This window comes from Cyrtonyx montezumae, unplaced genomic scaffold (assembly GCF_038088225.1).
Source record: "Cyrtonyx montezumae isolate F1298 unplaced genomic scaffold, pur_monq_1.0 scaffold_7, whole genome shotgun sequence".
NCBI lineage: Eukaryota > Metazoa > Chordata > Aves > Galliformes > Odontophoridae > Cyrtonyx > Cyrtonyx montezumae.
Window position 1 is genome coordinate 7,385,962 of NW_027072078.1, and position 70,465 is coordinate 7,456,426.

At 42.5% G+C, this 70,465-nt stretch overlaps 2 protein-coding genes across 6 annotated transcripts in view; one reads left to right on the top strand and one right to left on the bottom strand.

Moving 5' to 3' along the window:
* Positions 1-12,227: 12,227 nt before the first annotated feature.
* On the top strand, positions 12,228-59,885 carry GLS (glutaminase). 3 transcript variants are annotated; one of them, XM_065751126.1, is made up of 18 exons: positions 12,228-12,556; positions 17,647-17,743; positions 18,204-18,325; positions 23,218-23,347; positions 24,076-24,155; positions 26,095-26,258; positions 30,300-30,358; positions 38,026-38,058; positions 38,328-38,386; positions 39,032-39,098; positions 39,601-39,651; positions 41,958-42,134; positions 43,199-43,330; positions 45,059-45,151; positions 57,151-57,212; positions 57,719-57,795; positions 57,888-57,951; positions 58,233-59,885. In XM_065751126.1, the coding sequence occupies exons 1-18, from the start codon at positions 12,228-12,230 to the stop codon at positions 58,387-58,389; spliced, it is 1,953 nt and encodes a 650-aa protein (XP_065607198.1). In that variant the 3' UTR covers positions 58,390-59,885. The 3 variants fall into 3 exon arrangements, with proteins under 3 accessions (XP_065607198.1, XP_065607199.1, XP_065607200.1); XM_065751128.1 differs by lacking the exon at positions 12,228-12,556 and adding an exon at positions 14,841-14,856; XM_065751127.1 differs by lacking the exons at positions 57,151-57,212; positions 57,719-57,795; positions 57,888-57,951; positions 58,233-59,885 and adding an exon at positions 45,968-47,621.
* Positions 59,886-62,683: 2,798 nt separating this feature from the next.
* Positions 62,684-70,465, bottom strand: part of STAT1 (signal transducer and activator of transcription 1) — a 17,951-nt gene continuing 10,169 nt past the window's right edge. For 2 of the 3 annotated variants that reach the window (XM_065751123.1, XM_065751125.1), the window contains 10 exons: positions 70,343-70,384; positions 69,803-69,886; positions 69,473-69,571; positions 69,184-69,319; positions 67,855-67,913; positions 67,377-67,471; positions 65,927-66,066; positions 64,933-65,118; positions 64,377-64,452; positions 63,194-63,737 (listed from right to left, as the gene is read on the bottom strand). In XM_065751123.1, coding sequence (XP_065607195.1) covers positions 63,593-63,737; positions 64,377-64,452; positions 64,933-65,118; positions 65,927-66,066; positions 67,377-67,471; positions 67,855-67,913; positions 69,184-69,319; positions 69,473-69,571; positions 69,803-69,886; positions 70,343-70,384 — 1,062 coding nt within the window. In that variant the 3' untranslated portion in view covers positions 63,194-63,592. Of the gene's footprint in view, positions 63,039-63,193; positions 63,738-64,376; positions 64,453-64,932; positions 65,119-65,926; positions 66,067-67,376; positions 67,472-67,854; positions 67,914-69,183; positions 69,320-69,472; positions 69,572-69,802; positions 69,887-70,342; positions 70,385-70,465 lie in introns of those variants that run through there. The other variant, XM_065751124.1, reaches the window with a different exon arrangement.

Genomic DNA, 70,465 nt, shown 5'->3' on the forward strand with positions numbered 1-70,465 from the left:
CAGCCCATCCAACTTAGCCTTGAACACTTTGAGGGATGGGATGTGATGCTGCTCCACCAGTCACATAACCAGATGCGGGGGGAAGCAGATACAAGGTGCTAGGTTTCAACTTATCCTTTCAGCTAACGTTACTTTTATATTCTTGCCTTGACATTATTCCAACTGAATGCTTTTGGAGTTTGAGAAGCTACCACGTCACTTGTGGTCAAATGGTATTTCAGCTTTGGAAGTGAGTCATCCCCTGTGAGCCAAGGAGCACACAGTGACTCTCTTGAATTGCATAGCAGTGAGTTGTGCATGTAGCTCCAACCCCCAGCCTTCAAGCAGAGCAGGCACTGACCTACAGAAAAATCGATGGGGATATTGCTGATCATTCACAAATAAACAGTAAATGCTGCTGTTTTAATATCCCAAAGAAACTGCTGCTTCCCAGCTGCTTCAGCAGGGAAGGCTGAAGGCTATGGAAACTCTTGGCTGCTGGCTTGCTGTCCTTAGCTGCTCTGCCTGCTGGAGGCTGTGGTCTTCTGTCACGCTGCTTTGAGAGTTCACTGAGTCCAAGAAAATATTGCACAAATCCAGCATGGAGAAAAGCATGTTTAAGGCAAATGTTTAATTAGCTTTACACAGCATTCAGTGAGGTGTTAATTGTTAAAACTTGGACAGTTCAGTACTTGACATAGAGTATCTTCACATATCATGAACATGACATTCATCTTCATGCTGGTTTACAACCCCTGCATTTGAGGCAATAGTTGTTTTTGGCTGAAGGCTTGAGAGGGAGCTAGCTGAGCTGCAGTGAGCTATTTCTGATGCTCCAGTACCCTGGGGAAGGGTGAGTAAGGACTCAGCCCCAGCCTCCTGCAGACTCAAGTGGGATAGTGTTTGACAGGGCTTTCTGTATTTTCTCTAACAGCTATGGGGCCATCATGCCAAGACATCAGGGAACAGAGGCAGAGCTCTGAGTCAAGTGTTGCATGAAAATGAAATGAAGAAACCAATGCTGGAGATCTAGCTTGCTCAGCTGGAAGCTGAAAACACTTGTGGGGCCACCAAGCATTTCTGGTGGGGGAGAGAGAGCTACTTGCTCCTGGTTCAGGAGACCTTCCAGGTTGTAGTTCCTGGTCAGCGCCTTATCTCCATGCTGGAGCTGACAGCTCCTGCTCCTGGGCCAGGGCAATCTGTGAAAGCCTCATGAAGGCACATGTGCCCAAGGAGACCACAGGTTTTGGGAGCCAAGGTCAGCCTGGTTCTGGTGAGAGCTTGCTGCCTGCTGGCTTGTCAGTGGAGGTATGTGAAGCGATTATGAAATGCACCCAGAACCTCCCTGTAAATAGACATTGACAAAACCAGTTTTGTTGGAAGTATAATCAATCTAAATAGATCCGTTACTGTCTGCCATGTCACCACATGACTGTGCTGGTTTTCAGCAGCTCGACTGGGACGGAGTTTAATGAAAGGACCTCAGCCTAGAAGGATAAGGTTGCCTTTGTGAGCAAGGCCTGAGCCCAGAGCAAAGCACTGTGGCAATGCCCTTGCTCCCTCTGGGCAGATGCGGTGCTTGCAAACAAGCAGATGTAGGGAAGTTCCCTCACTCATTTTAGAAAAGGGCCAGAAGTGAAGAACAACCTGAGGCTTGCCACAAGTGGGCTGCCATCTGTGCTGCTGGGACTCCCAAAGTCTGTGGGACAGTGCAGAGATGCTTGAGTACTCTGGGAATTCAGATAAAAAGTTGGTGTTAAGTGAAACCCACAGCTCCCCTCACTAAAGGGTCAACAGCGTGGGAGAGTATTGCTACATGCTGCGGTGTGGGGGGGAAGCTCACGCAGAAACATCTGATATCTCAGAGCTCAGTTACAGCTGACGGATGAGCACGAAGTCACACTGTGGGAGAATGCTTCAGAAATTCAGGGGCATGCCTCCGGTTAATTATGTAAGTGGCTCTGTAAAGGCCTGCAATGTTGCTCGCTGAAAACGAGTGCAGCAACAGGGATGCCTTGCATCCTGTCTTTGCTGGAATCCTAGCAAGGCTGAAGTTGTAGAAAATAGCAATGATAAATCCTTTTTTCACAATATAGTTTCTATTAGCACCATAAAAATGTGAATTTAACCTAAACCAGTCAGTGTTTTCTTGCCCTCTGTACTCAGTGTGGTGCCCTTTGTCCCAGCCCCTTTAACAGGTTGTAAGCTGCAGGCGGTGGGAACCAGCCACACCAGGGCTGTCAGATCCAGTGATGCATCTGGTCCTCAGGAAGGCTAACCCTGCACACCTCTATCCCAGGCCAGAGTTAATAATTGACCTTCCTCAGATGCAAACCACATGCTTCTGAGAAAATAAAACTAAATAAAATACATTCCTGCCCTGAGCGAATGCTCCTGTGCTTGAAGGGGAACTGCTAATGAATAACTTCAACATGTAATTCAGGGAGAAAAGGTGTGAGCACTAGTTAGAACTCTCAGCTCTGCTCCTCTAAAGTATTGCCATCTTGGAAAATATTTGTGAGCAATTTGTTCTAACCTGGAATTGGGATCCCATCCGTGGGTTTAGGCAGAGCAACCCCAGGTGATGTGTAGTACTGTCCTTCCTACCATTCTTTGACTTGGCTGAGGAACAATACCCAGAAGGTCAGACCCCTAATACTTCCCTGCTGTCCTCAGATGGCCCCGGGCAAAGGGTTCTGCCATCCCCCAACTGTCTGGACCCACGATAAGGTCACAGTGGCTCCTTCAGCTCGAGTGCAAGCTATTTTGGGTAGGGCTTTGAAAGTCAAGGGTCTAAATTACATAACTAATACATTCAGAAGGTTCTCATGGTTCCATGTGATGATGATTTTTCCACATTTTAATGGCAATATGAGAAAAAAAGTGCTTAAAAATGAGGAACCATCCCTGTTCTGGATTTGGCCACCTGCACACATGGTGCTCAGCCTGTTGGTGGTTGCTGTAACCTGCTATGCTGTTAGTGGCTGACAGTAAGATTTAATATGTAACAGCGGACCTCAAGTGGCATACTAAAATCTGATGTGTCATGTAGAGTTATTTTCATGCAGAATAGGAGGATGTGAAACACCTTATTAGCGCAATAGCTTAACTCTGGGTCTCTGTAGATATTCCAGAAGTAGAGTCTTGCTGTGTCCCTTCTTATCTGTAGCACAAAGTCACACAGACTACTTGAGAGCAACTGGAATTCCTCGCCAAACACAATGTTTCTATAGTTTCATGTCTTGGCATCTCTCTCAGCTTAGCATTGCCTTCATGGGCAAGCACAGGCTCTGTGAGGTCTGTAGGACTGGGAAACAGGCTCAGTGTTTTGCAGTGCTTTATCCAGGGTTAGAGGATGATGGCTTTCAGCTAAAAGTTGAAATATGATGCATATTTATGTAGTGCAGAAGAAAAACCCTAGCTATTCCTGTTCTAGTGCTCACCATAATCTAGGACAAAACCAGCACCTTACCCCAGCAGGGAACACTTGGACAACTTCTTACTTTGCTTCTCATGAAAAAAAAAATGGTTTTGAGCACATATCAGTATGGTCAATATACTGCTTAACCATAGTGTCAGTTCCTTTCAGCATCTGGAAAGAAATGCCATGCCTTATCTGTGTTGCTTTATCCTTATTACAGCTACCTGTCCTATAGCATAACCCTTTCACTGTATACTTTTTTGTTTGTTTGTTTGTTTCATGTGTAAGTTTAGCCAAACTCAGGCTATTGGGGCATGAATTTAGTCCAAGGTCTATAGTTTTCACATACACTTGCCCTGAGTGGTGGGGCAGGAGAAGGGAACTCCAGATTCCAGACATCACAATTAGGTTGCAGTGGCTGTCAGATGACAGCGTCTCTTTTACCCTGGGTGCTCTGGCCCCAGTACTAGCAGGGCATCGGGGATGTCCTCTCTGGCAAGCCAGGAGCAGGCCTGCTGTGCAATGTGAGGATTTGCACTGTGCTGCAGAGGATTAGGATAGCCTCCCGGCTTCCCCCACGCTAATCTTTCAGTATGCTCACAGGGCTTCAGCAGCCTGCCCTGGTGTGTGTCCCTCCAGTGTGAGTGATGGGGCGACTGAAGCCTAGCACTGCATGGAGGAGCCACCACCACAGAGCTTGACACGAGAGCCAGGGAGCCCCGGCTTGCAGCTGCTTCCAATAATTCCCGTTTTCTGCATGGTGGCTTTCCATTTCCTTCCAGATCTCTCTTGCCTGGGAGCACAGCAACATCTGCTCCCCTGAGTTTTGTGAAAGATGACTTTTCTCATGGGAGAGGAGACCATTTTTGTTGTATTTGTCCTATGAACATACAGTCCTATGCTTTAAGTGAAGAATTTCAGTGGAAGCTTAACATCTTCCATAGCTTTCCATAGGAGTTGTTATATAGCCTTCCATATCTTCTTGGCGCCCTTGGGGAGTGAAGGCATTTTTGAAGGTTTATGCAATGACATGGCCCATCAATAAGCTGGCACAACGTTTTGCACATGAACAACCCCAGGACATCCCCTTCTGTTCACAGGGAGGTGGAGCACCCTGTCCTCCCTGCTTTGGGATAGCGTGCTGCAGGCTGCCAGGGTGTGGGAATGACATGCTTCCTTCACGTGCAGCCCCCACCTGAACACTTCCGGCAGCTGAAGGTTAAGCTGTTTGAGATCCAGCTGGAGCGAGCAGGCTACCTTCATAAATTATCTCAAAAATACACTTGCAAAGTTTGTACCCATAGCCTTGGTGGCACAGCTGCCTGTTACCCACACCCCTGAAGCGAGCAGAGCAGTAGGTGGCAGGCTCAGGGAGACCAGCTTCATCCTGCTGTGGTTGGGCTGAGGCTGCCCTGCCCTGCCACGACTTGCACCCAGCACAGGGTGCCTGCTGCTGTCCTTGATCCGTGAGCACTGTGACTGCTGCCTGGGGCTGCATTGCTCCTGCCCTGATCTCACGCACAAAGCTCTTCTGGTTTTTAAGATGCAAGTCTCAAGGCACCAATAAATGTTCACGGGAAGTTAAAAGTGTAGAAGAGATGGAGAGAAGGCAGTGAGAGAGCATGGCTGTAACGCCATCAGGGATGCTCATTTTTTGTTGTATAAAGGGCAGCATTTGACCCAACTGCATACCACCAATTCAAAGGTGTAAAAAATGTCAGCAGTCTGTTTTTCTAGAACTCATGGATAAGAGATCTATTCCTCTTGGTTTTCTCTTTCAAAATAATCATGTAAGCTGATTCTGAATGGTTCAGTGACATTCAGGCGGGGTGTGCAGGGACCCAGAGCCGAGCCAAATATTTGGGAGATGACCAGCAGCATTCCAGTGCATGCATCCCTCTGCTCATCCTGAAATACACAGTGATTGGGCTGAGGGCATAATCTTCCCATTCAGAATGTTTGTAGAAGAGTATTAGTCACCAGCATGTGAATTCAGATTATTTCCAGTTCTAGTAATCATTAACAACTATTAGTACATTAAGAACAACTTTTTATTTCAAAGGGTAGAATTTATATGGCTTTGCATCAAGCCATGCCATCTAGTTGTCACACTTATCTCTTCAGTCATACGGCAACACACCATTCCGCTTGTGCTATTTCCACCCTGAATTTCACCTTTAATGTTAATAAAAGCTGTTGACATACCAACTAATGTAACTGATAAGTAAAGCGGAACAGAATGAGTCATTGTTTTGAACTATTTTCTCAGCTCATGCCTTCTCTATCAAACAAAAGCCAAGCCAAAGAGATACAAATTAGAGGAGAGATAACCAGAGGAAAAGGTTGTAGATCTGTACAAGGTGAGGTGAACTGAAGCTGAACTGCATCAGGATGCATGTAGTGGAAGCTGAAGGAATAAACCAAATACAACCTCTTGATCAAACATAACTGGGATACAGAAATAATTGTAAGTAATGTATGGCCATCTCCATGCTGTGAGTTCTCCCAAACTGGCTTTTTGTTCATCTCCAGTGCTAATATTCAGGATTCTCTCCAATGTTGAGGTTCATAACAAGGTATAATGATAAATAGGAATAATAAATAAACCAAGTAGTAAACGAAATATTTTTATTGTTGTGGCTGCTGCCAGGAATATCACTTTCACATTAGTGATCTAAATAGCTTCTCTTTCTGCTGGAAAGTGGAGATGCTTTGCGATGCTTTGTGTAAACTGGAGAGGCAGTTTTCATTCAGTGTTCACCAGTTGCTGCTGCAGCAACCCACAGCAGATCTCAGAAAGCTCCTGAGCACGTGTTTCTTGCACAGTGCCTATTGAATGCTGCTGCTCTGAGATCGAGAGCTTTGACCTGGTGACTCTAGAAAACCTCTGCAGGGTGCAAGGCATTTTACACCTGGTTTAAGTTTTCCTTGTTTGTCTGGAGCAGCTCCTCTTAACATAGCATTTATTTCTATCCCCCCCCCTAGGATGTCCCACGTCTGTGTAATACTGGTTGATGTTTGCCCTGTGCCAAGTGTTTGCAATCCTGCAGCAGATAAGATGTGACCAGTCAGGGCTGGGGAGAAAGCAGAAAGGTGACTGGGTGATGTTCTCAGTGTAGGTACGTATTAGCTCTGCAGGCCTTTTAGCCCCAGACACACAACACTGTTCATTTTTGCATATGTTCTCCCACAGTCCCCTTTTAGCTGCAATATCCTAAAGTGGCCTGGCTCTAATTTCTCAGATGTCCCACTGCTCTTCTGACTCGATTTTTTCATCCTCAGGTGTCTAATGAGAGGGTAGACTAAGGCAGCACACGTAACAAAGAGACTGGAGAGAAAAATTTGTTTCAGATGGGCTTGTGGGAGGCTGTGCTAGGTGTGCTCTCAAATCAGGCCCACGATGTCTTGAATGACTGGCAGCTGCAGGGGATTTTAAGGTTATTTCATGTGTGACAGAATAAGGGCTGTGCTAGCAGTTCCAGCGCTGCTTGTGTTTCCTCCTGAGGTCAACACAATCACGTTATCCAGACAGATGGGAGGCTCGGCTCTGTGCTTTCTTGTAAGGATACCTAACTGTCTGCAGCTCGCTTTGTTGATTGAGCCACATGAGGAATCTTTATCTAAATAGTCAAAACATCCCAGCACTTGGTCATCATTTATAAATGGCCTGGGACAGGAAGGCTGCGAAGTCCAACAACATCCCCTTCCTGTAGTGCAAGGCCAAGTGTAGAAAGGGAAACAAAATCATCAAAATCTCCGAGCTGCTGCTCTTCCGCTGAGCCACCCAGTGCCATGTCCTACCCAGAGCACTTCAGAAGATGTTTCACTGATTTGTGACATGAAACTCATCTTTCCAGTAGAGGAGAATTGCTTATTTTCAGTGTTGAGTCTGAGCTGCATCCCTTGACCTGATGAAATCTCTGCCCAATCACCGCTCCAAGGGGCTGTGGCATGAGTGTGGAGAAGAGCAGCTTTGCCTCCCAAGGTAACCAGTGCCTGAAACACTCGCAGTTTCCACAGCTCAGCCCAGACAGGCGAGGAAGAAGCCCACGTAATTGGGTCTAATACTGCTATGGAAACTATGCCGAGGGCTAAAAATATGCTTTAAAAAGCAGAGGCTTTTCTTGCGCATATTTCCAAGCTGTGTATGAGAGGATGGAGTGTTATGGAGCAGTTAAGATGATGGGAAGATGCTCTGTAACAGCAGTTACCTCTAAAGCACAAACCTTCTGCTTTCACAAATGTTTCAAAAGCACCAGAACTTACTTAGGAGAATTTCAAATGTTTATCATCTCAGGAGTTAGGATGAATGCACATACATTTAACCACTAAGAAAGCTATTAGCAACACCAGCTGCTTAATCCAGGCTAGTTTACAACCTTTGTAATTCTTTATTATTTTTTTTAACACACCTTTGAATCCAGTTTCTCAAACCAGCAGTCCCCACTGACCTAGCACTGTGGAGCTGTTCAAAAGTCCCTTCCAAATACTAACCATGACTGGAGTCCAGTGGCACGCTGTGTGCCGCGTGGTACTGTCCCTGTATTTGCTAGCACAGCATTAGCAATTGAAGATCGGGGCCAGGAGGAGAAGGTCAAGGTTTGCTCCCATGCCCTGCCTGCTCCGATGTCAAGAGCTGCACTGCAGCTTGGCAGGGGTCACTGAGGTTAAGCATGTAATGTAGCTGTGGATTGAGTGGACGGGTTTTGTAATGTTATGATTCGGATATATAATAGGGCAAATAATGTGTTGGAGGCACCAAGGGATGCTCCTCTTGGAGGTAAGCTATTGGCCTCCAAAGGTGAATCCTCTGATGTGGAAAGCATTCTGCATTTGAAAAGGGCTATAACCAACAATGTGCATGACCAATGGCAATGTTGTCACACAGGTGCTATGGTGAAAGGAAACAGATTAACAAATAGAGTAGCAGGAAAAGATGGTGGCTGACAGATAATCTCCCCCAATATGCATGTTAGAAAATGGGTCAAAAGAGAAACGTTTTAACATGATGTAGTTTTGTTCTGATTTATTTTTGTATTTTAAGCACCTTCTTCCCATTTCACTCAAAATCATGTCAGTTCTATAGAGTTTAGATATTTCTTTGATTTCATCCCACACCTTTACATCAGTTGCAGATCACCCTCAAGAAATCCCCCTCCTCTGCTTGCTCTGTCATTTACACTAGAAGAACTTTGTATGCTCTCTGTTAACCATGCCAGGAACGTCTCTGGCCCCTTTAGTCTCTATATATCAGTCTCAGCAAATCCTCCAAATATTTTTGTTGCTTTCCTTTGAATTCATTCCTTGCTGCCTTACTTAACTTGGAAGGAGCAGAATGAGAGATAAGCCACGGTGTTGTTCACGTGCTTCACACTGGGGAGATAATTGCAAATTTTTGCTATTGCTTGTCACTTGAGGTCACTCCCTCAGCTATTACCTTCCAGGTAAATTACTCCTCTGAGCATTTTCCTCCTTACCGGATTTCTGAGCTATTATGTCTTAACATTTTAACCACCATTTTACTTAATTAAATAGTAACTTTATTTACTGCTTGTCCTCTGCTCAGAGGAGGTTGTGTTGTATCCTCTGTACAACCAACAGGAAACGTTTCCTGTGGCTAAGCACCTTTTCTTTGAACCATATCAAAATTTTATCCAAATGTATGCTGTGTTAGCTTCACAAATGGGGAAAATTACTCTCAGGGTCTGCTGCTAGAATGACTATGAACACTCAAAGTCAAGATCGGGGTGTCTGGTCCTCGGTTTTCCCCTGGAAAGCATTACCCAGCAACAGATGAAATGGAGTCAACATAACCATTTAAAATAGCAAAGTAAACAGTTCATGGTGTAGCCAAGATAATCCTTAATTTCTGCTGCTTATCTGAGATCTGCCCTGCAGATCTGATGGGAGGATTTAACCTTCCTGAAAGCTGTTATCAGTGGATGTGCTTGAACTGGGAAGACCTCTTTCCACCTGCTTTCCAGAGCCCTTTCTCCTAGAAGATTAATGCTGCTACGCTCTTTTTAGAAAGAAAAACCCCTGAAACGTGGATTATTTTGAAAGGGACAGACTACGTGTACTTTGCTACAGTACAGCTTGAGGAAAATACTTCAAAATAATGTCAGTTCAGAAGATCTATACATATATATATATATATTTTACTGAAGAAACTTGTCAAATTGGTTCTCGTAGCTTTTCTTTGACAAAAATACATGTATAGTTGTGAGAATGTCGAGAACCGTTGGTTAATGGTTACTGCGAGCTGCATAACCAACTCAAAGCTAGAGGGAACTTGGAAATGAACACTTCTTTGCTGTGTGTTGGAAAGCATTTTTGTTATTTTCCCTTTCTCTGTGGATATTGTGGTGGAGCAGCCTGCCTCCTGTTTTCAGAAAGACAGTATCGTGCTGTTCAAGAGGGAAGTCAAAAGGAGATTTCACTGAGATATGGGAAAGCCCAGTGCAACATCTGGATCAGAACAAAAACTGGAGGCAGCTTGATAGGTTTTACATGTAACACTTCTTGCAGTAAACTGGTGTATATCTGATGTGTTCTCTTCTATGTTTCTTAGGGCCTAATTTAAAAGTAAGAAAAACCCATCTTTAAATTGAGATTCTCTGACACACTGGTGCCTTTGGCAAGAGGGGAGAGAATCTCTGTGTGAGACTTTGTGGGCTTAGTAATAGCAAGAGCCTGTGGTGATGGCCTGAAATATGCAGCAAAAGATTTCAGAATAGGGAATGAGTCACTACTGCCCTTGACCTCTGTGAATCTGAAACTATATTTATCATTTGCATTGTTCTCAAGTTGTATTTCTAGTTCCATGCGCAGGGCAGCTTGTCTTCTCTGCCCTGAGGAGCTGAAACACATACAAGGAAATTTCCAGGCAGGTAAAACGAGAATTCATTTCCTGAATTGAGTTTTAAGAGAACCTTTGTTGAGGAACTCTTGCAGTGGGAGATTACTGATGTGAAGCTGATACTAAAAGGTTAAGTAGAGGAATAAGGCAGTAGCGTACCAAGAAGAGAAAGGAAATGAGTAAAAGAGTTCATGCAGGGTCAAGAATGCGTAACGCAGGGTACTGTTATGAGAGGCAACTATTTTTGCCAATGTAGTACTTTTTCTTTCCCTCCCACAACCTTACACGAAACATTCTGAATAGAAACCAGAGCACTGAAAGGAAAGATCCAGATCGTGACATTTTGCGTTCTTCCTCTTCTTCCCCCTGCAGTACAGGAGTCCAATTAGACGAGATTTTCAATCAGGTCAGTTGCTAAACAGCTGGCGTGTGAAAGAGTGCAGCTGTCACACCACAAGTATCACCTTGGCAAGGCAAATCAGCGGGGAGCTCCACGAGGGGCCTGTAGGGCTGCGTGCTTCCTTAGTGGCCACATGCACATCAGGGACACGTACTTGCTGTCTGTGCTTGGAGCTGGAGCCCCTGTGAAAAGAGAGGGAAAAAGTGCTTGAGATACTTCTGACTTTGCAATGAGGAATTTTAAAAATGAGAAATGTTAGTACTGGGCTCTGGGGTGAAAGTTATCGGCTTGCCAGCAAGCCTTAGCAAATGGAAATGAAGAATCGGTTCCAGAAAACGCAATAGGTAACTTAATAAATATGTGAGAACTGGAGGCACTTTGCATTTCTGTATGTGGAGTAATTGTAGCGCAGGATTGCACATCCCACGCTGGTATTTCAAGTTTCCTTGTTCGGGGGAAGGAAAATCATCGGTGTGCCAAGGCTCATTTTATAGGCATAAACTATCAGCTATCTTTATATCTGCCTCCAAAGATTCTCATGGCTGCTGTGATTTATTAGCAGAGAAATTTTCAGCATGGGGGTAGAGGGAATTAAAATATTGGTAGTTTTACAGTGAAAGTTTGCAGCAAGACCCTTTTAACCTGGAAATCCAACTGCCCTGACCCCAAACACAGGGAAGGTACCAAAAGAAATCGTGGGATCATAGAGTTACTTGGGTCGGAAGGGAGCTCAGCGATCATCTCGCTGCAAGGCCCTGCGCCGTGGGCAGGATCCGGCACTGGATCGCACTGCCTAGACAACACCTCCAGGGATGTGGGCATCGGTAAATCGTCCATGAGGAAATTTAGCAAGAACAGACTCAGAAATCTGAAAGACTTTGCATTTTCACATGCAAACTTTTCGGCGTGAGGCCTCGGGATGCGCCCGAGCCCAGGCTGCACGCGCGAGGGCAGGCAGCTGGGGATCCAGGCGCTCCGATTCCGCCCCGCTTCGGTGTAATTGCTGCCGCGTCTGAATGACACGCGCGGGGAACGCAGCGCAGGCCGCGCTCCGGGGAAGCGTTCTCCCGCGGGACCGACGCGGATTCTCCCCTGGCGGCGTCGCTCCCGTCCCTTTGTCTCCGGGCAGGCGGCGGCGCCCTCGCCCGCCGACGTGAGAAGCGATGGGTAGAAATGGCCGTCTCCATGACAACCCGGCGGGCCGCGGCCCGGGCCGCGTGGACCCCCGGGCGCTCCCGGCGCCGCCCCGCAGGTGTCGGCCCGGGCTCATCGCCCCTTCCCCGCCGCGGGGGCGGCGGTTACTCAGACTTTCCCCCTCAGAAAATGGAGGCGGCGAGCTTCGGGAATGGAAGGCGGAGGAAGGGAGGCCGTCCTCGGGGCGGTCCCGGCCCCGCCACGCTCCGCGGGCGGCTCGCCCCGCGCCGGGAGCGGCGTCCCGCCCGGCCAATCGCCGCGCCGCCTGCCTGACAGTTAGAGCTCGGCGGCTAATCGGCGCGCGGGGAGGGCGGGCTTAGCGTGCCGCGAGCGGCGCGGCGGGCCGGCGGCCGGGCAGTCGGCGGAGGCGCAGCATGATGCGGCTGTGGCGCGCGGCGCTGCTGCGGGAGCTGCTGCTGCTCGGCCCGCCGGGGGCGGCCGGCGGCGGCGGCGGGCCCGGCTCCGGCTCCCGCTCCAGGCGCCTCCCGCCGCCGCCGCTCGCTGCCCTGGGCGCCCGCCGCGGTCCGGGCCCCGCGCGGGGTCTGTGCACCCGCTCGGAAGGCGCCCTGGAGGAGCCGGGGAAAGGGGCCCAGCAGCCGGCGGTCCCCGGCGAGCCCCCCGCCGACGGCGGCCGCAACAACAACCACGGCGGCGGCGGCAAGGAGCTGGCCGGAGGCGGCGGCGGCGGCGGCGGGGGGGAAAAGTGAGTGCGGGCGGGGCGGCGGCGGCGCCATGTGAGCGCTCGCGGCCTCCTCACACGCGGGCGGAGCGGGACGGGCGGGCGGGGTCCGGCAGGTGCGGGGCTCGGCCCGCGGTGGGAGCGCCGTGCCGTGTGGGCGCTGGGCACCGGGTGCTGCCGCAGGGATTTTATTTATGCATTGATTTATTTCTCGAAAGCCTTAGGAGCTGTGTCATCTCCCTTTAGCGATGCTCACCGGCACTGCCTCGGAAGTTCCGCAGCAGCGCGTTCCCCGCGGGTGCCCCCGGGGTTGGGGCCCTCAGCCCGAGGCGGCCCCGCTCTGCCCGGCTGTTTCTCCCCCTCCCATCCGCTAAGGTTTTTTGAACGTGGTTTTATGAGCCTTTCCCAGGTTGGGCAGATAACTGCAGGCCTCGTGGAGATGTGTTTCCTTCGGGTGTGCCCCTTTCCCTGTCTCCTAGGTGGCTCATCTCAGTGCTACCTCTTGGGTGGCCTAGTTAAAACCTAACACCGGGCTCCTTTCCTCGGCTTTGCCGTGCCCCTTATCCAGATGAAAGGAAGCCAAAGAGGAAGCAAGATGAGGAAAGAGTGGCTGGCTTTAACGCGCAGCCATGCCTTCATTAGCCTCGTGCTAAGAGGAAGTCAGAAGAGATTCCACGAGGTCAGGCAGGAACTGCAGCTCTCGGCTTGTGTGTAGCCCTCCTCCGAGAGGGGTTTTGGTGTGAAATTGCGTGGGCAGGGGCGAGAGGCTCCCTTGGTCTTTTCCTCCTCGTCCCACCAAACATCCAAGCTGCTGGGCTTGGGCTGAGCCTTTTGTTGCACTGGGATATGGGCTGCTGTGAAGGCATTGCTTGTAATTTCAGCTCCTTAATCGTGCCTGCACATTGGATTATAGAAACATATAGGACATAATGTGCATAGGTATGTTATTATAGTTATGCCATCTTTCATCACTTAAGACTCCTGTGTGAATTAGCTCTACGTGTAATGTTTTGGAACAAAAACCGTTGCTGGCTGTGCCTCGAGTAGGCGTGGCCTCAACACTTACTTCCACTTTCAATGAGAGAAACAGACGTTGTCATCAAAAGCGTACAGAAAAAAAAGAGCCCCAGTATGGCTGCTGTGGTGGTGTTTTGAGGATGTTGCAAAGGTGGTTTCTCAAAGAGGTGGCATTTCCTTAAACGGAGCTTTTAGAACAGCGTCAGTTAGTGGAGCCATGGAATTTCTCACACAGGTGGGGAGACTGCGTGGTCACAAACCAGTTAAACGTTTGTCATATTTTTGGCCTTTGACGAAAGTATGTGAAAGTCAGATGGCCGTGCTTTGAGCGTTCCTGCACAGTGAGTGAAGAATGATTGCATGAAGCCTACAGAATGTAGTTATGGCCAAGAAAAAAGCTGGAAACTGTTTCTTTGCAGTTCAGGTTGGGCAGGAATTGCTGGCGGCACATCGGCCGCACTCATTCTAGTTCTTCTTACTATGGAATTGCAAGCATTTTACTTAAGCCTTTGTATGTGGTACCTTACGTGTGGAAATCTTTGCTATGTTAAGACTAAGAGCAAGGTCTTTCAGCAGGCAGGTTCTGGGCTAGCAGCTGGCCTGGGTGAGTGCAGGCTGCGCTCTACTGGCTGCAGCACGGTGCCATCCGGCAGTGTGGGTGTTTAAAACACAACGTCCAAGTGCAGTCCTAAATTATCAAGATATAATCTTGTGTAACATTAGATAGCGTCTACTTCTGCTTTCGGTCTAGCTGCGTTTTCCCTCTTGCATTTTATAGCAGACAGTAATAGGATCACGTATAGTTCACCTTAGTATAAGCTACTTCTGAATTATGAGGGCTTGTAGTAAGATGAGGGGGAGGAGCAAGACAGTGAATTTTGAAGCGTAGCTGACTTACAGTAGTGTTGGTACAACAATGTGGAATCCAGCAAAGCAAGACTGAGGAATTGTTATCATTTTAATGTGGTTTTTTTTCCCCTTAGAATCACAAGAATGCTGGTACTCCTTTTCAAGGCCGGGGTGAATTCTGGAGCTATCCGTCTGAATTTGTTTTGTTTTCATACTTGGGGCAGATTCCAGAGGAATTGCTGTATGCTAATCAGGCGGCAGTTCATCTCTCTGTGCTCAGCTGTGTATGTGCATCAAACTGTTGGGAGTTTTCACTAAACCCAGAGCTTGTCAGAGTAAGATATCGAGGCAGCAGTTCTTGGTTTTACCAGGAGCACTTTGACACCTACTCGCATGTGGCCATCTTTGGCCTGGAGGTTACAAACGGATGGCTTTCTCTGGATCTTCTGAGCTCTCAGGTAAATGGTGCCCTGTTGCTGCTGGTGGGTTCAGTGTCCAACTGGACAGCAGCTACTGCTTGGTGTCACAGCTTCTGCAGGCGGTCTGTGTCATACCAAGCTACAGATGGCAGCCCTGGCAGCTTTCAGTTGTGTCTTCTGGTTAGTAACATGTGATCCAATGAGAAATCAACCAACATGTTTAACCTCTTGATTAGAATTATAGTTCAACTTTGATTAGAATAAGATCCTCCACGGAGTCTGGGAGAGGAGCAGGGGCTGTGAAGGCCTTGTTCTTGGATCTCCTGCATTCCATTTGGTACATAACGAAATGTGTGGAGCATCCTGTGGCGTTCTGCCTAGCTTGGAGGTTGCAGTACTGCTAAAGAAAGCTAATTGTACTTCTGGTTTGGGGTTATTTCCTTTTTTTTTTTGTATTGTTTTGTTTAATTTTTCAGGCCATTATTGACATAATGGAGTAAGCCAGAATTTCCACTGTAGTCTGGCTGTTCCCTTGATGTGAAAAACGTGGCTCTTTCCAACCCGCGCTGAACAGCGCTATCTTACTAAGTGTGCTCACGGTGCCAAAATACTGCTTTTAGGTAAAGCAAACATCAGTAACTGACATCAGAGACCTGACAAACTGCAGAGCAAGCCTTTCCACCTCTGTTTAACTGATAAACTTTGTCAAAAGATGGACTGTTTGACACAGAGCAATTTTCTGTAAATAAATCAAGTGCTGTCCTCTTTGCTTTGGCAGTCGGTGCAGAGCCATTGTTAAATAGAGCTGACTGACTCAATATTGAACAGCAGCAGATGTGAAAGATATGGGAACTATTTCAGCTTGTGCTGTGAAAGCTGCATCTCCCTTTAACAGATGGAAAAAAGCAGATAAAAATCTTGGTTACACGTCTAAAGCTTTTGTCTGTTTTTTCTGCCATCTTCCAGAGAGGAGTTCCGTGTTTGGAGTAATCCTGAGTCCAAGTGGAACAGGGAGGTTTCTTCCCCCAGAGCTCCAGCACGCCGGTAACAAGTCTTGTTGCGTAGATGTTCTGTAAAACATCGAGTAGTTCTCAGCACCTCAGGGAGCTGAGTTAAACGCTCTGTGTGTGTGAGTGAAGCACAGGGCCGTAGAGTGGCTCTGTAACCCTGCATGGCTCTAATACAAGTAGATAGCTGCTGAGCATGATGCTGCTGCAGGAGGAGGGTTCGATCCGCATGCGAGTTGGTTTGGTTCCTCCAGCTGGTCTGGGCGTTCCTCTCTCAAAAGATGAGCAGTGCTGCGTGGAAGACGTGAATTTTCTTTAGGAAAAAGGGTGTTTGCTTGAGGTGGCTGGTTGAGTTGCCAGGCTGTCTGTGTGTTACTCAGCCAGCACTGCTTTTAAAAAAAATCCAGGCTGGAAGACAAGGAGAGTTCTGTGGGCTTACAAAGCTGTCTTCTGTTCAGGGTATGGAAGTACAGCGTATTACGCTGGAAAATGAGAAGTGAGGTTTCTACTGCTGGTTCTAACTGCTAGTTAGGAGGAAAGGAGGAAGGCGAGCGCAACTGAAGGGCTGCCGTGTGTTTAAGAAGGGTATGTGGAGATAATCAGGTTTTTATTAAAAATAATGAATCATGAGTGTGACCTGTTGTTGAACTACAGCGAGTGAGTGCTGGGAGAAGAGGGAGGCGTAGCTCCTGGCTGCAGGGCTGTGCAGTAAACTTATGTTTACTGGGGAACTTCTTGGTTTTTCTTTTTGCCTGTGAAGCATCAACACGCTATGCTGGCTGCGTCGAAACTGACGTCAGCACTTGAGGGTACTGAAAGGAAAGATGTGGAGCCCTTGGCTGCTGTTGCCTGTAGCCCTTTGGGAGGGAGCATACATTCCTAGAGCAGCCTTCCAGCTGCGTGTTATAGAGCTGGGCTTGCAGGAAGCCAAGGGATTGACTCGGCCTTGTGCTGTGACCTGCTGCAGGGGTGCTGTGCCGCATCACAGAAAGGTGAAGCTGTGAGCTGATGGCAGCTCTGTGTTACAGCGTGCTCTTCTGGGAGGAATCTGATAGCTGTCCTTCATGTCTCACTTAAAATACAGAGCTAAACTGGGAACCAGTACAGGTGTACAAGAGGTACATCTGGTAGTTAGCACGTGGGAGAATGGGAGGGCCGCTGTGTGGTATTGATAAACATACTGAAGATTTATCAGTAGTGCACGGAACTTAACGCTGTCTGCATTGCTGCTTCTGGTGCCCGAGATAGTTCCTGGTAGTGGATTATGCTGCAGATGGCTTCACTTACTTTCACTGCAACTGATGTGGCCTACATAAGCTTCCAGAAGGACGGTGCACTCCCGGGAGTTCCTAAAAATAGGATTATTTTGAGGAAAATAATACATGTGCATCACCTCTTGCCTTCTCTCATGTGTGAAACTCTTGCATCAGTCTGCTCTTTGAGGCACGCAGGTCTTGGAGTTGTAGACATTTTTTTATCCTCTGTGCAGGTACCATTTCTGTCCTCTGCAGCATCAAGCAGAAGGAAATGCGATGAATCTACCCCAAAGAATTTCTAAATGCAATCTTAGAAAGAAATTTGTCAGTGTTAAAAATGTTTATACTTCTCTAAAGTGTCATATGTATACATCTAGTGTTGCAGTTTTTCCTGCCTTAAAATGAATTAAACTCTTATCGTTGATACAAAAAATAAATCTTTGAAATGAATAGCAGTAGTTGTGTTGGGAGCCACACCGTGTTTGCTTGTAATTAATGCAGATGTATAAATAGAAATACTCACTGAACTGATCTATGCATGTGTGTGTATTCTTTTTTGCTTTTAGTAAAGTGAAGCAAGGTCTCCTTCCTAGCTTGGAAGATCTGCTCTTCTACACTATTGCAGAAGGACAAGAGAAAATACCCGTGCATAAATTCATAACTGTAAGTTTGCTGTCCCAGGGGGCTGTATGAAAGCTAACTGCTGCAAGGTGTTGTTTGGTTTGTTTTTTTTTTTTGCATTCTGGATGCAAGAATATAAAAGGAAGAATTTCTGATATAAATGGGTTGCTGCAGCAAGGAATGTAACTTTTTCCCCTCCCCAATGCTGTTTGTGTAATTGAATGAGAATTCTTGTGCTGTTATTCATTTATTTGCTGTGCAAGAGAATATGCTTCAAAGCTTCTTGTCTGTGGCAGGGCTCGGTGGTATTTGCACATAGAGAAAATGCAGTTAGACCACTGATCCAAACCGTAGTAACCCTTTAACATAGATCTCGAATATCTTGGTGTTGACGATGCTGTGGCAGATTACTTTTTACATAAATAAATAAGACTGAACAGCAGAGAATTTCTTTGTAATAGCATACATCTTCATTTTAGTAACTACTGTCTTGTTGTGGTAGGCACTCAAATCTACAGGATTGCGTACGTCGGATCCCAGGTTGAAAGAGTGCATGGATATGTTAAGACTGACCCTTCAAACAACTTCCGATGGTGTTATGCTGGACAAAGATCTCTTTAAGAAGTAAGCTTTGTTGTCAGTGTTGCTGTACAATTCTGAATGAATGTTCTGTGTGTTACTGACATGTGTCTTGGGAGAGACTGACAGTACGTAGTTGTGTAATAGGAAGGGGTTCAAGCACACGCTCCTACTGTTGGTATTTTTAGAAGAGCTTGTTCTGTGGCTTCGTGCAGCAGGCAGATGCTGTAATACTCATAAATGCTTATTGTATTGACGTTGCCTGCGTGTGTACCTGGCCCCATCCTGCAACTCTTATCCAGATGCCAAATAAATGAATGCAATGTGGGTTCTTCTCAATGAGTACGTAAATCTTCTCTTTCTGCTTTTAATCTGAATTCCAAGGGAGCCACTTCTGTGTAGTTCAGAGCATTTTGGCACTTGGATCAGAGCATGTATGTAGATAATTCTAAGTGAATATATGAAAAATAGCAAAGCTAAACATGACTCTGCTATACAGAGATGAGAGCTGTAGACGCTGCTTTGATCTGTTCTGGAAAAGATTTATGTGTCTTATTTTAGTGATAGTTTAAGAGAAGTCTGTGGTCATTTAGCTGAACAATATCAGCACTGTTCAGCTTGTCTTTGGTTCCTTCCATGCACACTCCTTCACTCTCCTGTTAATGGTTTTTGTGTGCCAAAAGATTGTAACTTTAGGTGCTCTCAAATCTTGAAGTCTGTAGTCTATTTGAGTCCATTTTTCTTCCATTTGCAGGGTAAATGACAGAGTATCTAAACGCTCCTTCTTTCATCAAGAGCTTACTTCTTTCAAAATGATACATTTCTGTTCTGTACAAGCATTTCTTATAGTTTGTAAGTTAATGGTGTATTGTGTTCCTTCTTCTGATAGTTTGGTGTGTGTGTGTATCAACTGATATTATATATCAATATAAATGTGTGGGTATAGATAGACAAAAGCACATACACTTGCACATCAAGGAGAAATTATGGGGAGTGGTGATAGCATAAACTGGACTAAATCAGTTTAGCCCAGTCCAAGTTAACTATGAAGTATTTTAGGCCGTGCATCTGTGCTATCTATAATTGTAACAAAAGTTATAACACCTTCTTATTCTACTAGATTGCAATTTGACTTTAATTGCCTTATTTTGAAGACTTCTAGCTTTTTGGTGTTCTCCATCTGAGACAAAAATTTGGAGGAAATTGCCATGCTACAGTCTGAGCAATTCCAGTTTTTCATCTTCCTTCCCCAGAGGATCTGGAAATGCAGACTGGATGCACCAGTTCGAGCCAGAAGGGTTGAGAATTTCTTTGAAGCAGGTGTTCATGTTGCATGAATGTAACATAGCAGTCTTTCTCTGTAGCTTGATACATCACTGAGAAAAGTCTGCATGCTGAAAATGGTGCAGCATTCCAGTTAGCTTTACATTTTTTGGTACCCTACCTGTGGTACAACATAATAGAGCATATAGATAAAACTTCAGCCGCTAAACAGATTTGCTTAGCTTATACGTTGGTCAGCATGTATGGCAAAAAGGGGAAAGGCATAATGGAGTTGTTTTGAAAAGGGTCCAAACTTGAATGAGATGGTAGCTATTGAGTAACAGTTATGAGTTTAAACTTTATTCTTTTTCATATTAACTTGGCTTTTTAGACTTACTCTTTGTCACAAGGTACCATCTGTCCTGTTTTGTTGACCTGGAATTGTGGTCTTGCTGGCCAAATCTCTTCTGATCTGCTGGTGGGAAGCAGCAATCTGGGTCTGTTCCGTTCTAAGCATCTGTTACTGGATCTCAAACAGGCTTATCTATTTCCTGTGGAACAGCTGTGCTGCTCTCTAAATCTGGGCAGCAAATCCTGGGGAAAACTTTAATATTAGATATACTTAGCCCAGGTATTAATAAATGCTTTCATCCTATTTGTTTGAGGAAATAAAAAGCTATTGATAGAAACTGTAGAGGACTTTTGCTATATTACTATGAATACCTCTCTTTTTTCTGAAGAGGTTGCATTTATTTGTTTCCAAAATGTCTAAATATATTGAACACTTCACAGACCTAGCCTTCCTAGTTGGAGCTGGAGCTTCAGATCTGAAAGATTTGCTAGGATCTTTTTCTGCTGAATAGCTGGCCTAGTGGTTCCTCAAAATCCATGAGTTCGGAGTTACCTTGTTTTAGCAGGTATCTGCTTTGTTTAGGAAACCAATAATCAGCGTTGGGAGCCAAGACTTTAAAGAGAAGGGATAAAAGCAACAGGTTTCATGATAAAAGAAACAAAATGATCACATTTCATGCTACAGACCAAAGATTGTTTTTTTCCTTAAAAGGTCAGAACCTAAGCCATAGCTTCCAGGTGATACAAAGCTATTACAGATCAGAAGGCTTGAATCTCAGTCTTCTGTTAGAGCGCTGTGAGGAACACAGGGAGAGGAGGGGCACTTGCTTGAGGTGAGATGCATTGCAGACTTGACAGTTTTGTCCTTAGCAGGGATGAGGTAAACAAGTCAGTTACAAACCTGCTTTGGAAAAGTGATGCGATGATTTCTTACTTGTCACTAAAATATTCACAAGAGAGAGTCATCTGTGAATGTCTATTCTCTTTGCTCATCCATCTTTCTGATGGGAGTTCATTGAACTTAATCCCTGGTTTACCCTTGAGTGAAAATTGCTTGTTGAAGTGCAATACCGGTACGCCCCTCTGAATTGTGCATCCCTGATAAAGCACACGCAAATGCATCGGATGCCAGTAATAGACAGAATTACAGGTTATTCAGAGTCCTCCCTAACTGTGCGCATGACTTTTCTACCTTGCTTTATTTTGATCTGATGCTCATGTGAGCAGCAATGTGATAGTACTGCAACCCAGCTGCATTGGTAGGCTGACATTAAAAAGTTTGGAAAAATGAAGATTTGAGATGGGAAGGTGGTGTTCCTACCTTGAACGCTATTCATACATGCAGTATGCTTTGTTCTTGAAGTTTCCATACTGTTCCGTTTCTTCTGAGCCTCAGCCATTCTTCTCTGAAGGGTGGTAACATGGAGCATAAACCATCTACAAGCTCTGCTAGGGGGGAGATGTTGGCTGCAGAATATTAGTCTGGCAAGATGGATGTCCTCCATTGATTGAAAGTCTAACTGGTGCTCACTGAGACCCCTGCTGTTTTGTCCATGTAGTAGTTATTTGCAGTACTTGGCTAGGTTAACTGTACCCTGTATTTAGTGCCTGAATTCATACAGTTTCCCTAGATTAAGGAGACTCTGACCTTGGCAGTTGACTAGGGATGATAACTTCCAGAAATGTGGTGAAATCCTTAACCAGCATGGTGATTTCTGCAGTCAGTCTCTAGCTTAAAGCAACTGAATCACTGAAGTGAGTCTTGATGTAAATTATACAGTGTAAAAAATGCCCTTTCTGTTGCTTCCTCGGTGTAATGTGATATCAGAGGAGTGTTTTTCAGTGCATGCATTCCTATTGCTGTGTTGCTTATGGTCTGTGTTCTTGGGGTTTTTAATAGATTTAGATTACCCTTAACTAGGAAAAAAAGGTTCTAGTACTAGAGTTGTCTAGGTGATACAGATGATGCTGAAGTGCATCCGAAAGTTTAACCTAATGCGTGTGTCTATTCTTCTTCACTGGTAACTGCCTTAATTGCACTTAATTACTTTTGAAAAGGAGTTGCACCACCTGCAGGAAGGCTGCTGGGAACAAAAATGGGCAGGGTGCTGGCAGGCTGTGTGAAAGTGAGTGGATGAGCTAATCACAACAAAACCAGCTGAAATTGCTGTTCGGATGTAGACCAAGTTTATTACAGATGGAGCAATTCCCAAATTATCTACCCGTGTACGAGAAACTTCTCTGCTATTTCTCTTCTGTTAGAGGGAAGGGCAGACCAACGTTTGGAATGGTTGTCAGTTGAGTTTGCAATAATGTCTTCGAAGTACAATGGAGTTCAAGCTGAAAGTGAAGTTTCTAAAAAGGGAGGAGGTGCAAAGGGGAGAGATTTCTATCTGCTCAGTCATCTGCACGCAACTTTATTCTGGCCTGGTGGTGACTTCCAATCATAGGACTGTTGGAAGTAGTGTTCAAAGTGATGTATTCTTTAACTGTTATGAATTACTTCTGACTGGAAGAATAAAGTTCTCCTTCCTAGTACAGGCCTAGATGTTCTTACTTCTCACCTGTCTGAAATAACAGCCTGCTTTTGCTTTCGTCAGTGCTACCAGGAAGCATAGTAGGAATGTTAACAAATGTATTAATTTGGTGTTGAGCCTGCCTTTCCCTTTCTTGCACTGGGATGGGGTTGTTAATCCCCTTTATCAGGCTGTCCCTGATGGGCTGATGTTTGGAGGGTGTGGGTGATGATGTGATTGTATTCTAGGTTAAAATAGATCAAAAACAGCGATAGTCTGAAGCGAGGATCACTGAGTCCTTCTCAGTATTGATTTTTGTTCATTTTCGATGTTAGCAAGGGCTTAATCAGTTTTTCCAACAGCTCATGTATTTTTTTTAACTCAGTTCAGTTTGTTGTGTTGGCAGCTTCCTTGCTCATGAGTACTCCTTCAAACGAGGGCTGGGTTAGGCTGCTTTCACCTGTGTTGGTCTGAAGAAATGGATGGCTTAGTGGGCCCCACTTTTGTGTGTTTAGATGCTGCTTGGAGGGAAACTAATGATACTTTGCTGCACAACCCTGCAGCTGTAACTTGAAATTAGAGCTCTAACATAGAAGGACATAGAAGTGAATGTAGTGAAATGATTGTATGTAACTTTAAAAAATAGAGATGAAAAATTCCTTCTAATAAATAAAGAGCTATTATTTTAGGTGCAGCAATTTTTTAAGGGACTGATAGTCATTCAGAAGCAATTGCACACTGTTTAGATGTCATCTTTTTGTCAGGTTTGTCCAACAGCTAATAATCTTTTTCTTTGACTTGTTGCAGGTGTGTACAAAGTAATATTGTATTGCTTACTCAAGCTTTCCGGAGGAAGTTTGTTATTCCAGATTTTATGTCATTTACTTCACATATTGATGAACTATATGAAAGTGCTAAAAAACAATCTGGAGGAAAGGTAACTTTGTTTATAAGTCCGACTTGAAGCTTCTCTAGAGTTATTGACATTAATCAAATTTGTTTGTACTTTTTCAAGTAGAGAGGTTTTCTTCACATTTTTAACAAAATGTGAAACTGATAATTCAGTGAAAATAGTTGCACAAGTTCAATTTTGTTTTCAGCTTGAAAACAGAGAAATGTAGCTCTGTGACTGTAACAGTCTTGATAAGTTTTTAGGCTACAGACAGAAAATAGCATTGTACTTTCTTAATTTTACCCGAATTATAAAACTGCTGTATTACTTGCTACTAAAACTACTCTGTAAAAGTTACACTACTTCACACAACTGACAGGTTGTAGGTCAGAAAAACAATTAAGTGCTAACTGTACTCTGGTTAGTAATTAAAATTTATGCAAGAGCTTGTTTTCAATAGTGAATTGAAAACCCCCAAATTTGTTAGAATTCTTTAATTTGAAAATCCTAAATATGCCATAAAATTTGGCATGGGTTGTTCTTAGAACATAGTGAAGTTTGTATTTCCTTTGAAAAATACTTTATTTGCTAATGATCTCATCAGTATAACGATTCATAGAGAGGCATTAGGTTTGCTTTGTGATGATCAGTGGGATAATACATTTGTACCTCTCACATCCTTTCCACATGCATTTATTACTGTAGACATACACTAACGTACAGCTAAACATTTTGGATGGTGTAACATCTGTTTTTGTTTTTCCTTGTGATAGGTTGCTGACTATATTCCACAGCTGGCCAAGTTCAGCCCTGACTTGTGGGGTGTGTCACTTTGCACAGTGGATGGGCAGAGGTATATTTTTAACTTGGGTATTTGGCTGTTTGGGGCAGTTAAACTATTTGATAGATGCAGCACTTCCTGGTATCTCATGTTTTAATGCACAAGAAGTGTTGTAGGAGTTGTTTAATAAGCAAAACCTACTTGGACGTTATTCTTTGTTTTAAACTTCTGCTTGAAGCTCTATTATTTTTGTTTGTACAAAATATTGTTTAAGTAGTATTTGTAATCTACGTAAAAGTGGATTTGTATTGCTTTTATGAGCTGACAAGAAATAGATAAAGCTGAGGGTAATTTCAGTGATCACTGGCGGACAAGATAGAGGTGATGCTGATGTAGCATCTTTGAAAGCTGATGATCTTTGTCTAATGGTATCCCTGCCTTGATCTAGACATCACTTTTCGTAGGTCATGATGTAATAGAAATTAGTTCATCTTTTGCATTTTTATGTTGTTGCTTTACTGTTATTTTCATGATCATTATATATTACTGGAAGAATTTCACAAGAATATTCTTTACAAAGGAAATGAATATGTGGAAACTGGACTGAACTTCGTTGTGATTTTTATTGCTTTGGATTTACTAAACTGTCTCCCGCAAGGGTGTGTGTAGCTCTTAATTATAGCTACAGTGACTTTTTGTTTGTTCTTGAACAATGACTCAGTGCAGCAGAAAACTATGAGTCAAATGTGAAGCAGTATCTCACATCATCTAGTTGAGAAGTGAGATAAACTATTGTGTCAGCCTTTGTGATGTGATGATGTGAGATCCGCTTTGCTCGCATCTCTGCTGCACTGCAGTTTGATGCAGGCATACCATGTGCTCTGAGTATCAGAATTCTTAGGTGTTCAGTTTGTCCCAGCCGAATGGAGCATTCTTGAGGGCATTAGGCTGCTTGTGGTGGCTGTGCACTGGGGGTCATTTTAATATCATCTGTTATTATCTTTTTCTTTTAACTGTGTACTGTGTGGTCTGTAATCTCTAACAAAGAGCTATACTTGTTTTTTGGTGTGCCTCTTAAATGCATGAATCTTTTAAGCCAAGTGTTATACCACAGTTTTTACTTCTTACTTAAATGGCTGAACTGTAATAAAACAGTTTCAGAAGTAAAAAATGTTCTTCTTGAATATCTCGAGTTAGCATTTGCATCGTTTTGGATATTGCAACATGTACTAATGGGAGCTTTTGTAATATAGCTTTGTAATGTTTAATACTGTCTAATGTTAGTTTTTATAATGCCAGAGTGTTTCTGTAGATTTATTTGAACGTTTCTTAGATTTTCTGCAAAGAAAAAAGCAGAAACACTTCTGATTTTACCATCAGACATGTGATAGCTTGGAACCTTTTGTTCTCGATGGGACATATGCTGTTTGTGTGAGTCATTCCCTCAAGCACTCTGGATTAGGTGTTGCAAGTAAACTTTCTGAAAGATGTTATTGCATGATTTCAGCAAAATACCTATGTCACTATCAGAGAGAAAAGAAATGCTGCTAGTTCAGCTTCTGCCCTTGAATTCCAAAGCTGAATTGGCTCTCATTTTCACCTGTGAATCCATCAGTACGTAGAGGGACTATATTCAGGTTGACTGTACTCAGTTGCGTAAATGTAGTACTAGAGTTCTGGCACAAACCCTTTTCTTTATTAGCTTTTGTTTGTTTTATTTGTAACAATGACTAGTTTTATCTTGTTTAGTGTATGGAGGTGATTGTTAACAACATAAAGCCTTTTTATTCTGTTCTTTAAAATCATAGAATGGTTTGGGTTGGAAGGAAACTTTAAGACCATCTAGTTCCAATTCCTGTGCTATAGGCAGGGCACTCCCCTGCTACGTGAGTGTAGTTTGAATAACTGTATTTTTCCTGTAACTAGTCTTAGCGTGTTGAAAACTAAATGGAGCGCTTCATACAGCTGGAGAACAGGAGAATTTAAGCATCTTCATCTGTGTTTTTCCCAGGCATTCTGTTGGCGATACCAAAGTTCCCTTTTGTCTTCAGTCCTGTGTAAAGCCTTTGAAATATGCTATTGCTGTTAACGATCTTGGCACAGAGTATGTGCACAGATATGTGGGTAAAGAGCCTAGTGGATTAAGATTCAACAAGTTGTTCCTGAATGAAGACGGTAAGAGTTGCATAATATTTCATAATGCAAAAATTACAGAACAAGCTACCCTTTTTTTCCCGTTATTTTTATTTTACTGTGTCCTCTAAAGTCTTGCTGATAGTGTCATATAAATGTAAAAGCAACTGTGTACCACCTGGCTTCTAAGAGCTGTGAGAAGCAGGTGTTGATGCCAAAGGCTGGAGATGGTTAGTTTACAAAGTGAAGCAGAACATGCCTTCCTGTGGATTATTCCCAATTGAATTTTGGCTAGTGATTCAAAATGGTGTGGGTTTTTTTTTTTGTTTTGTGACAGGAATGCTTTAGCAAGAATGTCCTGTACAGTACCTAGAGTGTTTCTTTTTTGAATGGCATTAATAAACAAGCTTGAAAAGTGCTAATTTGAATGACATTACGGTAAAGATCTGAGAAAGATGACTCATGTAGCCTTAGAGGAAGTGCTGGATGTTATCTCTGAAACACAGATGCTTCCAGCAGAATTTTCGCTCGCAGTAAAAGAGCAACGTTTCTGTTGCCATGGTACTCCAATTAATATTTAATCAATGAAACTGAAATATTTTTGTTAAGGACTGTATTGGATTCAGTCTTTATTAGAAATATTGATATAGATATTCGCAAATTATAATGCACAATTCCATTTAGACATACCTTGAAATTCTTTTTCTGAACTTGCATGTAAGATGAAATTTTGACTGTTATTTATTTTTTTTCTTTTTAGTATGGTACTTGTGCTAGTATTTAATTATCTCTTACTAAAGGAGAATCCCATGTTGTGTCAGCCTTGCTGTCTTGTTCTTGCTTTTCTCGTAGTTTTCAAATACAGTATCAAACTGTAGGGAAGGCTGTCTTTCATGTCCTAAGAAAGCTCTCACATTTAAAATAATAAAAGTTGGCGTTGAAATTGGATCATTTTTAATTGGGTGAATATAGTATTTCTGTTTCTCATTTAGTGAAATGACTTAAAGTCTACTAGATTGTTTTCTGTCTCTGTCTTAAAATGATGAGAGAAGATGGATGATTAGACAGCAGTCTTACATTACTGTTCCTTTTCAGGAGTGTTTAAGGCAGCCTTGTAATGGGAATTGGGGTTATTAAAAGTTGCACCAGAGTGTGTGAAATGGGTAGAGAATACTAATGCACGTGATGCGAACTTTAATAAAATTTAATAAGTTTTATATAGTCTTTAAAGCAGACAGTAGAAGTCAGTTGCAGGGGAAGGAAGGGAAGTTGTATTTCTGCAAGTAAAAGAAGAAGAGGGGGAAAGGGGAGTACAGCTTATATATAAAAATGGAGTAATGTGAAGTTTGGACATGCAGCATGTCTGGCTGCTCTAACCTAATCACTTTGATCAGCCATGTATGATTTAATCTATTGGCTTTCCAATTGTTACAGTTGGATTTTATTTCTGTAACGAGGATTTTATGAGGTAATCTACAGCTATTGGAGAACTGTTTAGACATGCATCTGAAGCTTTGTTTTTTTTTTTACATGCCTACTATATCTATAGTTCTTGTATTTCTCAATTTACTAGTACTGGAAAGAATTTGAAGTAGTTTTAAATCATAGTGAAAAATGCTAACAGGACCAAAAGTGTTGATAAGTATCATTTACGTTTTGGGTAAGGCCTGTGCTATGCAGCGTGAATTTGAAATCTGATGTAGATCTCCAATTTGAAAACAGTTTTTAAAGAAGAAACATTCCACCACGCAGCTCAGATTTCTGAACAATTAAAGCAGTTTTCATGCTAATTAAAAGTTGCTTCAAGTAGCTTGGGAATTTCACATAGTAAAGTGTGTCTGAAATATACATCATCAGGAATATTAACTTTTGATGGCGATTGAGTCAGTTTTCTGTATTCCTTCTGCTGGTGAGTGAATTGTGTCTGACAAGACCTGTACCTGTGCACAGCTGATGCTTTTTGTCCATGTGTGTGACCATTTGATGGTGATTGCTTTAAGTGCTAGTCCAGTGATAACAATTTTTTAGTAGAATGTAGTCCAATTTTTTGGTAGAATATTGTCCAATAATAAATGCATCCAATAATAAAAGCATCCAAAAATAAATGCATCAAATGAGTGGGGGGTCTGGCAGGAAATGGTTTGTGATGCTGAGGGATTGTGTTAGCCTGAGGTTTAATTCTTTAGGTTTTGCATTACACAAGCCTTTTTCACAAGGAACTAGTCACGGTGCACCTGTCCTGTGTGTTAAGATGTTGGTTTTATGCATGTGTGACAGCTTCCGCTTTCTATACTCAAAGGCTGCAAAGCAGAGCTGTGCTGGAAATGCTTAATATGTTTTTCACTGATGAATAGCTATGTGAAGGGGAGAGATTTAAGACGACTAGATAAGCCATATTTTCTTTTGAGCTTAGATATCTGTTAACTTCCCTAACTTCCCACATTAAAAGGTGTCGTTGACAACAATCCCTGTCCCATAGTGCACACAGAGCTCTGTACCAGAGCTCTTGCACTTGAGGCTGCCAGGCAGGTTGCTTGTGCAGAAGAGAAATGACACAGTGCTGTGCTTAGTCAGGGCATCCCAGCTGGAACCGAGTGGTTGTTACGACTGGTGCTTTTCATTAAGGGTAAGAAGATGAATTTACTCTGAGGTATAATGAGATGATAGGATGAGACAAGAGGCTTGCAGGGACGCCACGTAACAGAGGGCTTTTTCAGTCGAAGTAAATAATTGCCTTTATTTGATTAGGATGCGTGTTTAGCAGCGCGTGCCAGTTAGCTTTCCAGAGCTTGATACCTCTTTTGAAGATAAACAGATGAGTCTGTTCACCTCTTTGCAAACTGTTGCTATTGTGCTGCCTTCCTTCCTTCTTGTCATACAATGTGCAACTCCTTGTGGGTGGTGAATGCTGGGAGGTAAGTAAGTGGCTGCTGCTGCTTTAGGAAGAGGCCTGTAACTTTTGTCTGGTGGCAGACAATGAGGCAACAAGGGCCACTGGTCCCACATCGTGCATGGTTTCAGGGAATGTGGGTGATGTGACAGGTAAACTTGGCTCCTGGGGGGAGGAGAATGCTTGGGGAAGGTGTGGGTTTGGTGTGCTGGGAGGATTTCAGGACAGCTAGACAAAGATGTGGGTGACCTGGTCTAACCTCTAAGCAGTAGCCTTGCTCTGAGTGGGAGGGTGCATGAACTGAGGTCCCTTCTAACCACCAGAATGAAATGCTCCTAGTCATTCATCTGGCAGCTTAATAAACAGCACAGAGGTTTTGGTCCCTAGGAGGCAGAGTTTGGAAGCTATTGAAATGGTACAACCTCTCAAGTTCCTTTTACTGTGTGCATTCTATATCAAAAGAGCAAACGCTTGATGCTTTTAAGTGTTTTTCTTTTTCTCTCCACAAATTTGGGGATAAAGTAGCAGCAAATAAAAGGAAGAATTCAAACCTGTCACAATATTCAAGTATTCTGAACTGATAGAATGTCTCAGACACTGGATCCCTCAAAAAGCAACATCCTAGTTGAAAAGCCAACATGTTAGTTTAGAAGAAAAAAAAAGGAAGAACTGGAAGATGGATGATGATGTATGAGAACTTCTTTTTGGGAAAAGTAGACAGCTAATTTTATATATATATATTATATATATAAAATATATATTATATAATTATAAATATTATATATATAATTATATATATATAATGGCAGTTCTCCTTATTGGGATGCAGAAGTATTGGTAATATGGAGGAGCTCAGTTGTAATAAGGAACTTAAGCCATGGCATGTGTAAGTCAATTCTGAAATGTTAAATCTTGGTGAGGATGAAGAAAGCATTATTTGTATTTCAGAAGAAGGCAATAGAAACCTGATTTCTGAAGACTCAAGTTGCTGTATTTATGTACAGCAATAAGGACATGGAAGAACTGGGGAGGTATTTCTTTTAAGAACCTCTTTGAGACTTGGATTTCTAGTTAAAGTTTGTATTCCATCGTAGTTTTAAATCGTTTTATCATTTTTTGCTTAAGCCTTTGACTGGTTTTGTTTGACAGATGTGTCTTTGGATATATGTATAACTGAAAACTTTATTTCACAGACAAGCCTCATAACCCTATGGTGAATGCTGGAGCAATTGTGGTCACGTCTTTAATCAAGGTAAAAAAAACATTTTTAGTTTCTCTCGGAGTATTTTAAGAGAATGTAGAAAAATATCCTTGTATGTTTTCATTGTTTGCCTGCAGTATCTGATGGCAGCTTGCTTGTTAGCAGGTAGATGAGCTGGGGTGTTTTGGAATTACAACACTTCCAAACAAAGGCAGCTTTAGGCTAACAGTCTTTCAACTAATAACAGTGCAGCTGTTGAAGACTTGAATGGTAGAGTTTTTACTCTTTCTCCTTCTTTAACTTTGTGACACTGCAAATGTTACCAGCATGTCCCTGAAAGTGTACTGTGTAGCACTCAGATATGTATCCAAATGTCTAACGTTTATGCAACATGATCTTAGCAGAGTGTTTCCTGCTGTGCAGAAGAAATGGAAGATCCTGGGGTTTCTGGGGGTGGTCCAGTTACATTCCCACCTTAATTTTAATATGGAAATTATCTACTATTAACATACTGTACAATTGAATTACATTTAACTTATGGTGTGTAGTTTCTTTTGGGATGCTTAATGTGCTTTCTTAAATGTGCTTGGAAACAGCTACCTGCATTTTGCAGAGTAAGCTATCGGAATAACGACTGCAGTTCATAACCTCACAACTTCTGAAAAGCAGTATTGTTGTTTTGTTACACTAGAATAGCTGTATCTATTGTAAACAACGTATATAATACTGATGCTTGCTGGATACTTGTTGTTTCTGCCTTTTTTTTTTTTTTTTTTTGGTAGGCACTGTTACAAAAAATAAATAAATGTGTCTTTAGAATTAGGATACCTGCTTAGAGGGCCGAGCATCATGTCAGTACCCTGGAGTTTTGAAGTAGAAAACTTAACGTTGTGGCTTCAGAGATCTAAAATAGCCTTTGTCTTCATTGTGTTTCAAAGTTCATTGGCTACAGTGTGTTTCCTACCTCCTGTTTCCAAATTGTTGATTTTAAAATTACTTGGATCATGATTATTTTTTGTTATTTTATATTTAAAGAAAGTGTAAGAACTCCTGCTTAAAGACATTTATCTTTAATAGCTGTAGGTGAAAGAAAATGGCCTTAAATGTGACAGGTAAATTTATTCATGTTTAATATTTTTAAAGGTTGACTGAACATTGAAATTCACTTGGATAACAGTGAATTTTAAAATATGACTTAACACACTTGTCAAATGTCAAGATGTTAGACCTTCCTAGAACATGCCCTGTTGGTCATAAAAACAGAAGCATGTGCCTCTCGCAGAGGGCACGTAGTTCTTGATAAATGGTTTACTTTTAAATAGACAAAGTGGATTTGTTTATTGCATGTCATCGTGGTATTTGTTGAAAGGTTGGGGGATTGTTTTGCAGGGTGGGTTTTAGTTTTTTTTGTTGTTCTTTTCTGTAATGTTCTTATTAAGAGTATTGCACTGCACTGATGTTTTTGCATGTGGTAACTGCACGTCTAATGGGCACATATCACACTTATCACTTCATTATTTGTTTTCACTGTGATTACAATGTAGATTTTCATGTACTGTTTTCACTAAGATACCATTTATCATTTGACTAACTAACCAAACTAAACGTGATATTCTGAAAACAGTTACACAGGGTGTCAAGAACTTACCTGCAGGCTATGTTTTTTTGTGAAATAACTTCTTTACAACCTCTTCCTTAGCAACATTCCTCCTTAACTATTCAGTGATTGAAGTAATTCCAGTTTGTATTTGATCTTATCTGCCTTGGCATTTTTCTCTGAACAAGGTGGCTTCATTAACCTTTGTTCTGCCCTCAGTTTTCTCTGCATTCGTGTTGTTTGATTTCAGGTGTTACTTAAACATATTGATGGCTATATACGGCTTGTGGAGTCCAAGATAATGGAAAGATTATTAAACAAGAGCAAATTTATTGTGCATGACAGTTTTACGTAGCGATAGCGTGCTGGTAGTTTGGGAGAGATTTCAGTGTTAGGAATGCCTTTACCTCATTTAAGAGAGATTTACTGTGTTATCTCTTCATGATTTATGGAGTTGTGCATCCATTACATGGTGCAGGACTCAGCCAGCAGCTGTTAGCTGACAGAAACAGTGATCAGTTGTGGACAAGGCACGAAACTTAGTGTCATTTATTTCTTTGTCAGAGTATGTAATATCTTAATGTTTTACAGGGGAAGAAACAGACCTTGGGGTCGCAAATCCACACTTTAGAACAGAACACAGACCAAAACTCTCATGCTAGTACTTGATATCTGTAACAGTAAATAATAATAAAAACATACAGACATGCCAAGTTGTATGTTTGGTTGGGCCGTTGTATGACCTACTCTTAGCAGATAACATGATTTTCCTGACACGATCGAAATGTGTTCAGATTTTATTGCCTTAACTTGTGGCTCTGCCCTAACTGTGTTTGCATTGCAAATGTGGACTGTTTTAGCAATTTAAAGCATGTATTTGGAATGAAAGTCTTTTAGCAGAAGGACGTACTGTAGTCTGTCTTTAGTTCAATTAAGACTGTAAGAGGCCCTGAGGGCCTTTGTGCTTGTTTGTAATTGTACAGCCACTTGTCTTTATTGCTAGACGAGTTATTTACATATATTTATGTTCTTACAACAATTCTGAAATAATATCACAAGAAAAAATAGTAGTGGCAATTACAGCATCTAACATGGAAAAATAATAGTAGATTAAAATTCTTCAAGGCTCCAAGGACATACTTGAGGTTTCAGCTGCTGGCCAGATCCAGTACAGTTTTGGTGCTCTGGAAGCACCCAGCTTTCTGTAAATGAAAGTGACTTGCAAGTCTTTGCCTGTAGTATAGACAGATGGAAACAGTTTTTTCTCTGTTTTTCTGAAACATTACACTCTGTTGTCAGAGCGTGCCAACTGCAGGAAGATCCGTGGTTGTGTCAGCAGCCATGGCTGCCTGGGGCAGCACGTAGGGGTGACGGTGGGAGATGTGTGCAGGGGACCATGGATGCCTGTGGGAGGAGTTGTCAGAGGAACCAGGGATTAGTGTGGAGTCATCTTTAATGTTATGCGTCAGGGTTCTGTCTGTAGGTGAAAGCTTTTCTAGGTAACTGTGCTTTGGGCTCCAGCCTGGAGCTGCTCCTACAGGGGCTCTCTGTGGGCTGCACCTCTTTCAGGCTGCAAGGGGATGGCCTGCTCCTCCGTGGGGCTCTCTTGGGCTGGTGGGAGCTGCTCCTGTGTGCCTGGAGCACCTCCTGCCTCCTTCCACACTGACTAGTGCTTCCAAGGCTGCTTCTCTCATGTCTCACCTCTCTCCCCCGTCTGCTGCTGCACAGCAGTTTTTCCCTTCCTTTCATCTGCTCTCCCAGAGGCTTGACTGGTGTTGCTCGGTGACTTGGCTCTGTCTGGCAGTGGTCCCTGGCTCTGACCTGACACAGGGCAGCAGTTTGGCTCTGCTCAGGGTCCATCCCTGCAGCCCCTACACTACCAAAGCTTTGCCATGTAAGCTCAGTGTCGGGTGCACAGCAATACTCATAATCCTTTCACAAAATTTTGACATAGGTGAAGGTGAAAATGCCTTCTGTTTCTGTTGACCCTCAAAAAAACATAGCTAACAGAATAAAACGTAGTGAATCCCATACACTTCAGAGCACTCTAAATGTGCTGACAGACTTTGAAATACCTGTGTCCATCAGCATTGTGAAAACCTCCCTAGCTGTTCCCAGGTCTGTTTGTTGTCAGAATTACAGTACTTAAAAAGCCTGTAATCCTTGAGGAGAGGGGAAGAAAGGCATGTTTCTTATTGGGTTTATTTAAAAATGTAGTTAAAATATAGCACAGGTTTAGTTTTCCTGCTGTGTTCTACTTGCACCATTTGCCCTTCCTGATAGATTGATGTGTGGAAGTGCCTACAAGCCTCTTGAAAATGTGTGTTGGTATTGTGATCTTCACTCCAAGATACTTGGCTTGAATTTGGGCAAGGCTCCTCTCCTCCTGAATTTTTCATTTTCTTGTAGTAATTAATTTTGAGTAGAACATACTTACATGTCATTTTGTGTTTGCTTTTTATTACGACTCGGATGTGTTATGTGTCAATTAACATAGAAAGTGTAGTAATATGTGGCTTCCCGTTTTGGAGTGGTGTTTGAAATGACACGTAGCATTCAGTGGTTACCTATGAAAGTATTTAGTCCTTGAAGGACACAAGAATATGTTTACATGTTTTTGATACAGGGGTAGTCTTGCTCCTTGTGGTCAGATGCTGTCTGTGACAGTGTGCTCTCAAGTATTTCAGAGCTGAAAATGGTACGCTAAGCAGCCAAGACACCAGCTCTCACAGAACATGCCAGGTTAACAAATAAATAAGAAAGCATGTAAGTACAGAAAGCTAGAATGAGGATATTAAGTTCATCTGAAATATACAAATGTAAAAATAGTTTTCTTGCACTCTAACCTAGTGTTAGGGCTCTCTTGATGTTTCCTACAGAATATAGTGTTAAGTTATGGCGGTAGCTTAAAAACTTCCTGACATGTTTTTAATAATCGTTTTCTGTCTTCAGTCTCGTGATCCAGACCCTCTTTATTAGTTTGGGTTGGGTTCAAAACTGAAAATAATTTTTTAACAAGAGACACGTGGTAAGAGCTTACGTGGTCTGATTTCTTAAACATTTTATGCTGATGAAGAAAAGTGGCTAATATTAACACTTTTCTAGTAAATTTTGCCTGATTTTTTTTTTCCCTCTTACTGCTAGCTCTGGTAAGTATCTGTGTGTCTCTTCTTTCCTATGTACATGCAGGCATGCAGTTTACTCAGTTGTACACAATTACTTTGTCATTTTCCAGTAGAAATAGGAATAATAGAAGTACCTTGCTTCAATACACAGAAGATAACTGGAAACCTTTCACAGTCCAAAAGAGCAAACTCAAAACAAAAAACCTGGTAGTGGACAGCTGTAGCTTCATTGTAGCTCTGAGTGTTTACAGAATTGTGTTGAGCTGTCTTTTCCAAGTTGGATTTTTTTTTTGTCTATCAAACCGCTTCAATCTTAACATTTTCAATTTCATTTTGTATTCATTTAGAAACGTTGTTTTCATATGCATATACACACAAGCATGTATATGGTCAGTGTGTATATGAACATATGTTCCAGTAAATGCAATAAGTGTTTGTGGACTTAGTGCATGGAATGTTTCCTTCTATGTTCTGGACAGGTGAATCATCTGAACAACAGCAGCAGCAAAAAAGTATTGTCTCAGTGCTCCCAACCTCATAAAAATGAGAAGCATTTGTACAGCAGTGGAAGGTTTCTTTCTTTGCTTGTTTAAATGATTAAGGAAATGTTGCTCAGTACTCCGTTAGGAACGATTTTGTCTGCACTTTAGATTTTAATCTCAGAACATGCAATTGTCTCTGTGTCTCTTTAGCTTTCTGGAAGGAGGGAGGCATGCATCCGTAAGCTGCTGAAGCAGGGAAATTGCTAGCTTGTTTTTTTTAGTCATCAAGCATATGGAAGCAAAGTTCTGTTTTAGTTGTGTTATGTTAAATTCATACTGAGGTCTTGGCCCTATGAATACCTGAGCAAATATCTTGGGTACTGTGAGCAACGTAATGTCAGTAACAATGCTCTCGTTTGATGTGAAGTATCTATGGGTGTTTATGGAGCATCAAGGACTAAAAATACGTCATCTTGATCTAGCATGAAGGTTTTATTCCTAAAGCATGAGAGTAGATGCTACTGTTACAAAGAAGCCCTTTTGATAAGCTGATGCGGAAAAGATTTGCATTGGGTCTTTTGCCCAGAAATTGTATAGGCTGCTGGAAGAAACAGGTTTTTACTGAAGGGCAAGCAATCTTTTTTTTCAGCTGGGAAGAACAAGAAGTGAAGTGTGATGTATTTATATTTTTGCAGAAAGCATGATCCCTTTCTCCCTCTTTCTTCTTCTTTTTTTTTTAACAAAAGAAATTGTTTCAATTTATTATGTCTAACCATACAATTATCAATGCAGCATCCCATAACTAATGCTGACCCACTTTCCCAGAAAAGATGTTCATTGTGCATTTGAAAGGTTTGAAAAGGTTTTTGTGGTTTAAATGTTGTTACATATTTTACAGCATTAGGATCTATGGAATATTTTGACAACTGCAACAGTTCAATGAAGTTGGTAATTTCTTCTTTTAATTATTTTTCATTGAACAGATTTGGAGTTAAATTTTTAAGGCTTGTGTTCTGGTATATTATACAGGAACATTTTGATGAAATGTTTTTTTTTTAATTATTACAAATGAGCTAGAGATTGTAAGAGCGAGGCTGTTAGCCTTTAAGCATAAGGTAACCACGGGCGTGTAATTTTGACAAAGCAGTGTGGTGTTCCTTTCAGCTAGTGACTGTACGTGTGTGACTGAGCTGGTGCACGGGCTCCAGAGGCTACCTGCAGCACCCTAAGCCGCAGCCGCAGTGGGAAATGAGGCTGGCTTTACGCATTTCATTAAGTAAAACTCTGGTTCATATCAAGTTTCAGTTTTTTCCATGTGTTCCCCATTCCCACGCTAAACACCGTGCAAGTAGTATCTCGGATAGCTTCCTAAGCAGAGTAATTTATCTAAATCAAATATCTTTAATACTGAGATTATTTATAAAAGCATCTTCTCCAGATGTATCGTTTCCACTTGTGTATGTCATGCCACTGTTTCCTAAACTTCCTTAATCGATGCTACTTGGCTGCTTCAAAGCATTCCTGCTCAGCCCCTCCTTTCCCCCAGCAGACAGTGCACTGTTCTTAAATCTCCCAGCCCTGTTTTAATGTCTAGCTAAAGGAATTTGTGACAAGTTGCCTGTCAGAGAGTAAAGAACTAATACACCCTCAACTGGCAGCTGCTAAAATTGAGCTTATTCTTAAAAAAGAGAAAAAAGCCCCAAGTAACACCTTTTATGCCTATATCCCCACACTCCCTTCCCAGAGGGGAGGAAAAAAAAACAACACAAACCAACCCCAAACAAAATATACCTTGACCCTCCAAATGAATGCTCACCAGCATCCTTATAAATTTTAGGTTTTTCTTTATGTTGCTAGCAAAGTGATGTGCTTTATGATGTACCACTGTATGATGTGAATTTTTATTTAATTTTTTTAATAGGTAGGACGTTAATCAGCTATTAAATCAGATACATTTGATTAAGTGCAGTTATTTTTGCAGTAAGGGGTAACACTTTATTTTAAGTCTTCGGTCTAAATCCGTAGTATGGGCACTAGCAATGGAAAATATTTTAGCCTAAGTAGCCTGAATTTTGCTATGCTCAGCTCTGTTGATAATGTAAGATTACCTGTGTTTACTAATCTATAAAAAGTTAGTGTTTTCATTATAATTATCCTGCCTGCAGTTACTTTTGTATTTCTTGCTTTAGCTATTTACTTGTGTTAAACACGTAAAGTTGAGTAGAGAACACTTAAAATAAAGCATACCTTTTTCAGTTTAAATTCTTTTCCAACATGCAGGTGTTTCATAACTCTTAGATGACTTTTTATTTAAGTGACTTTTAATTTAAATGATAATTAAAGATTTACTTATCTAACACCTTAATTTTTCATTAATATATGAAATGATTGTAGTACCGTATTCTTAATTAGCCTCATATCATAGTTATATGCAATAAAACTCCTAATATTAAGTGAACTAACATTTTTTGCTATGTTAACATTTTTTGTAAATTATTTTTTCTTTTTTTGCAGCAAGGAGCAAATAATGCAGAAAAATTTGACTACGTAAGTGAGCTGTGACACTTCCTTTTTTCTAACTAAAATGAGTGGTAGCCACCTGAAAACAGCTAAGTAACTACAGGTGGAAATTTAAGTTCTTTCAAGCTCTTCTTAATCTGTATTTGGTGAAGTAAAACATCTGATGACTTGGGTTGTGTTTTCAGATCTACGCTGCAAGAGACTGGCGTAGCGTGAGGCTGAGTTGGGTGCTGATAAGTTGTAACTCATATCTGAAAATGTTAGCTTGCCTTTTTTTTCCCCTTCCTCTCTCACAGGTGATGCAGTTCATGAATAAAATGGCTGGTAATGAGTATGTTGGATTCAGTAATGCTACGTGAGTATTTTTTATATACTTAGTACCTCAACTGATAGTTGGCATGTTGAGTTTATAAAGCAGTTCAGTTACTTATGTTGGAAGCCATCATTTAATATTACAAGGTCTAGCTTTAGCTTAAAATTAACAAGAAATGAAGTTGTGCATGTTTCTGTGTTGCTGTGACTGGTCTGATATGGGAGTGATCATTTTCTCCTTGAAATCTTGTCGATCTGTCATAGTGCTCTGGTGCTATGGCTCTGAGAACTGTTAAGTTGCAATTCTTAGCTTTCTGGCTTTCATTCCTTGCCTGGTTCACTCCCAGTTGTCAGTGAATGATGCTTCTGCTGCAGCTTACTCTCAGAGGTCTCAGTCTACTACTGCCTTTCCAGAAACTCTTCTAAGGGAATGATCTTGCACTCCTTTGCCTTACCCTTACAAGTGAGCTTGTGTACGTATAAGTAATGTGTGTGTTCAGACGTTGTAGCTTGACTCTTAAACTCTCTTGAACTTAATTCAGTCCAACAGGGCGTGCTGGGATGAGCTCTTAGGACAGTTCCTGGTCTGTTAATAGAATGCTTGTGTTGAGAAGTCATGCATCCTTTACCTGTGGTCTTATTGGGTTACATCACGCATCTCTGATTGTTTTTCTTATTTTGTTTCAAGGTTCCAGTCCGAAAGAGAGAGTGGAGATAGAAACTTTGCAATTGGCTATTACTTGAAAGAGAAAAAGGTTGTTCACTTTTGTTTATTGCATTTTGAAAATTTTCATAGTCTATGAACTTGTTAATTTTTTTCATTTCACATTCAAAGTGATCTAAATTGTTTGAATACTGTGTGTGCATTTTCATACTGTCACTCAAAATGCCTAGTCTTACATAGGGTGTGAATGCATGTGTCGTTCTAACAGAGTACCTGTAACATTCTGTGTCACAGCAAAAATCAACTATCGTGTCTTAAGTGCATTATCTGCGTTGTACAGATAAGACTGGGTGCATTTTGCTGTTGAAAAACTTAAAGCTGTTGTAAACTGTACTGAGAAACACAGTAATATCTAGCTTGTTGACTTCGCAGCACTATTAGTTTTCGGTGGGAAGTAATATGATTTTTCTATTTGCTATATTTAAATAAGTGTTTAAGATCTGCCTAGTTTCATATGCTGTTAAGAATACAGCTTATTTTGACTCTGGAAGTGCTTACTTTTACCTAAAGGCTTATATTTTTCCTTCCCTCAGTGCTTTCCGGAAGGCACAGATATGGTTGCTATACTGGACTTTTATTTTCAGGTAAGTAACTCTAAAATTGAGACTCAGAATGGGTTTGGAGTGACTGTAGTAAGCAATAGAAGCTTATGCCATCATAGATGGGGGAGGTTTTAATGGCTTATAATTAAAGTTGTCAGCATCTGTTAAACTGGAAATGAATGGTGTACATCTGATGTAAACTGTTTATAACTATTTTGTTTAAGTAATGTACTTAAGTGTCTTTATTGTTAATGCAAACCAGTACTAGTCTTTAAAGCATTTGCAGTTGAGAAGCTTGTAATGTTCTGTGTTACTTGAATGAATTTGCTGTACTGTGTGAGGCTGTGGAGCACGTTGAACTCATGTGTAACTAAAACTGTATTTGCATGCCGTATTGGAAGCTGAAGCATAGCGTTATAAATGAAATACTGAATATCCCCTCGTTTATTGATTAACTCAGTACATATAAGACAAAGAATCTTGTCAGGTGCATTTTTCCTTCCCCCATGTTGCTTGCCTCACGTTAGCTAATTGTTTGCAACTGTCACAAAATGAGAACTTGGCAAGTGTGAGGTATTTCCTAAAGAGGTTTCCTAACACCAAAGTATGCATAATTCACAATTCATTCTGATCTTCTGCATGTAGTTCTTGAGAAGCAGTTCAAGTTGTATTACTGATCCAGTCTGTCTGGGATAGTTTAAAAATATCCAGAGCTCAGCTCTCAAAAAGTCTGATTTGGATTTGTGATCCTTGCTCTTACCTGTGCAAATTAGCAATTTTAAGTGCAAATTTTGCCTGAGCCTTTTTTGTTTGGGGTTGCACATCTAGTCTTGAAAGTGAACGAGGCTTTATAAAGCATGTATATAAATTCAACTCAGTTGACTTCTTGTTGCATTGAAAAACAGATGAGAACTGCAAGTCTGCTCTGAACTTCTGTTACCACAGAACAAAGCAGAGAATTGATTTCGATTTACTGGTTAACCGTCCTCGCAAAATGCTTCCTACCCCACTGCCTCGAGTCCTGGTGTGCTTCTGAGCACAAAGTTAAGAAAGGCCAAAACTGAGTTTTCTGACGTAGTTCTAGTTTGGCCTTGTTAGTGTGCATCGTGATCCTTAACTTCGTGGTTGTCATTCTTTCTTTTGCCTGTTACAATGTTCTTTCAACTCAGAAAACAGGAGGCGCGTACACGAGTGCCGCTTTCTGAGTGTCAATTCAGTGTTTTGTTTTCATTGCACAAAGCTTCTTTTTTCTGCTCTCAGATTCTTTTTCCCTCCTTCCTCACTTGTGCATTTGGGAACCAGTAATGAACTTACTTTCACGTTACCTCTGTAAGGTGGGGAAGGATTACTCTAATTTTGCACTACCAAGGTACAAAACGTAGGTGCTTAAACTGAGAACCTAGAAACACTTTCTTCAACATAGGTGATGTTCTGTAATACTTCATATGTTTAAAACCCAGTTGCCATTTTAGATGCGTCTCAGACGTTCTCTTGATTTGCAACTCCAGTTGGTTGGACTAGGATGTATTGAGTTTGGCAGCCGGAAAATAAGAATTCCAGGTAGTAACTACTCGTGCAAACTTGGCTTAGGTAACTTCATGAAGTATCATGTAATGACTGTTTGGCAAAAGTACAAGCACTAGTTTGTTTATTTTTCAGAGTAGCATTTCAGCTTCAGGTTGAAACCAGCTTATCTTTTGGTTTCTGCAGAAATGAGGCAGCATCAGGTGATGGCATCATATCACATTTCCTGATGTGTCACCAAAGTATGTATAGTCTGTACTGAAGCAGGGATCCTGGGAGAGACTATCATGTGGTCATATCATAGATACATCATAAAGCATATATGAGACAAAGGTAAAACTAAGGCTACGCAGGAAATGCTAGCATTAAGACTTGTATGTGCTAGAGTGTGCAGCTTTGAAATGTACTTTTAGTGGATGTGGGTGGTCTTCTAAGGCTTAAAGAAAAACAAAGCACCACACCTCAAATTGAAAAATTGTTCCTTAATGGCTTTGCCATTTAAGCAGATGCAGAATACTGAGGTTGTTTTCCAGACCCGTTCCTGTCAAGGCAACGTAAGGGGGGTGGGGGAAGGAATCAAGCTGAGACACTAACTCGTGAAAAATAACTCCAAAGCTACTAAAAAGGCTTACCAAAGCTGTTGCTGGGATCTTTGTATCTTTATAGTAGAATGATTCAGATGATGTTAATTCATGCCACTAGTGTCATCTGTAACAAATGTGATGCTGCAGGTTATTTAATGAGATCTTATTTCTGTGGAGTTATAGTGGGCTGTATTGTTCTAGAGGTACCAGTTTGTATAATATGAATTTCTTTTTCATAAGCTTTGCTCAATAGAAGTAACCTGTGAGTCAGCAAGTGTGATGGCAGCAACTCTGGCTAATGGTGGCTTTTGCCCAATCACTGGGGAAAGAGTACTGAGTCCTGAAGCAGTCCGGAATACCTTGAGTTTAATGCATTCCTGTGGCATGTATGACTTTTCAGGGCAGTTTGCCTTCCATGTAAGTAGTTTTCAGATACTTATTAGAGCTGATTGGGAAGATTAATCTGTGCTGTTGTTTTCTGTGTCCATCTTGGTTGCTTTTCTGTGGGTGGGGGAGATGTTATGTGAATTGTTTAGGAACCCAACGCAAGGTATGGGAAATCCATGGATTCCGTGGCACTATCTATACTCTGTACCTTGGGATACAGTGGTATTCCCAGCAGCTTCACATCTGGGAATCCTTTTCACCCTGAGACAAACTGTTCCTTAAGAAAGGCTGTTGATGATGAGAGAAACAAGTGACTGATGCAGGTATAACTGGAACCAGCAGAACTGAAGAAATCCTGACATAGGGGAGTAGAAGATGGCAGGAAGCTTTTGTATGTGATTGCTTTCTCTTTGACACGGGATGTTTAATGAGTTGTCCTCGTGTACTGTGATAGTGGATGTTGTGCACATCACGTGTACTGTAATGTACTGCTGGAAAACTGAAACACTTTTGTGTAAGTATTTAAATATGTACTGCCACCTACTTGTATTTTCAGTGTTTCGTTTTGAGTGTTTTCAGTTTTCCTCATTGCATGGATATGAAATTGAGTGTGATGCTTTATGTGACCTAAAAAGTTATTGCTTGGGGATATGTGGTGTTAGTTCCTGTTGGGAAAAAAACAATAACTTTGTGCGGATTGTAAATAAGTAAGTTGCGTAATGAATTTATGGGCAGGCACTTCAGTTAAATATTGGTTTATGCAGCTTTGTACTGTTCTCATGCTGTGATCTGCTCATGACAGATAGATGTGTTCATTACTGCTGAGTCATAACAGCTTTGTTACAGTGGCACTTGGGTTATCTTTTTTGTTGTGTTATTGAGAGCTAATAACTTTGACTGCCTACCTCAGGTTGCCGTGAACTGAGGTCAAGGCTACAGGCAGTCTATAAAGAGAAGTAATCGTGCTTTGTCAGTGTTTTACAGATCTAACTTTTATAAGTGCTGTGTAATCTTTGGTAAAATAATTTGTGTGTGCTGTGTTACAAGGGTGGAGAATGCTGGCAGAGGATAGTAATTCTCTGATTGTTCTACAGGTTGGCCTTCCTGCAAAATCCGGAGTTGCTGGGGGGATTCTTCTGGTCGTTCCTAATGTCATGGGCTTGATGTGCTGGTCACCTCCTTTGGACAAGATGGGCAACAGTGTTAAAGGAATTCATTTCTGTCATGTAAGCAGAATTGCCTTTAGCTTATTCTTCTTTTGTAGCTGATGGTTGCTGAGCTTCAGTTAGCACAGCTGACACTTCCACTGGTCAAAATAGGATTTTTTTTTCACTCTTTCTTTCATAAGAAATTTCACCGGGGTGAAATTTTCCAAGGGTGAAAATCTGAGACAAGATGTTTGCGTTCTTGTCATAAATAGCACTTACATTTTGTGAACACTTAGAAATCACAGTGCCAGGAATATGGGAAAATTTATTGTGGAAAAACTTTGCAATGGAACGCTTTGTGACCTGACAAAGGCATTAGTCCTCTGCATGCTGCATTAGGAGGTGTGGAACTGATCTGTAGGCTTCCCTTCCCATACATACAGAAGCAACTTTCAAAACATTAGAAATGCATCTCTTATTTAATTGCCATACAAGAGAAAACATTCTGATGAAATACTGCTCTTTTGATTATGTCCTAATCTTTACAACTAATGAAAGCAGCTTTTGTTAAATAATCTGGCATACAAAAATGTCTTTGACATCAGATGAAGTTGTTGAGCTGGGCTAGGTAGTCCTGGCTTTGTCTCTTGCTTTCACAAGAGCCATGGGCAGTCTGACAGCAGCATTAGAAATGGCAGAGATTTTGTGTAGTTCTCTGTAATGGCAATTAAAGATGCTTTGTTAGGAGAGGGAAATGCAAAGTAAATGATGGCCTTTTTTATTCTCTCCCTTAAACCGCCTTGTTGTACTAGCTAAGTAATGGCAAATAGAAAATGGAACAAAAGGTCTCAAGAGAATAGTAGGACCCAAGAGAAAAGCAGGCTCCCTAGATTCCACATAGAACCTTTAGGGTTTTTGTAATGGAAGTTGAAGGCAGATGCTTTTCTTTTATTTATTTCAGTAGTGAGGACAGTAAAGCTGCACTAGTGTGGGTAGTGGTGAATACCTGTGTGACTGCCTTCACTTGGCTTGTCCTCGACAGCATGGCACTGATAGTACCACATTTTGGTTTATATGTACCAGCAACGGTCTCACACTTTATCTAATAGCTGTAGAGCACTAAGAGGTTACCAATTCCAGTTCAAATATTTTTAAACCTTTCATGCGGTGGTCTTGCACTAGGTAATTTAAATTGATAGCAATAATTAAAGTCATTAATTTAAATTACAAAAAAAAAACAAACCAAAACAACCCAAGCAGTAGGTAGGTAGAATTACTGGCAGTTATTTGTTTTAAAATGAGACCTAAAAACAGATTTGATTGTGGCAGTGGCACACAGCTTGAATGTCACTTTTACTTTTTCAAGTGTGACAGCATAGCAAAGTTCTGCGCTTATAACCTTTTGTACTGTAATTCAGAACACAGTGAAGTCCATTATGTCACCCATTCTCTTGTTTCATCCTTTTGATGGGATTTTAAGGTTTTATGTACTAAATCAGCCCAGACTAATTTCTGAAGAGTTTACTGCAATTGGAGCAGGCATATGTTAGAATAGATGTTTTGAAAGTTACTGCCTGTTCTATGTTTTTTAAAAGAGTTTAATAGTTGAGGTGTAAGCTATCATTGTATTATGTTCAAAGGGCCTTATAGACAGCGGTACTAGTTCATTAAATAGGGTTCTTTTAGTGGTATAGCTTACTAGGATAGCTTACTAGGATATGGTGTAAAACACAACTGCTAGATTTGTGTTCATATGTGTTTGATTTCATACAGAGAATAAATACTGTGTTGTTTAAATGTTTGCAGGATCTGGTTTCTCTGTGCAATTTCCATAATTATGATAACTTGAGACACTTTGCGAAGAAGCTCGATCCTCGCAGAGAAGGTGGTGACCAGCGGGTGAGTTAAGTTGTGTTTTAGTGAGTATTGTGTGTGGGCATCAGGTGAAGCATGGAGAGTTCTGCAAAACTGCTCGATGACATCCCTCAGAGCTTTCAGATAACCCAGTTAGTGCACATTATTAGTGGACACGTACCTTGGTGGGCCACACGACAACGGGGTTTTGTACAACAGAATTACGTACTAGATTTACAGCTCTGTCTCATGCAGTTCATCTCCTTTGCTCAAGCAAGGCTGTGGCATCCGATATAAATCACCAGCAGTTTCTGTTCTGGTTTTAATGAAAACAAACAAACAAGGTGAGCTTAGTCTTCCTGTTCTGTGCTGCAATGCAGGAGGTGTATGTTGAGTATTGTTTTACAATGATATCTCTGAGACCACATTGCCTGTGCAGCTCTCAGCAAGCAATGAACTGAGGCCTTGCGTTGCTGTAGAGCGGTGCCTGTTACCAGGGAAGCAGCATATGCAATCTGTGGGAAAGAACTGAATCTAATCCTGCTCTATGTACAAAAGATAACAGCGTGAGGGTACTTGAGATAGGGAAAAGCTTGCTTTTAGTCCTGCCAATGTTTTAAGTCAGGCATGAGGCTTTCAATGGGAGAAGATAGAAGAGTGATTTGAAGTGCTTCTTGCATGCATACATCTGAAATAAATGCCCAAGTAGGAAGTAGAGTGTTGTGTAACTGGAAAGCAGTAAACAACAGTTTATACGTGAAGAGGTGAAGAACTTGGGTCTGTTAGCATTGGTTGCAAATTGGGATTATTTTTTTTCCTTCAAATACACTAATAAATAATGTATGTTGCTTGAACAACTAGCATTCCTTTGGACCAATGGACTATGAGAATCTCCAGCAAGAACTTGCTTTAAAAGAAACAGTATGGAAAAAAGTGTCACCCGAATCAAACGAGGACATCTCCAGAACCGTAGTGTATAGAATGGAAGGTCGGGGAGAGCAGAACTAAGTGAATGGGTTCTAGTTGCATTAAATACTACATTTTTTAAAAGCCTCAAGCATCTCTAGATTCAACTTCAATCTGAATATTGTTTGCCTGCTATTTTCATTTATATATAAATTTTGTGTAAATTTTGTATGCTATACCAAAAATGCTGTCGGAGTTCAAGGAGAAAAAGCACACGTAAACACTGCCAACCAAACCTGCTAACTGACTTCTGTCGTTACTTAGAGCACATTTACTTGTTAAAAAAAAAGCATAACTAGATCTGAATGTTTTCTAAGATATACCTCTTGTGTATATCTGTGTATTTTTGTTTATATCTGAGAATTTTAAGTAAATTAATTGTAGAGATAAGCAAGAGTTTAAGATATATCCTCTGATCAGGTTCAGCATGTAAAGATAGAATTTTAATCAAAGCATCAAGTAAAATACTGTCAGTAAACTCATGCATCTCCCAATAACTGTATATTAAGCAGAGTTAGGTTCTGAGTGGTGTTATCACCTTATCCTTTATTTTAATAAGAACTTTCAGTTTGTTTTGAGCAGAAATTGATCCCTCAGATATGCCATGCTAGTAAATACTATGCTCTTTCTTTTTTTTTTTTTTTTTGGTAATTTGACCTTCAGTCATTATTAATGCTAACCGTAAATAAAGGAGCAAAAATGGCTGGGGAGGACTGGGAGAGAAGGCAAAACAAAACTTGCCTTGTTTGCAAGTTAACTAATGTGGCAGAAAGATTTCTCACCAAGCTATTTTGAGTGTCTTGCTAGCTGCTTGTACTGTCTCTTGGTACTTATGACTCAGAAGTCTGCCTTACTAATAATGCAGAGCTCCACCCCAGAGAGGAATGCAAGCAATCCTAGTTTGTGAGTGGTAAGCAGCCCAGCAGGGAGCAGGAAACGTGTTCAGAGTAAAGCATTGTTAGATGTTAAAACTGTTTACAATTAACTTATTTTTTTCAGCCGCTAATGTGTGTGCACGTTCATGTATGTGAATATATATCATTTATTTCTCCGTGAGCAAGTGTTTAAAAATTATTATTCATAGCTCCTTTTGAAAGTGTTAGCCAGTTTGTACCTATGTCAGCTTGTAGAGAATCAGGACTTGCATTCTTCTACAGGGAACTGCATCTCTCAATCTACATGATGTGATAATTGGAAGCATCTTGAGGATGATATACAAATGGTGTATGCAGGCTTTAGGCAGTACTGGACAGGGCAGAGTTTATAAGCTCTTGACACTTAGCTGTTCTATGAAGCCCTGAATCATACTAAAAATCTTACAACATCATCAAAAAACCCCACTGAAACAATCCTCTGTCTCTATAAAATGTCACGTTTGCAAAGAATTTGATATATTTTCCCCCAAGCACGCCTCATGCAGGTGTCCCTGTTATAAAACTGTGGAGAACTTGTCCAGGTAGTGCTATCAATGTTTCTTCATCTCTGTCTGTTCAAGCTCAATGAGGACTTCAGGTGGTGATAGATGATTCCTTCTAACACCTCCAGCCCTCCTCCCATGTGCTGGTGATCTGAAACCCCAAAATGCATTCATACATCAGTTTTGCATAGGGGGGCAGAGTTATGGTTTCCCTCTCCCTGTTTGTCTCATATAGATGTCAGTCAAGGAAGATGCAGAAAGCAAAGCTTACTTTCTCTGAGAAGACAAGCTGTCGTTAATTATTTTGCTTGGTATTGTTTGTCTTGCATAAGCATTTGAAATAATATTAGTAATAAGCTCTGACCTAACACTGAGTAATCTTCCTCTAGCAGTACTTTGTGAAAGGATGAATTTCCCACGTTTGAAGCCTCTGACTTAAAATGTTTGAGCAAAACAACACAGAAAGTCATTATTCAGTGAACTTCAAGGCCCAGTGGATTGTAGAGGTGAATCTGTGGTGCAGGTGTCGGTAATAAATTGCTGAATATTAGCTATTTCATAATTCATCACTGATGCTTGGCATAGGTTTGTCAGTGCTTACCTTGACAACAAAGTAAAATAAGTAAAGGCAAAGTCTTGAATTTTAAAAATTAAAAACCTGTTTGAGGTTTTTACAGTTAAACAGTAGCTACAGAGACATAACAAGTATTCAGAGTCTGCAAAACTGTGTGTTTGCCTGAAGTACCCTGAATTAGAAGGGGGTGGTAATGTGTCTGTGCTGCTAACCAGAAGTATTTACAGTGATTATATGTTGCTGGTGAAATTACCCATGTAATTAAAGAAGGATGTGTGATGCAGGATTTGCAGCTACCAAAAGTGTATTTGAAACTGGGAAATCCAAGTCTTTACCGTATTTATGTATGTAAATCACATACCAAAGCTTGTGGTAGAGGTGAGTCCTGCTTGAGAAATTTAAAAATAAAAACAAAACAAAAAAAAGAAGCAAGGGGGCAACTTGATCTTCAGTATGCATCATGTTTAGGGTACAGCTTACACAGCCTTTGCTTTAGGTAGATCTATATGTATTACGGTTCCGTAATATATGCTTTTGAAGCCTGTCTCAGCATTGAAGCCAGCCTCAACTTCAGAGGGGTTAGAAGGAGACTCTTGAGGACCAATTATTTTGTAAGTTGCCTGCAGTCTGGCCTGAGTTGTCTGCAGGTGGCTCCTGCTAAGGGCAGCCTGCACGGAGAGCGAGCTGGGTCCGTAGTTAGATCTGCCATGGCAGCTTGCTCACACCTGTACTGCTCGGTGAGTGGGCCTGAAAGAATGTGGTGGTAGAGGTTAGTCACTGAATGTCTGAAGTCTGCAACGGTTTTAGTGTTCACCTGTGCTACAGTAATAGCAATTCTTGATATTCAAGCATTTTAGCTGTTTGTTTGTTGTTCTTTGTCAGCATCATTAACATTTCATTAGAAATGTAAATGCTTTTGAAGTTTTATTTTGGCATTTGTGTTGTACCCTTTGGCTCGGTTGTTAAGTTACTTGTCTCATTTTCCATTTTTTCATTTGCATTGTATGTTATTTATGTATCACAATTTCTAGCATGCTTATTTTTGTATTGTTTAATAAATTTATTTTAAGCTGATTTTATTGTATTTTTTTTTCTCACTCGATGGAGAACAGGTTTGTTTGATCATGTTTTTGAGACCGAAGTGAGATAGTGAGCACTCTATTCTAAAAAGAGATGAAGTTCTGGAAAGATAGATGATGGAGCAAGTAGATTTAGTTAGCCATTGAAAGCCTTCCTAAGATTGCTCAGTTAAATCATTGGATGACGTTTATTTAAATTCTTTGTCTGGGTGTCAAAATCAAAGTAGCAAAACCTTCTCGTCGTGACTTTGCTAAGAATAAGGTGCAGTAGGATTAATAGTGTGTGGTTTTGAAAATATTAATTTAGTTGCTTGGAAAATATGCAGTTACTGCTCTGGCACTAGCACCATTAACTGTTGATGCGGAGCATTAAGTAGAGTAGAAGTTATTTGAGATATAAAACGGTGGATGTATTTATAATGTGGATGATTCTGAGATGAGTCTTTCTGTAGAGACATCCCCATGCTGGACTTGGCCAGAGCTATTCATCAAGCCTTCCTGTACATTAGCTTATAAACAGCAGTTATCTGTATCGAATTCTTAAAAATAAGCTGGAACTTCATTGTGCATCTTAAAAAAAAAGAAAAGTTTGTTATCTAAATTTCAAGAAGGCGAAGTTGGACAGCAGTAGGTACAAAGGGAACTGCAGTTGACTTACTCTACACTTGTTTTTGTCTTTTACAATTTGTGTTTCGCTGGGCTTGTTTTGTCAAATGACCGGTGGGTGGGAAGGTGAACGAAAGGGAGTGGAATGGAAAGAGGAGTGGGGGGGAGGAGGGCAGAGGGGGAGGAACAATGTTTTGGTTCTTTAATTGTTTTTCCCTGTTAGCTGTTTCTCATGGTTGTGATACGTGTCATAGATGAATGAGCAAAGTAGGTGATTGAGTTTACAGCATTATGTATGTTTTGTTTTAGGATCCTAAACATTGTTTGTACGGGTTTTAGTGTGGGTTTTTTCATTGAATTTGAATATTTCCATTGTTTTCTGGTGGAAAAGAAGGCTGGAATAGAGAAGCAGCTTTTACACTGGAACAATAGACTTTTCTCGGCAGAGTTGGTACTGCGATGATTTAACAGACCTACTAATTTGCCTTCAATGCAGTCTCTTTGCAGAGGGACTTGAATGTCTGTGGCAGTTGCAGGAGTGGCAAGAAGCTTTAAATCAAGTAGAAATGTAACTAAAGCTTGAGTTTAAGATCGCTCTCCTATTTCGTGTTCCACAACTGTGGTCCTGTCTAGGAAGCATGCAGCTAAGTAGCGTGTAATGACATGCTTTTGAAGGAGGAGTCACATACAGTCCCATTTTCCTTCAGGAACTTATTTCCTTGTATGCTGAATAGTTTGTGGCAGTCACTGCGATTGCATTACCTACTGCGAGTCGGGTGTATTTCCCAGTTTTACCATCTGCTCTTTGTAGAGAACACTGAGTAGAGCACAGAAGTGGCTTGTTTCCCTTTGCTTTTTGTGCGAGATGGTGATAACTTTGTTAGCTTCCAGTATTGCTTTATGCAGACTTCTGATGTCACTCCAATACTTAGCATGTAAAAGTTTCTGGCCTTCAGCACCACAGCTCTGCATATAGTTCAGTTATTTCTGGAAATAGACGTGTACTTTTTTCTGTGCACAGCAAGTCTTACATAACAGTTACATCTGAAGCCGCAGTTTAAAGTTCTAAAATAGAATTTGGGCTGGCAGAAGTGACGGTGCCAAGCTCAGCACCAGCTGAAGTGTTTTAAAGCATAACTAGGCAGTGAAGCCAAGGCGGAGGCATGACGCATGGTAAGGCTGCTACAGTTAACTGCTTCTCACCAGGCTTTTGAAAAAGGGCATGAGCTATGTTTAAACGTTGGCAGGATAATAGAGACCTTGTTGCTTCAGCACTAAGCCTGAGGAGGTGAGCGAAGGAACAGGGGAGAAGGAAAGACTTTAGAACTTTCTTTTCCCCTTCAAAAACGTCTCAGCCAGCTGTCCTTTGATTTACTTCATTTATGCACGGGGCATGCAGCAGAGCATCTCTGTTTTAAGGTAACACTTGCTGTTCTAGCTGCTGCTGTGCCCTGGTGTCCACCTAGCTATCATGCAGCTGGTGCTTTCTGTAGACGTTTTCCTGACAGCAGCTATGCTTGCAGAAGGCAGAAGTTGGCTTCTGTCTGTCATCTTTCCGGTCTTCTTCTAACCTCTGTATCTGATCAGCGGGGGCAGGTGTTCTCAGGTTAAGTAGGGCTGCTACTTGGTGAATGATAGGCAGATGGTAGCTGTTCTGCTGGAGATCAGTGTACAGTGATTTCATGGTTATGTGGTCGGACTTGGGACGTACTAACTATATTGGTACGCTTTTGTATTTGCAGTTCTGTGAACCTCTTTGGTTTCCAACACAGTGTTTTTTCAGGGAAATTGCTTCACTTGGATTCTTACTTATACGTTTCTTGAATATTCTAAATAGGCAATCTGAAAAAATTGCTTTGATAATGGGATCATAAACAACCATTATTTCCTCAACTGATTTTTCTTTGTCAGATTCTTTAGTTGCAGAGTGCTGTTAAGAGGGCTGTTCTCTCGAGTTGTCAAACAGCTGGTATGCAGAATTGGAAGTATTCATGTGATTATAAACATTCCTGTGCACACTGTGAGTCGTGAGTTCATCTTTATACATTGTTTTCCTAAATCGGGATAATTATATTCAAACATAAACGTTTTACTTAATATATGGCCATTATAATCTAATATTATGTCACTGAAAAAGGAGTGATTTTAGAATTTAAGGCTGCAGTCTGTTAATTTTTCTGGTGAGGCATAGCAGGACAGATGCAAACTTGGAAATACTTTATTTGCCAAGAGATAGCATGTTAGTTTTAGGATCGCTTGTGATCATAGTAATTGCTAACAAAACAATGAATTGTGATCACAGAGCTGAGTGATAGGAAGAGATAGTGTAGCTTGCTTCCTGTTGATGTGATTCGCTCACCCAGCTTTTTCCTTGAGGCAGGCAACTTTATTGTTTGTCCAGGAATTAATCTTTTAACATCAACATGGATTTTTTTGAACTGGTAGATGTGGCTTTGGTTGTAAGTGCAGCTATGGCTTTCGTTAGAAGTGCATTTCATGCTTTTTAAAGGACCTCTGTTTTAAACGTCATGAACCTGTCATTGTTCAAAGGCGACTACTTCATACAGTTTTGGACTGGGAAACTGAATAGTTTTGAGTAGCTTTTACCTAATGAGCAGTAGTGATTGTTCCCAATAGAGACTGAGTTAAAAACATGGAGGTGAAAGATCACTTCAAGCTAATAAATGTTACTAGAGCAAGAAGAAAGAAGGTGGTGGAAAAAAAAAAAAAAGAACTGGAAATTAAATAAGCTTTTGTATGAACTTGTTAGTGATGTTTCAGAAGAAAACCTTTCATCGAGAGTGCAGTGCAGGCTTCTGGTGACAACTCCCCTGCTCTGATGTCAGCCTGCAGGGTGCTGTCGGTCTCCTGCATGTCAAGTTTGGTTGTATGTCTTCATCCTCCTCTATTTTTGGGATAATTCCAATTCCAGATCTTGTAGTTTAGAGTAAAACTTCACCCATAGATGGCAGAGTACCTGCTGGCAGGAGAGCGGGAGCATTGCTCTGCCCGTTGTGCAGCTATTAGTTGTGGTCAGTAGGTCCTTGAAAGGGCAGACACTCTTTTGTCCTTTCTGCTTAATACAGCTAGTATCACTAAAGCCCTGGTCAGCACTTTGCTTTATTCATTTGACTGTTGTTTATCCCAGCCCTTTGGTCCCAAAGTTTGCAGTGTTAGTAATGTCTGTATCCTCTACTTCAAAGGCTCTTGTTTTTGCTCCTGCTTTCAGAATGAACTCACCAGTGTTCATTCCACCTGTTGAGATTTCAGTGTATATTTTGTATGCTTTTCATTGCAGAAGTGTTTGCAGTGGACGGTCCATAAAAGGACTGAATAGGGACTGCAAAAAAAAATCCATGGTGTGATCAGATGACCCTGAGGATTCCTACTGTGAATTTTTGAAAGATTTATTATTTTACCATTTGAGAATTTCCAATCATCATAATTCAGAGGCAGAACGTAATTTCATTGGTGCTTAAAAACTTCATGATCTCAGAGGAAATTGTAGTCTTTGAGGGGATCGTTGAAAGTCTGTACGCCTCTCCATGCCTTAAATGTTTCACTTGATCTGGTAGAAGTTGTGTGTAAATGGTTGGTTCTCTCATCCCTTGACATGCCGTTCATTGCAAACAACCCAGCAGCAGCATCTTGCCTCACGAGGGCAGCAGTGAGGTCGGGCTGTCTGTTACTCCTCTGGCTGTTTGGTGGCATCCACGTCAGAGCAGTGTTGGCCAGATTTATCCTACTGTTTGCTCTTAATGTTCTGCTCCACAATTGTGTGATAGGATCTTCTAGCCTTCCTTGCAGGAGTTATTCTTCAGCTAGAGGTGGTTCTGTTCTGTTCCCAGCCCTCTCTATCTGTGGAGCACACACTGTGGAGTCAGTGCTGGGGAGGCTGGGTTCTTTGCCACCTGTATTTGTGGGTTTGGGTGTGGGAGTGGGGAGCTGAGGAGCACTGCTGGGAGAGCAGCCCTGTGGGGTGTCACCTTGTCGGGAAAGTAGGTGGGCATGCTCTTCCTGAGAGCCTTACTGAAGGTAAGTGGATGTTTTGCTTAACCTAGCAATGTTTTTGTTTAATGAAATGTAACTGTTAATTTGTTATGAGTAGACTTGTAATTTAGGCTCATATCAGTTTGCTAGTACTTTAATAAATAGCCTTAATAGAGCTAATCAAGAACTGGTAATAAATATATAAACCAGTGCAGTGACAGCTCAGAAAAGCCAGCTAAGCAGGCAGGTTTGGTATTGAGCTGGTTTGTAGCAAGTCTTACTTCTAGATGCTTTTCAATATCTAGATTATACTGAAAAGCGGTGGGGGGAAAAAAAAGACTTCAACAGAGACAGGCCAAAAAAAAGAAAAAAAGAGTTTACAGTGATGCTGATGCACTTTACTATTTGCATTTTTTTGTGCCATGATTTGTACTTTTGCCCTTTTTGATCCTCCCTAGGGACTTGATCCATAGGAAGTGTGAATGGCAGAAATCCACTTGGAACCAGTGGGTGAGTGGGTAGAGACAGGAGAGGGAGGAGCATCCCTGCTCAGCCTTCCCCTCCAGGTAGGCTGTCCATCTGCCCCATCAACCTAAGCCTTTTCCAGTAGCTTTTCCAGTAGCCCTGGTGTAAAGAGAAGTCTTTAAAATATGTATTTGGTTTGTTTTGGTGTTTCTTATATTGAGCTGCACAGCATGTGCAGCAGGTACTGAGGCTGGTTTGCCTGCAGGCCTGTTTGCATCTGAGCACTGCTATGTCTGCACTGGACCCGATCAAAACTTCTTCAGGCTCCTGAAGAGGCAGTGTCAGTATCTACCTACCTCTATGAAAACTTGGAGAAGTCAGAAGGGGAGAAGTACCAATTTTACTCAGATCGGTTTTATTTCAGGCTGTTTTAGGAGCTAGCTGGTGATGAGCATGCTGTGTGTTTTCTCTTTTTGTTACCTTCTCGATAAACAATTTAATAACTGACTTTAAGGCTGACGTAGCTGGTGCTGCTGAGTTAGCAGCCATCAGCAAACAGCAGCACCTGCCCAAGCCCTGGCACGAGGGCTGCCTGTGGCACTGCATGTGTTTGGCAGTGGGAGCTGCCTGGGTTGGTAATTACAGGTGCTTGTTTTCTGATCGTGGGTGGTGGCCATGCAGGCAGTGGTTCAGGCTGGCTCCACTCAGAGGCTCCAAAAATCCCCTCCCTGGGGAAAGCTATGAGTGGTGAATGTGCTGGAGCCAGGCATCACCATGTTAGGGCAGTGTGCACCACCTAGAGGGACTGCTGGTGCCTGAGATGGGAAGGGAAAGCAAGCCACCTTGTTTTCCCCCACTAAACTTGCAAAACACTGAAGGGTAAATGTTTGCAGGTTCTATTTTTGTGCTTTTTTTTTTCAACTGAGGTCAGGAAGCAAGAGATCAGTAATGCAGAAAATAGGCAAAAGTGTATGTGTGGGGGGAATGGAGTGCTGGAGAAGAAACGTGCTACAGAATAGCTGGCCTTGTTTGTGACTTCAGGTGTTTGTGCGGGTAACCTGAAAGTGTGCACAGTAACTGGCTGGCGTGTCCTGCCACTATTTATAGTGTAATGGACCAAATATTTAGCCCAGGAATTACAGTGTTCTGCTTTTCCAGACGATGTAACTGCCTTTGACAAACCTACCTGAAGGGGAATATTTGTTTATGGTCTGGTCGTAGTTTTTTACTTGTAAAAGCTGACTTGTTACTGTTAGGTAATACTTTTTACTTCATTTTAGGAGACAGCGCAGCGTTAGGAGAAGCAGCAAAGCGCTGCCGGCCCTGCGCCCGGCTCCTCGGTTGTGGAGTCTGCATGACTTTGGCTCACGTGAGCCCTTGGCTTCACGTGTTGCCGTGTGGCAGTTGGAAGGCCAGGACAGCAGGATGGTGCTCAGCAGGCCGGGCTCTCCCCAGCACGAGGCATTAATCCACAGCTTAAGATCTATTTTTTGAAGTGGATTGCCGAGCCGCTGCTGAGCAGCTTAGTGCTGCTGGGTGCTGCCTGGTGAGGGGCCCTGGGCACGCTTCAACCTGGCAGCCTTCCCTTTCCCCAGTGGCAGCTCTGCATCGTGCTCACTTGTCTGAGGAAGATGGCTGGGGAGCACTGAGGCTGCCTCCAGATGGGCCTGACTTTTTCTGTGTCCATCCTGAACGCAGCCAGGAGGAGCAGAAGGACAGGGTGGCTGGTTCTCTCTTGTCATGCTGCCTGCTTCCAGCCTTGTTGGGTTCTAGCTCATGGAATCTGGTGCTCAGTGGAGTTCAGGCATAGTGAATGCCTGTAAAAGCCTCCGCAGGGCAGGATGCAGGCTGGCTGGCCATGCTGTGCAGCTCTAGAAGTGCCAGCTTGCCCTGCTGGGCCGGGCTGGGTTCGTTGGCACCGCAGTCAGCAGTGGGACTGGGGCTGTGCAGCCTGTGCTGCTGTCACAGAGATCATGGGCAGGGTGCTCTCCACAGGAAATTGAAGTCCAGATTGAGTGACCTTTTTAGCAAAGAGCTCATGGAATTAATCCAGCTCTGAGCTAAATTAATGTTTTCTGAAGGATTTGTTGTGCCCACAGGGCACTGTCAGTACAGCTGTGAGGGTGGGTGGCAGGGCTGTTCTGTGGGACAGAGCCCACTGCAGACTTGTTGCAGTCAGAGCCATGTCTCGCTTGTGCTGTGCTTTGGGAGCATTACTTTTTCCCTTTTGGCCTCTGTCTTTATTTGAAGTCTCTGTAGCATAGTGCAGCTTCCTGCCTCAGAGTGCTTCCTTCCTTTAGCTTCACCTCGGTGCAGTTGTTCAGACCCAACAGCTGTGGTTTTCCTTTCGTGCTGCTCACGTGCTCATTGCAGAGCTGGCAGTTAAAGGGAGCTTGGAGCCCACTTGGCCGACCCTGCCTGAAGCAGCCAGCACCAGACAGTCTTTCACAGCTTCACTGTTTGGTTTTTTCCCCTTACTACAGTCAAACCAAAATCAACAGCAAACACACAATCTCGTGCTTGCTGCCTACAACCTCACTGCTCATTGTGACAGAACTGCTTGCAGTTGTTGGTCTTACAGAGAGGCTTTCTTCACATATACACAAGCAACATCTGTAATGTAAAGCAAACCCACGATCACCTCTGCTCTTCTGCCTGCAGAGATCTCTCCTAATGTTTGGAGTCTGTTCTAAGACGCTTACTTTTCCAGAACAGCTTGTCCTGGGAGGTGGTTATGGGTTGTGGAGTGCACCAAGCAATGTCCTCCATCACTCAGCACTTGGTGTGAATAGAGAGGAACACACTTTGTCCATAGAGCAACGGGATGAAATCAACCACTTCATAAGCATGGGAGCAGTTGGACCACACCGACCTTCCTTGGGTTTTCCATTTGTTTCCTTCTTTGAAGGAAGAAGCAAAATAAACCAGGCTTCGTCTCTCTTTGTAGGTGAAGTCAGTGATAAATCTGCTGTTTGCTGCCTACACGGGGGATGTGTCTGCACTCCGGAGGTAAAAATCTGCGTGGGGCTGAGAACAGGAGAGCTGCTGGTTTGGGGTCTGCCCTTGTTTGCTTCCAAACGTGTGCTGTGCTGGGGACGTTGGGGCTGTTTTGGAGATGGAATGTGTTGTTTTCACACTCCCCTAATTCTCGCATTTTAATAGCTGCATTTTGCCCAACTTCTTGTTTGCCTGAACGGTCTGGAAAGAGAAGTTCTGAAACGTTACACCTATGTGTAGAAAAAAAAGTGTGAGGGTGTGTAGACTGTTACACCCCCCCCCCCCTAAAGATGCTTTAATGTTTTTCTTTATGACAACTCAGGGCTTAGCTTTCTTCCTAATCCCCATCTTATTTTTGAAGCCAAGGCACTAAGGGCCCCTTTCCTTACAACTTGTTGCCATTTATATCTTCTTGCAACAGATGTGTCATCCTTCTAGCAGAGTGGCATTGTTCCCAGCTAGTTTTGTAACTCATTTTATTATATAAGGCTTTTCTTTACAGTCAATTCCTTTTTTAGATTTGCTCTGTCAGGGATGGATATGGAGCAGAGGGACTATGACTCCCGGACCGCATTGCACGTAGCAGCTGCAGAAGGTAACATCTCACTGCATGCAACTTGCTCTCTGAGATTGCACATCTACATAGATGCACTTGTCTAAATGCTCCCAATTCTGCTTTTCCTCCAGGGCACGTGGATGTTGTCAAGTTCCTGCTGGAGGCCTGCAAAGTGAATCCCTTCCCCAAAGACAGGTGTGTGGTTTTAGTGCTGGTCTGGCTGCCTTGTGTGGAGTCAAGGCAGGCAGGCAGGCAGAAGGGAGCAGTCCTGTTGGCGGTGTGAGTGAGGGGTGGGGAAACTGTTAAAAACCAACCTTAGAAGGCTATGCGTGGCTTACCAGGTGCTTCTCTAGCTAGTGAGCTTAGTGGGATTCATGTGCTCAGTTGTTACTGGAGCATGTACAGAATGGGAGCTGTGGTGCTTTTAGCCTCGTGCTTGCGTGCTGATCTTAGAAATCCCATCTTCTTCCCTGTAGATGGAATAACACTCCAATGGATGAAGCTTTACATTTTGGACACCACGACGTGTTCAAAATTCTCCAAGAGTATCAGGTCCAATACACGCCGTCAGAGGATTCCAACAACGGGAAGGAGAACCGAACGGTTCATAAAAACCTGGATGGCTTACTATAATCATTCTCAGCTAGATCCTAAGAATCCAATCAGTTACCTATTTAATTGTGGTATACTTAAGTAATGAAGAGCGTGTGTGTTTCTATCTGATAGTGGTATATATTTTACAGAAGTCTCTGTTACTTCAGTGTTATGTTACAGGAGTTTCTATACGCACAGGACAAATCCAATCTCTCTCTCTCTCAAAAAGAAAAGAAAAACGAAACCAACTAAGAATCTCCCTCCATAATGTGAGCAATATTACCTCATGCTGCATATAATTGATGTATACAAATATTTAGCTGTTGTTGGCTTTACTGTGCACTACTTAATTTATTTTTGTGTTCGATGTGAACTCTGGTCCGTGGTCAGGAATTGTTTTTTTTTTTTTTTTGTTGGTTTTTTTTGGCTGAGTTTTTGTTTCTACAGCCCTCTGTTTCCAGTATGGCCGAGGTGAGCCGGAGTACTGTCAGGTGGGAGCGGCAGTGAGGTTTTCGAACGCTGAGGATGCTGATGTAGATGTAGGCTGGGTGTGTTAGGTAAGGATCTGCACTTACTTCTTAAAAAAGAAAAAAAAAAAAGTAAATAAAATTCCACACGAGCTTGTTTACATACTGTAGATCTCAAAAGAGTACATAGGTGACAGTTGTCAGTGGTCGTAGGCTTGTTTGTAGAGATAGTCTCGTTACGGCATCTGTTCTAAGGTTTGTTTGACCAAATGGCACAGAGGGGGGGGAGCGTGACTTGTAACATCTACCAGTGTTTAGGGTTTTTGTTGTGTTGTTTTAGCATTTCTTTCAGTTCCCCTTGTCTTTCCTCCCTCCTCTGTCCATGTTCAGCTGCTAAAGTCCTTCCCCGTGGCCGGGGAAAGCGGGTGCTTCCACTCTATGCAGTCGTGTTCCTTGCAGGTATATTTGCACTCGGGTGAGCCTCGACAAGCTGCAGGACCCCGCTCCGGGCTGCTGTCTTGTTCTTGGCAGTTGCATCAGGAACCAGGGAGGGGAATGCAGGCGTGTGAAAGGCAAAATGCTAAACCAAATACTGCTTGTAAATCCGACTACATTTAGGCTTAGATGAGGAACACAGATGGAGTGAAACAGCTTTAAGGAGCACAGAGCCAATCAAAGCATGAGCGGAGCAGGAGATGAGCCAAGTTTTGGGAACGTCCTCTTCTTGCGCTGCCACCCGCCAAGGATTGGGATGTCGGAGGGGTTAGGATGGTGTAGAAGAGCAGTTCAGCAGCAGGGGTGCAATTAGGTGATGTCTTTGAGCTGTGGCGTTTGCTGTCTTACTGCTGAAGCCGCTTGGCACGTGCTCTGTCACGGGAAGTGCAGATGCAGATACTTTGTTGTTTGCAGAACTGTGATGTTGCAACAGTTCCCTATCCCATGTGCAATTGTTCTTACCAATGCTGTGCTGTGGTTTAGAAACCTCAGATGATCAGGGATTCAAAGCTCAGAGTTCGACTTCCACAAGACCCCGCAGTTGTTGGACGTAGGTGGGTCTTAAAGGAGATTCGGTGTTTAAGAATAGCACAAATAGCAGGCTCCATGCTGGCACAAAACACACAAAGCAGTAGTACGTCTCCAAGTTCAGACTTTGTGTGTAGTCACCAAAATCCTCCTGAATTGATGCGTAGATTCTTTCTAGAGTGGGCCTAGCACTTTATAAAGATGATCTGAACCACGTTATCTTTCCTTTTCAAATGGGGAAACGGAGGCATTGGGAGAAGCGTGTTCTCCAGAATGACCCAGAAGGTCAGAATAGCTGAGAGTAAATCCTCTTGAGATCCTGTACAGTCCTCTACTCGATATGCCATACTGCCTCCCTCGGGGAGGAAAAATCAGATGGAAAAGTGCTTGATACTCATCACGAGCAGTGGCTGTCCTCATGCTGATGAGATCTTGGCTGAATCTCAAAGTCTAAAGCCCTGAAATCACCTCTCTGCACTGGCTGGCATGGTTTCGCATGGTTATCAAACACTTTTTCTCTTACTGCTATTAAGCTGCAGTGCTTTTTTGTTCTTTCCTTTCTGAAGATCAGCTATTTTTCTGAAGGCTTTCCAACGTCTTCTGACCCGTTCTCTTCACATCCTGTGTCACAGCCACCTTAGGTTTAGTCGCCAACTAAGTCGAATGGCCTCTGGCTCTCAGTGGAGCTGGTCACTGAATAGCACAAGGCCTCTTCCCCGCTGCACCCTATGCTAAATTCCAACTCGTTTTCTCTGGCAACAGATCTATGCAGTTCAGTGTAGAGGAATAAAGTCTTTCAGGTGGACTCTAGTACCCTGCATCTCAATGATAATCTGATTTCTTCTTTTTTTTTTTTTTTTTTTACAGAAACATATCCTTTAGCTTCTCAGAAAAATACCTGATTTCATTGTATGTAAGTGAAATTTTGCAACGCTCCAACAGGCATTTTTAAGAGGTAGGCTTATTACACAGTACACGTATACACACAGCTCCCAGGAGTGGCGTTTTAACTGAGTTAGCATAAAACATGGGGGAAAAAAATCACGGCTGTCCCTAAGCTGAATGCTTTCTAGATCCTACGGAGTGCTTTTAGCCAGTCTTAGCTTCAAGTGCATTTCTGCTGCCTAGTTTTAGTATTTTCTCAGTGTGAGAAGATGCGTTATTTTGTAAGGTCCAGTTAAGCAGTGCAGCTCTTTAGACACAGCGTTATTTATGAATATATGCGGTGTATTGGTTTGGCTGTTCATCATCTATGACACTGACACGTAGGTTTTAACGCCCGTAGCTTTTGGTTATCAAATGCTGACTTCCTTTTGCTCCAAAGAAGATTCCCTCACACCTTTGTTTTGTCACCTTTCTTCCGTCTCACAAACTGAATTAAGCTAACTTAATGCTTTGTACTCAGAGGCACCGTGCTAGTCTTAGCATTAATTAGCTGACCTTTGTGAACAAAATGTATTGTACAGGATTCTTTTGTTTTGCTTCAGAGCTGGACTGTCAGTGACTATCCTAATTGGCAGTGTACGTCTGGACATTGTAACTGACTGGGCTGATCTTGACTTCTAGATTCTGTCTCGTGGGGAACGGACAGTGATGAATGTATTTCTAGCAGTTTCCCATGAATGAATGAATCTAAACTTGAGCTGTACTGGTTCTGAAAATGAAAGCTATTTATTTTAAGAAATAAAATCCAGATAGTGTTGCTTTTTACAGCATAATAAATGGAAATACCAAGAAGGTGGTGCCAGTGGTCGGTTTTTATTGGCTTTCTGTGTGACTGCATTGGGATGCAAACCTTCAGCCAGGGGGAAGGCCGACCAAAACTCCACATCTGCTCACTTCTGTTGTGTGACAGAATGAGTCGATCTGATGGAGTCTGTAGGTACAGAGCTGTGTTACTGCACTCACTGTGTTCTGTCACTACTGCAGTTCTTACCTGGATTGGCTATCAGCCCTCAATAGCTCTGTCCTCTTGCCTACTCTTGCATCCCACATCTCTATGGTTTCTTTTCTTTCAGTTGTCTGCTGGATGCGTAAAGTGTAAAAGCCTGAGTCCAGAGAGTGTATCTCCCCGTGGCCACAGAGCACAGCGCTGCACCAGTGGGCCAGCCTGAAGGCCCACAGAGGTTCCTGGTAGGCTGATGGCTTTACTGCTTCACTCTAACTAAAAATCAAAGTAGAATCTACTGAACTTTGGTTGAGGGGGAAAACAAAATGAACCGCCCTGTTCTGAGAACTCCAATGTAGTGACCTGCAACCATGCCTTGGATTAAAAGCATCTATACTGCCTTCAGCATCAGCACTGTCTCTACTCTGTGTACAATTAAGCAGTTACATCATCTTCCTAAAAGAAAGAGCCAAAACATGCAAAGGACAAGTGTCAGTACACAGTTCCCTTTATTTAAAACAGCAAAAAAAAATAGTCCTTTGGCAGGGAGTGGAAAGTGCAATAATGCCTGTGGGACTGCTGGCCACAGAGAGGCAAGGCAACGTGTATGGCCACTGCTTTAAATCTCATAAGAAAATTCCATCCTTGTTTAAAAGCAATGAAAAGAAACTGTTGCACATAAAGCATGGGTACAAAGCATAGGACAAGAACCAAACGCCTGGCTTTGTCTCACAAAGGAGTTTTGCATTCAGTGCTCCATGATAACATTAAAGCATTAGGTCGCCAGTTGTGGCTCTGTTAACCTCAGCAATCCTTGGCACAAAAAACATGCTTTTCATTGAAGTGTGCACTTGGCGAGCTCCTTCAAGTTCCACTTCCCTCGTGCTTTTTCAGGGGCTGCACAGGTCCTCTTGGGCAGAACATACTAAACTGAACCACTCACAAGGCCCTCCACTTAAACATGTGGGATCCAGCATGGGTGTTCTGGAGCCCTTCTGACCAGCTGTTCTCCTTTCTTCCTGCGCTCTGGCACAGCGTCTTGGCAATAGCAAATTGCTTAACGTAACTTGAAATAAAGAAGTGCACGTATGGAGGCTATACAAATGCTGCTTATGTTCCCCCCTGGTTAAAAAGTGCTACTGGAGTTTCGGGTTGAGAAACTGACGTGCTGTGAATTACATATGGCCTTCCCAAAGAACTGAAGTGAACTTGCCCCCAAGCCCAAGGGTAGAGCAGGATGCAGAAGCTGATTGGCTGTGCTAGTGATGCAGTAAAAAGCTCTGCCTTTACGCTGAGTATGCTGAACACATCTGCAATAAGGAAAGCACAAGTCAACTAAGCAAGCTGAGTAAAGCCCTAACGCTCTGCTTCGTCTGCTAACAACAGAGCACAGTGAGGTCCTCCCCAGGTATCCAAACACGTGAATGTGGTGCTCAAAGTACCATGGGGGTGGAACCACGCTTTAATTTGCTGGGTTTCTTTTCTCTGAAGTACAACAAAGGGGTGATACTGTGCGAGTGGTCTGTTAGCAGGAGTTCCTCACAGGCACTGGTGCAGCAGTGCTTCTGAGCTGCACTCCTTCTCCAGCTTTCCTCCCTTCCCCAAATAACATTCAAAAGATTACAGCATTATTCCTTCCTCCTTTTCTGTCTTCCACCCCATGTAAGGAGGAGGGGGAATGCTGTGAAAGCTGCACTGTTCTCTCCTATCTCCACAAAAAAGCAGCAAGACCAACTCATAGCAATCCAAGTTGAAATCTGGATTCCTTCTCTTACACCTTTGAAGTGATGCATTCTGATGTGTTAGCCTGTACTAAGTGTTTGATGTATGTTTGAATGGGGGAAGAAAAAGGAGAAATGGAAATTTAGCTCAATCCTCCTGCAAAAGGATGTTCTGTCATACGTACTACAGTGTCAATCTCTGCTGGGTCCACCATCCGAGACATCTCATCAAACTCTTCAGGAGACATGGGCAGCAGATTTTCTGGAGATTGGAGCCTGGAAGGGTGGCTAATAGAAGGAGAAGAGAGAGAAACCTTCACTAAAGAAGTAAGACACAGCTGGGCTACCACGTCTGCCTCTGAGTCCAAAAGTTCCGTTAATGGGTATTCCTGAAACAGACTGCAGGGGAGCAGTAAGGTCAGGGCTTGAAGTGGTGATGGAGCACTGGTGAAGGGCTGTGTGTGGCCCAGGAGCACAGGCAGATTGCTTGCAGCTGTGCTCCCCAGCTGACCACAAGGGGTGGGCTGAGAGTGGAGCCCCCCTGTGCTCATATAAAGGCCAGGCACTGCTGGGAGAGCATCTCTTGGACCTGGGCTGCTGCCTGAGGAGTGCTGCGTGGCCAGAGAGCCCCTTCAGAGCTGGGTGAGTCTGGCTCTTCTTTCTGTATGTGGTTATTGGCTGTGAATGCTTTGCCTTGTGTTGCTGAGAACCTGTCAGAAGCAATTCTGCTTCTCTGCAAGCAGAACAAGGACCTAACCTGTGAGTAACACACAGTGCTCTGCAAAGCCAGTATGGCCTTAAATGAATGCTCCTCAAAGAAAGTTTTGTTAGCGGCACCTACATCTTGAACACTATGAACACCGGTGAACTACAGCTGAAAAAATCGTGCTTAGTTCTCAGAAAGACAGCATTTATGTGAAAACTTACACTTCAGATACAGAGATTAACTCAGTCCTGATGTAGCCATTTCCCTTGGGAGTATCTGTATCCATAGGCTCTGGGGCTAGAGAGAAAAAAACAAATAGCTTGTTAATTAGCAAGTTTATGTCACGTTGCCATCTTGTGCCAAATACAGCCTGTGGCCAAAACAAGGCACAGGTCTCTCTTGTACGTGTTAGGGCACTGTGGTTAATTCATTTCACTTCTTGATCAGTTTTTGCTGTTCTGCTATTGAAATGGGCAAGTGTCATGTAGTTGTATCAACAAATCCCATCAGGCCCCAGTGTCAGTGTAGTGTAATAGTGAATATGAGTGTTACGGATCCAGTTTCTGAGCTGATTAGTGTTGCCCCTCTCTAGAAACCTTTTCTTAACCTTTTCTTAAGTGCAGCTGCTGGTCCTCAGCTTTCAACTGAGCAGCACTCAAACGTGGGACAGCCTGCCAAGATCTTCAGTCCCACTGCTTCTTTCTATGCCACGGAAATGATCCAGTGCCCAAGCATCTCAAGAACAAACCCACAACACGAGCCACTTATAGCACTCACCCTCCTTAGGCCTGGAGTAATATTTGCCAAAGGCGTTGTCTTTGGGAATATCTGGGTACAGAAACCTCAGTGGATTTTCAGGAATGTTTTCGGCCGCCATCACTTTGTAGTTGCGAATGATATCAGGGAAAGTGACAGCAGAGAGCTCCTTCTTGGTGTACGGCTCTACTGAGTGGAACTGGGGCTCTACAGATGAGAGAAGAAATTTCTCTTAAGAGTTAGTTTCCAAGTGTTTTCTAGGATGTCCCAGAAAAGCTGCAGATACTTCCAAAAAATGCAGAGGTCAGGTGAGCAAAGAGCTTGCCTGAATGGTATCTTCTATGCAGCATGTAAGTATTTAGGGACTTTTAAAGTGAGCATAACTGTTATAAGGGGTAGGAAGGTTTATGGGAGGGATAGCATTTAGTGGTTCATCTGTCCATTCCCAGGAACTGGAGCAAGAGAACTGTGAAGAAAATGAGGTAAGTGAATACGTGGTTTGCTTGGAAAGAACATAAAGGAACAGATGGGATGGAGAATAAGTTAAAGAAAGGCATATTGCACACAAGATGAAGGAGGGGCAGAGAACAAGAGTACAGCAGACCAAATGCAGCCGGTGGTGAACAGCCCCTGGTGGAGGTGATGTGGGGCTGGATGGAAGGAGGCACATTATTTTTGTGCATGTGCACGCATGCATGATGAAGAACTCTTGATAAGAGGGAACCTAATTAGGCAGGAAGACAGTGTGCGTGATCCGTGCTTAAGGAACTCCCAGGTCAGAAGCTGTTTCTGGGAAGTCTACTAGTCCTAGTTGAAGATTAGAAATGCTACCTGTAAGGCTTGTCAGCTGCACCAACTAAGGTGTGCACTGTTTGTGGCCTGCTGCTTGTCGGGGTGGGGTGCTGGGGTGGCGTGTTGTACTGTCTCACAGAGTGAAGGAGAAATGCACCAAGACTTACTGCTCTGATGTAAGTGCATATTTCTAAGACAAAGGTGTTCTCCATGCCAGACTTACCGTTTTGAGATCCTTCTACCCAAGTGAAGGTGATTGCTCCCTCCCTGCTGCTTTCACTGAACCGCAGTAAAAACGTCCCTGGTCTCTGGTCCTTCAATAAAGCACGTTCTTTGTCTTTGCTGATGAAACCCATGATACAGCTGTACGTTGGGGGTTAGAAAAACAAAAACTTGGGTTAACCACTCAGTATAAAATCTAAGCTTTACTGTTCTAGGCAGGGAAACTAAAGGTTTTTTTTTGTTGTTTTTTTTTTGACTTAGAAGAGCTGGAGTATTTATGAAAGCCCCTTAGAAAGCTTTGTCCTGTGAACAGCTAGGAAGCCAGCAGCAGGACTGACAGGCTGGAGCTGCACTATTTGAGCCACGAGTCATCACTGCACCCCTCATCGCTCTTCCTTTTGCCTGGTGGCTTATCTAAACATTTGTCTAAGCTTGGAATAAAGGAAACTGTCTCTTGCTATCAAAATTAGGCTGGGGTAGCAGAAGTTATGTTTGTATGCTAGCATGGTCAGATCCTAAACAGTGATTTTTAACTTCTTAATGAGTCTTCTGCCTTCCCATCCCTGAGTGTAAAGGAAGCCAAGTGTCCTCCTAATACTTAGTCATTTGTTAAATGAATCTCTGACTTCTGTTCTTATTTTGTGCTCAGAAGTGAAACAAGGCCGTTATATAAAGGGCTTAGACCAAACTCATCTTCATCTGGGTGGTTCTGATTTGAAGTCTGTTCTTGAATGCTGCAAGAGCAATTCTGCTGTATGTCCTACAGACCTGTGGGATCCCCTGTGGTGTGTCAGCTGTTAAGAGGATTTCCAAGTATGGACAAATACAAACAGACCACTAAAAATGCACAACTGTGAACGTGACTGAACCTGTTCTTGGCAGAAGTTGTTTCTGAAATCAGCGACACTGGAATGCAAGGCTTGCTAAACCAGTATAAAAGGGCAAGCAGAACTCATTTTCGATTTCACAGTGTTATTACTTAGCTGCTGTATTATCGCAACTAGCTCCTTGACTCATGTGGTAGATGAGTTCGATGTGTGGCAGTCGCCACCTACCGGAGGCTCACGAGTACTGGCGGTGGAAGTCTTTTTCTTAACATGGGTTGTCCCTGTATGAATTATACGTTGTTGTACTTTAAGTCTTCCCAGACAAACACAAAAGAGGCTCTGTTCTGCGGTGTAGAAAGAATCTACTTATAGCAGAAGCAGAGGTCAAAAACTGAACGATCAGATCCCTCCTCTGCAACTTGTTCATCTGATGTTTTTGCTTTAAGTAGCTGTCTCGCTGAAATCTTCCTCACTGCTAGAATTTGTGTGCCTCAGGATTTTCTGGTTACAAGATCCACTTCGTTCCATTCAAAGTATCAGCACAAACAACCTCACAACCCCACAATGCGACTGTGAAGTGAGAGGTTTGAGGCTTGGAATTTGTTAATTTAATTGAGGTCTTACCCATCATTCCAGAGACACAGGAGGTGTTTCTTAATAAGTTCCAGGATTCCCTCTATCCACAACCAAAAAGGGAAATTTTTATCATTTATGTTTTCCTGAAATTCAGAGGTGGGAAAGTGAGTGTTAATCAGAAGCAAGCTCTTTGGACAGATGCTGTCATCTTCCTGTTCTTGCATGTTTCTTCCCTTTCTTCTCATCCCCCCCCCCCCCCCCCCTTCTTCCCAGTCCTCTGCTCTCTGCTTCAAAGGGACAGAAGCTATTGGAAATGAATCTTGTACTGAATCTTAAGGCAAGAGGTAGGGAGAAAACACAGGCTGCCTGAACATACAGTACTTACAGGTGTCACTGGTTAACTCTTACACAACTGTGCTTATTGAAGAATACAGAAAAGGCTCTGGTTCTTGGATGGGCAGGAATATGGAACAAAACAAACACACAGAAAAACCTTCTAAATTTCCTTTCTTAACTGAGCTCATACCTTGCAGAATCTTGTCCAAGGAATAAGGCCATCATGATGAGATCCTCCACTTGTTGGCCCTGAATAGAATATATCAACTTCAGGCATGACCCATGCATTACAGAAAGGAAATGACTTACAGCAGCAGATCCTCAGTGTTAACTTCCAACTCTGAGCTGGTGGACTAAGAAGGAAAAATAAACGGAAGGATACTGCATTTTACAGGCTAGTGCACGGAGCACCTGTAAAGTTCCCATCTGAGGTTCACTGCGTGAGAATGCATGAGCAAGACATAAGCTTTTTTGTAGGAGCTCAGCAGACTCTATGACATCTTTGAGATAAAGACCATTCCTGTCTCAACTCTCGTAACTTAGAATCGTATAATGATAGAATGGTTTGGGTTGGAAGAGACCTTTAAGACCATCGAGTTCCAACCCCTGCTACAGGCAGGGATACCTCCCTCTAGACCAGGTTGCTCACTTGTAAACTTGTAGGCTTCAGTCTTAGAAACTGACTCTTAGGTCTGTCCCAACCACATTCTTCTTGTCCCTGTTGCAGTCATTTCCCCTCCTTGTTTTAACAGTGTTTCCTAATTGCATAAAAACTGCAAAGAAAACCCTGTGCTGTGACTATACAGTTTCTAGAACTTTGCAGACCATGACTGTATTTGGACCTGATTCTTTCCATTACTATACTACCAATCTGGAATTTTTTAATAGCTACTTTTTGCTGCAGAAACTAAACTTAAATGCCATCCCTTACTGAATGCTTTCTGAAACTTAAGTATTAGAGGAATATACCAAATCAACAGTATTTTTATTCTGAGTTTTCTATGCAAACTCAGTAGCTGTGACAGATGCCCTGCCTGTCAGGCAAACTGACACGTAGCTCAGAAAACAAAGCCCATGGCTGATCAGAGTTTTCCTAAGGATGCTGGTCTTGGTGAAACTTGATTTGGTATACTTCAGTAGTTTCATAGTCTGTGCACTTCAATAGCCCAACTCTATGTGTGCAGGCAGAGTAAGCATTCAAACTACTGGAGATCTTTCAAAAAAAGAAATGTTTAGTAGTTTTTCAAAAGGCAGAAGTAGCCCCAATTAGCACTGCCCCAGTGTACAAAGCTCCAAGCCTAGGACTACAGTTTTCTCATCACCTGACCTTCTTTGGCAAACTCTTATTGTATAGAAAACTGCAAAACACTGCATTGCTACAGTGTGATATTGTGTAATGGGAAAAGGAGTGAGAAGATGCAAGAACTTAAAATAGACTGTAGAAAACATGTAGAACTTGCTTCAGTTCCAAGAGGCCATCTGCCTGTTCAGCTGAACTAAAAAGCTTAGCAGACCATACCAAGAAGTTTCTCTCCCAGCATGCTCAGTTGATCTGTGTTAAGTCCTCTCTTTGTCACAGAAGAAAACTGCCAGCTCAGAACTTCAGAAAGTTTAGGCCACTTTGCACAAGGTGGGTTTAGAAAGAAGGACAAGTTCTAGAACAGGATGGAAAAATACAATTAGCAGATAGTAGACGTGAATTACTCCAGCCTGAATGCTTGAAATCTGCATTTCTGATACAATTTCAGGAACTGTGCAGACTATCTCTATGTGCAAGAAGGGGAGACGTGGTTTTGTTTTGCCCGTACCTTGGGATCAGTAGACAGCATGTTGAACCATAAGATAGAAGCCCATCCACTTGGAAGCTGGCTCACGTTAGAGATGACAATGATGGGCAGCGACGTGGTCTGAAAGGGACACAGGAAGAAATGCATCAGTGTTCTGTATCTCTGCTGCAGTACTTCACTGGATGACTCACAAACCTGCTTCCATTTTAACTCCCTGCTTGTACTGTCTTACCTCCTCCATTGAAAGCATACATGAAGGGGACAGAAATTCAGTATGATGAAGGCTTGGGTGATTTTGTCAAATAGAGGTGTGACGTAGAGGAAGTTAACTCCAATTCCTTTCAGACTTACCTCTAGCTCTATTACTAAGCCAGGCTGGCACAGCTGTGTTTCAAAGCTCAGGGAGTGAAGTTCTTCTGTTACGATAAGAGGACCCTTTGAAGATGAAGGAAAAAAATAATCAAAATCTTCGGGTGAAAAGGCAGGGATTTACCCTAAGGGAAACCCCTCTATCCCAAGGTTACTGACTCTGGGATGTTCCTTGTCTGGACTTCAGAAATGGTTTACAGGCCACGGTCAAGTGATAATACTGATTTCCTTGAACTTTGTGTTAGGGTGGGTACTTGCTCAGCATCTCTGATTTGGCTGCTACCCAGAAGCCACAGAAAAATCTGTAATTGCTGGGAAGCCCCATTAAAGCTAGCTGCCAATGAGGGAGCATCCAGAGCGACACCATTCTGGCAGTAGTTCTCCCACACAGATCATTTCCCAGAAGTGCTCAGCTCCAGTGGTCATGTGTCTCCTGACTGTTTCTTTGTGGGGCTGTCTTAAATATTTAAATGTCCTTTGGCTTTGTGTTGGAGCTTTGTGAATGAGGTTACTGCTGCATACCTCGTTTGTTCTGTTTCCTGCATTCTTCTGTTCTTTCAGTTGCTGCAAACAACAACAAAAAAATCAATCACTCATTTATTTTAGCAAATGCTTGTGCTGTAGTCCCTTAACTGTATGCAAATC

Bases quoted from the DNA above. Each gene is read 5' to 3' on its own strand.
- GLS (XM_065751126.1), top strand. From the start codon at position 12,228: ATGATGCGGCTGTGGCGCGCGGCGCTGCTGCGGGAGCTGCTGCTGCTC. The intron at 24,156-26,094 runs GTATATTTTTAA...TGTTTTTCCCAG, and splicing joins TGCACAGTGGATGGGCAGAG to GCATTCTGTTGGCGATACCA. The intron at 38,387-39,031 runs GTGAGTATTTTT...TTTTGTTTCAAG, and splicing joins GTTGGATTCAGTAATGCTAC to GTTCCAGTCCGAAAGAGAGA.